Genomic DNA, 72089 nt, shown 5'->3' on the forward strand with positions numbered 1-72089 from the left:
CGCACTATCTTTCGAATTAAGCAGAAAAAGTATTCGGATAAGCAGCCGAATAGGTAAGAACTGCAACTAACGAATCAGTGTTCGTGTGTTCAATTCTCAATGTGGTAGAGTTTACTTCGGTCTTAGCTATGGTGAGTATTCAGCCGGTAAAATTATCACACATTTATTGAGACATATGCCGACTATGTTGAGCCCACCGTCTTCCTATCCCCCGTCTTTCCTCACTTCTTTTTGACCGTCACCGTGCTATACTAATGTAAGACATCCCGTGAATGATTAATTAAATTCACAGGAAAAAAATCATTCTTGGTATTCTTTCGTTAGTATTGCGTGCGCACAAAACAAGGGGTGTCCTAACAAAAGCGGCGCAATATGCCGCACATTTATTACCTAAGGATGAACTACTTTGCATCACAAAATGTAAAGAAGATAAGATGAATTGAGCATTAAGAAAAGCAATCATTTGTGAGCAGGCTAAGCTGTGAAAAAATTAGTTATTAAGGACATTCCTTTATCAAGACGAATCCATATTTGAATATTTGTTTGCCCAACTTCGATGATTTGAGTGTCATATAATTCAATCGACAAAGACACCATGGGGAATAATCTAATCTAAAGATTACTTTTTATTATAATTATTTATAACGTGAGAAAATCTGCTTTACAATCATATGTTCCCAGAAGACACGAAGAACGAAGACATTATACTGCGCTTTCCTTCGTCCAATCATTGAATACTCGAGGGAATAATGCAACGGTTTATATATCGCATTATACAGATCGTATATCGTATAATCTTTAAAAGAATTTTTCACGGAAATTAGCACCACTTTATAGGAAATTCTATTTCTTTGGATATGTTTAATCGAACTCGTTGGTAATTGTGAGCAAATCGAAAGTTTGTCGAAAGCGAAGATTCCATTCTATAAGGCTCAAGTTCAGATCTGAGAGCTCAATAACATTTAGAAAAAGGAAAAAATGTAGTTATTTCGATTTGAAAGTCGGTAATACAAATCTTACCAAGCCGTACTGCAGTGCGTGTGAAACCACGAAAACAATTAAGAAGAGGAAAACATATATTAAGACATTTGTTAATTGAATCGGAAACACTTGCGTTTTGTAAACGAGCCAAAATTTTCAAAAAAGTTCTCTAAAATTTACAAGACCTTCTCACTCAAAATGACAACACCGCGAAAGATTACACAAAAAAAAAAAATAATCGAGATAATTATGATGAAGACGTTTTATAAAGAACAATGCAAGAAAACAATTGGCTCACTTCCGCTCTGGAAATTTTAATGCAGAAGAGCGCGCTGTATGCTGATGCTTTATGACCGGCGAGATTAATGTGTGATTATGTATTATAGAAAACTCCAAACTGGTCTTCGGTAACATGGTGACAGTCAGAAAGACGTGAAGAAAAAAAGGTATAGAAAAGATGGTGGTACAATTGGTGTACGTCCAATCCCTAAGTGTTATGCTTTTACTCTACATCACTTCAGATTCTAACCCGCTAACATTGACTAGATAGTCCTGACTCCAATCTGCTCGCCTACTCATGCAGACGATGGATTTCAGATAAAGTTTTCAGAGATGATCAATAAAATTGGATCAAAGACATTGTCTTATATTAATATACGCTAAGCCGGGTCTACCTACGAAATGGAGACAAAGCAAGAGAGAACTTGGCTATGAAGTCATTAAGCGCGAACCTTCGCACGTTGGAAATACAAAACAAATGCAAGTGACATTTGGAAAAACGCCATGAATTTCTTGCTTTACAAAATATATAAACTATATGATGTGAACGACAAAATGAAAATACCTCGAGCCATTAATTCTGAAGGCATAAAATAAATCAACACTTGACTAGTCGCTGTCAACGAAAGCAAATATTTAAACGTTAAAGCTAAGCACAATACTTCCTCAGGCAACTAAAAATTAAATAAATAAATAAATTTAAATTTGATATAAATAAAAATGTGATTAATTATGATTTCTTTAGCGATTGATTTTTGATTGAACATATGCGCATTAGGATCCATGAAGCAGGTAAATATTGCATAGTGCGTAAAGCATATTACAAACCTGCATATATGAATTAAAAGAGGAGAATTAAAAAATATATGACATTTCCTCAAAGTGATCATAATTTGGCAAAAATTTTGATTAATTCGCGTTCCCATCGGGAACTACGTTATCATTTTTTGTAAATGCTTGGGCAACCATCTGTTCTTGATGCCAAAATGTCTATTGTGATCATTTGGAACAGAAAAAATTAAATAAGTCTCGATTAATGAAGACATTTTGACATGAAAAGATCGCATCAAAATTAACTTTTGATTAAATATGTCCCAAGCCCCAATGTTTGATTATAATATGTATTGATAGAGAAAATCGATGAATCGATTCGTTTGCGTACTACCATTGAAATGAAACGAAACTGACACAGTTTTAAATGGATTAAGAAAAGAATATCAGAAGAGTGGATTCATGCGAAACTAGGCAAACATTGACAAATACTAGATTTATGCTACATAAGGTGATGCTTCGTGAGTTGTGGAAACGAGAGATAATCAGGTATCATGAAATCCTTTAATCTGACCATCTTTGCTTAAATTTTGTTATGAAGCGCTCGTTACAAACAAAATAAAGAAATTAATGTACTTCAGTTTCGGATAATGTCTATGGCGATGATTACGCTTTCGGTAGCTTGTGTCAAATAAATCAAATATTTTGTATTCATTTTCTTTTTATTTATTTTTTGGTTTTGCTATATGTTTTTGATATTTTTTCACTTTTCACCAAACTTAATTTTATGTGCTTTTGTGTTTCGTTAAATATTTTTTGGTGACGCAAACGTTTTAGCGAAAATTTCAATTTGCCTAAATATTTATGAATGAATTTGACATTAATTTAATATTTTCACTGACGTTGGAATTGAAAAAAATGACCTTTTGTGGGTGTGTTTGCTATATTGAATATAATACGTATATTCCAAGGTATTTTTATAGGTATGTATATGCAAGTGATCCATTAGGAACAACTTGAAGAAAAACACCCCATTAAGAATTTTTCAAGAAATCAATTTTTATACTCATCATCAGAAGAGGGGGTATATCCATTTCGTCAAAACGTTTGTAACGCACAAAACGAAGTTTTAGAGACGCTATAAAGTATACGTGGTGCGTTCAAAAAAAAACGATTTTTTGTTGTTTATATATTCATCAAACAAATTTTGTGGCCTTCAAAGGAGGCCCATTCAGATATAATACACTTGTGCCAGTGCTTTTTACTATCGTCGAAGCACTTCTGATATGCACATTTTGACAAGATTTTGACCCCCTCCTTAAACGCACTTCCAAAACTCCTTTCTTTCATATGTCTTTTCAATTTTGGGAGTAGCAAAACGTCACAGATGGCAAGTCGAGTGAATACACGTATATACTCTTCGTCAATATCAAATTCTACACCGATATAAGCGCGTCTCTCTGTCCGTCTACCTGTTATCACCAAAAATGCCACAATAGGCTTCACATTTGATTTAAAAACTAGAAATTCTTGCAACAAAGTTGCTATGGAAATTGATTCGAATTGGTGGAAAAATACGTTCACGGTGCATTATGACGTTAAATCACCTCTGTTGTCAAAAATAAAATAAAATATGGATATTTGCTCGGTTATGCAGCATATGCAAAGATAAACGTTTGCTCTTATACTCTGTTGGTGGTTCTGCAACACCCGTCCAAAAGTGGAACTAAATCAGCTACGCCTACTCAATATTATAGAACATCGAAATATCAAAAAGTTTGCAATATCCAGAAAGAGCCTTCAGAGGCCCTTTAAAGCATGCATATTATTGATGAGTATCAAATCTGAAACGTTGTAGATACGTGCGTCAGTCCATCTGTCCTTCTATCTATCAATTGCCTGTACGTTTTCATGGTCACCAAAATAGATATATCTGCTTTCCACTTTCATTTTATAAAAATAGAAAAAATCACCTACGCCGATCCAACATTATAAAGTGCAGAAACTTCTTTTTGTTCAGTCGTGTTTAAAATACCGGTCATGGGTATAGAAGATCCAAGCAGGGCTGAATATAATTCTCCTACTTCTTTTTATTGACTTAATAAATGCTTTTATCCTTTAGAATATGAAGGGCTCATTACGTCAAAAACATTTTTTCTTTGAAATTTTAAAAGATTTTTTCTTCAAATTTTCCAAGATTTTCAAACCCAAGGTGGCCTTTATTAAATGTTGAGAAGTTACAGCTAAATGCCTTACCTACTGTTTTTTAACTTAACGGGACGCTTATGTTCGTTTAAAAATATTATCAAAGAAAAATACGTTAGTGTCGCTTTATCAAAATGAATGAAGATCAGGCTAAGAGCGATTCGAAAGGAGTCAGTGTTTCTATCAGGAAATTAAAAATTCGCGAGGAAGATTTTAACATTAATTATGAATTCGTTTAAAGAATTCTACATTTTCTTGCGGTTTTTCTACCCATCACTGAAGGATGGGGGTCTACTCGTTTTGGTTTTTTTTCATAATGTATGCAACATCCAAAAGAAAGCTTCAGAGACCTTAATAAAGCATATATATTCTTGACCAACGTGAAATTCTGAACTGATTAAGCCATGTCTGTAAATCTGTGTGTCTGTGCGGTGTTTATTATTGGCACTTTCCTGGTCGCAAAAATGAATTTTGTCGGCTTAAAATTAGCTAAAAAACTTTTACTTTTCGACACACTGTGCTCTTTACATGCGAAAATTGGAAAAATTTGGCAATGCGCACACAAAGTTTTAAGTGATTTTATTTTAATTTTTTTTTTTTACTTTTTTAAGGTTTTATGCTTATTTATTTATCATCAGGCAAACGAGACAGAATGCTTAAAACTGTTTTGAACATTCCTCAAGTAAAGATATATTATCTGCCTAAAAATGGGTTAATTCTAAAATAAATATGATAGACACAGCGGCCGGTGGATTAATTTTTCCTTAATAATACCAGCGATGTGAGTATCAAATAAGAGAATTTGGAGAGTAGTATGCGAAAAGGATAGTGATTGGTATGTAAGATTCGGCCCGCGACGCCTTCTTCCTTGTTTTGCATTCTACAACATGTGAAACGTAAAACGTGATATGCTTGAGCACCCGCACTAAACGCGGTAAGCGGTAGCACAAAATATTCGAGAAAACAAAATGAGAAAGAATATTTTAATATGGAAGGTCAGTTTTATTGTCATGGGATTTTAAGGCAAGGGTTGAAAATAATCGAAAAATTTATTCTAATGAAGAATATGTTTATAGATATTTACGAAACTTCTCTCGAAACACGACTTTTCGAAATGGTTCTCAAAAGAACTCCTGCGGTTTTCATTCTTTTCATTCGAATTTTTTGTAAAATTCTAAAATTACATTCTCTGAAGCAATTTGCAAAATTTTCAAAAGCCTCCTACATGTTTTGCTTGGTGTAGATCAGAAAATTTTGTTTTTTGCCCAATTTTGCGCTGAATACTTTACAGGTCGTATTAAATTTGCACGGGGTATGGATACGGATTCTGGTGTTGCCACTTTGCATATGTTTCATTAATGATTTTTTTAAATACTTACATACTTAATATCCTACGCGAATTTTATTATTCTATAGCGTTTGTTTTCCTTCCGAAAGTCTTATCAAAAAAAAATCTTACCTGGTACATTAGCCTTCCGTTTTAATCCTCCTAAAGGTCTTATTACTTAAAATTCAGGTTGTGTATCTGCCTCTACGAAATCTTTCCCTCTCGATTCCCAAGCCTTTTAATTAAGTCCTCTAAATCGAATAGAAGCCCTTTCATATTAATACCGCATTTGTCATCAGCCGAACGATCTTTTACTGTCAGATTTCCTAGGTATTAAAGCGCCGTACCTCGGGATCTGAAATGCTTCGATGATTCTTTGAATATGTTGAGAAGCAAGTTGATCGCATTGCTAAAGTCATAATACATAGTTTGGTGGTGGTAGCTATTGATGATTAAACAGCTTATGGATTAAGATGATTACATTGGCAGCCATTGCTTGCCTTGTATAGTCCCTTACAGTTCTTCTTGCACATGGAAGGTATCTATGCAGTAGGACTGTGGCTTTGTACTTACTTAATAAACGAATAAGTGAAACGAAATTCCATACAATGTTGTAGAACTGAGCATGAAATGAAACGAAATACCATACACTGTTGCAGAACCGAGTGAAGCACAGTTGTCCGTAAAGACATACACCTTCACTGCTATAGATTATACCGTTCATCAGTAGAACTAAAAAAAGTAGTTTGTTAAAGCTAATCCACATACTTCCTTACATTGTTTGATCATACCGTATGATTTTCTTGAAAACATTTTTTAATTTGTTAATTTAATTAATTGTTTTATAATAACGCAATGGTCGTGGCGTCAAATCTCAAGTGTGGCAGAATTTTTCGTAAAGCTGATAGTATTTAGAATTGATTTCTATGGCTAAATTAATAATATTAATAATAATAAGATAAAGGTTAAAGTTCCCGCGAAAGTGTCAGCAAGGTGTGTGTTTTAGCAAAGGAAGTGGAATTTTTCGTTGCGTAAACTTGTACCATTACTTCGAATATGAAATTCCGATAACTTTTGCGAAATATCCACATCCGCAGCACTTAAAATGCGTTACAGTGATCACGTGCGGAGACCTCGCTAAAAAATGTAAACGGTAGTATGAGTCAAACTTACTTGGAATTCCTGATTGATGTGAACAGTTTCAGCTCACAAACCAAAGCATGAAAATGGATTCAGGTATTTTTCTCGATCCCTTGGCGTAGGAAATACTCACTGAAATTTTCATTTCATGTCTGACGGCATCACAGATCTGTTATAGCTCAGCAATGTGAAAAGCATACAATTTTATTACAAGAGAGCATTATTAAAATAGATACCAAAACATTCTGCGTTGACACTGGCTGAGTGACACAATTACTCCAAGCTATAACAGTCTCAAACGCTGATATAAGTCACCGGCTTGAAATAAATATGCATTTGGATTAGCTGAAACTGAAGCACAACCCATTGGTGAAGACCGACAATGTCAAATTTTTCACCTCGTGCTACGATACAATTTGCACTGATTTCTAAAAAAATTTATCTTTTAAAACTAACAGCAACTACTTTTTTATTTCAATTCCAAAATCCCAAAAGTTTAAGATAGTCTGAAATAGTGTAGTAGTAAGTAGAGAAGAAAACTTAAGCAAAGAAAGGGAATGATCTAAGTACGAATTGGTGAACGTATACCAACCAAATATCTTAGATATCTTAAACGGATTTTTTTCGATGCCACCCAAATCTAGGTGATAATATATTCTCATTAAAAATGAAAAAAAGGCATAATAACTTGAATCTCATCAAAGCAAAAAAAAACCAGATCTAATACTCTATTTATAGATAACCAGAATATGACGCGAGTATAACTAACGAATTCTGCAACGAAATGCGTCCATCTGCGAAATTTTCTTATAACCAACAATCGTTTATATACAGAACAAAAAAAAAGGAAATAATTGTGAAATCTTTTTTTATTTTAAAGCATCAGAGAAGTAATGTTAAGGAATCTTTTAATTGACGAAAATGCAAGACCTAGTCCTAAGATTCATTCTCGTACACACTCAGTCAAGTCTGCAATGAAAATTTCAACATATCGCTAAGCAGGCGTACGCTCGTATCTAGGCACATAATGAAGAACAAGTGCTAAAATTGTTTATTTTATATACATTACGCTTTGGCAAACCAGTAATAAAGTGTAATGCCTTTGTTTTGCCGGGCCTAGTAGCCGCAACAATACAGACGGTACGCGATATACGTATCTATACATATGTACGAATAAGTGTGTATGTATACAAGATATATGTCAACAAAGATAACGCAACCTATAAATCAGACAATGTTTGGTTGTTGCGTTTACTTCTTCGTTTCTTTTCCTTTCTTTTGCTTTTTCAAGAGAAACTTTTGCCTTTTGTTGTATGTGCGAGTGCATTGAATATTTTGTTAGTGTGTACTTGCGAGGAATCCATGTGTATTTGCGCGCAGTATTCATGTTTCCCATTGCTCAATTATTTAAAGCGTACCATTAATCCATCAAGTTTTTGTGTAATAAGAATTACTCCGTAGGGATTGCATTCTGCTTTACTTCATTCTCTTCTTGTTGCCTAAATAAAATAAACCTTGTTTAAAGGCTTACAACAATCAAAACTTGATTGAAGCTTTTTTATCAGTTCAAGAGAATGAAGGAATTTCTTTAAGTAGGATTGCTTAAATGAGACGATAAGATAGCGACTATAAGAACAATCTTATAACCTAAGGTTGTTGCATCAAATTTTCGTAATTCCTAATGCAAAAATGCCGACTTGTAGGCGATATCTTCATATTTGGCAACGGGAGAATGTTGAGCACAGATATTGCACAGTTATGCAGACCGACAGACGAGGACATGCTTAACCGCGCTCCAAATTTAAAACTGCCCAAGAATTTATATATCTCGTGGAGTTTTTGAAGCTTTTTCTTGCGCGTTATAAAGGTATTGACGCGCTCAATTTCAGCCTTTTTAGTACTATACTGCAGCATCGCCCATAGAATATACTTTCAAATTTTTGTAGATTTATCTGCTGTAGCTTATGAGCAATGAGTAAAAGCCTAATTTTTTATTTCTTTTGAAAAACAGAGGTGTTTTCACTTTACGTTGCGTTACCGTAGACGTCTCTTTCCACCGGAGTTGGCCTATCTTCAAAACTGCATGTAAGAACTTCCAATGCCTCCGTAAAATTTGAAGTCGAAAGCTTTGTTTTTGCGGCCAGAAAAACGTTTGCAAAAGACATTACACAGACAGACAAAATGACGGACGGACATGTGTAGCTCGACTTAGAATTTGATGCTAGTCAAGAATATTTATGCTTTGAGAGGATGCTCCCTTCTGGCCATTGGAAATGTTTTGACAAAATAAATTTACCGCTCATCCTTTGGTGATGTGGTATAGAAATGTCTTGTTCAAAGAAATTACACAGAAAAAGGGTCGCGAATAAAGTAAGAAAACATTGGAGAATTTTTGGCAATTATGTTGAAACACGGGTGCGGGGTATTTCCTTTTACTCGAAGGTTCTCTATCAGTCTTTTACTTTTTAAATTTTTGAATATTATCACTCACTCAAGAAATGCCCCCTACATGTGTAACACGGTCATGCTCTAGGAGCAGCGAAAAAGAGAAGTTATGAACGCAATGGTGGATGTTATTGCGATGGCTTTTTGCAAGTAAAAATTTTCAAGTATGGCGCGATGCACAGCCGCTTATGCAATTCATTTTCATGTATCTGCTTATGTAAGCACGCCAACCTATTGTATCAGAGGTATCGAAAATCCAGGACAACCAATGGAACTAGCTTTATAACCACAACGAGAGGATGAAAGAGTTTGTGGAGGTTTTTGACCTACCGGCTTGCTTCGTCAACACTTTCCCAAAAATGCTGCTTATGCGACCATTATTATATTGATTGATTTTTTATATCCTAAGCCACTTGGCGCACAAGGGTATATAAACTTTCAGCGATTGTACACTACGCCTAGATGAATTTCCTTTCTCTTTATTAATCGATTCAAAAAGCGATTGTAAGCTTGCCTGTTCGTCTTACTTTCTTGCGTTGTGTGAACCTACAGTTCGCAATTTTTAAGTTATTTCAATAAAATTAGGTAAACTGAGACGATTTGGCTCAATGACAAACAACATCGAAAATGTTTCCAGTCGATCTACTTCTTCGAGCACGTCCCAACTTATTTTGAACAATCGTCATTACTGTATTAGGCAGAGTCGCGTAGGGTAATCAATGGTGGACCATTATTAGCATAACGTTACAATCTTTTTATTTAATGAATGGTACGGATGAAATTACCAAAGGTGTGTTTATACTGACTTGACCTGAAATTGATGTTATGGATATAAACTGCGTGTATTTTCGACAAGACTGAGTCACCTTCCACACGATTCCTGCAACAGTTACAGCTTTATTGCGTAAAAAATTTAAAACGCAATATGTCGTTGGAGCGCTTTGAATCATCGTAAGAACACTGGTTTTAAAGTGTCTTATAAGAAAATTTGCTTTTCTTTATGGTTATGGATATTTTTTTGCTTTCATTGAATAAAGTTCTAAACTAAACATTTATTTGTAAAAACTATAATTAATTACTATACTATCTGATAACTTGTTTAAAACCCTTTTAATATATTACCTTAAGCATCCACCACCCACATTATTGTGTTTTTGTTTTTAAGCAATAAATTTTAATTTTATTTTTGGTTTTCACAAACGTTTTTACATAAATGAAGTTACGAAAAAAAAAGTTTAACGATTCTCAATATTTTCATTATTTCATTAATTATATATGCTTGAAATTCTAACTAATTTCTATGAAGGCAAAGAGTGGCTCAGTTATGTACCTTAAGCAAATATTTGCTGCTACACGCAATATAAATCCTATAAGATAAACAAAATTTCAATTATACCATTAGCTTATAGAAAAACAAAAAAACGAAAAAAAAGAATATATGTTTAACATTCTTGCGTTCTCGCAATTTAACAGTTTACGTCGCAATCTTTACATTTTTTAAATCATGCTATCAAGCGTATAAGCGTTTACAGTTAATTTATAAACCTACTTCCTTTTGCACTTTTTTGCTCTCACACGCACCAACTCCTCCCTATATCTTTTTATACTCATATACCACATTACATCTTACAAATCGAAATTTACTCTTCGCACTTTTGTTCTGTCCTCCGGACGAACGACTAATATGCGTTTTTAAATAAAAACTATAAAAAAATAACATGGCGGACGCATAACACACAAAACTAAAAACTTTATTCAAACAATCACTAAAATCAATAAATAATAACATCAAATACCAAATCTAACCCCAACTCTACTAAGCCTCAAAAGTAGAACTCTGTGTTCCCATCAGGTCTTTTTCACACATCCCAGCGAATTTCCGGTAGTTAGTTTGCTGAATAACAGAAGAAGAGGAAAAGAGTATATGCTTGATTCGATTTCAGTATTTTTTTTTTGCTCAGGTGTATTAATATCAATTATTACAATAAAAAATCGTGTAAATCAATAAAAAGGAAAAAAATGTAATTTAAGGTTATTTTAAATAAAAAAAAGACAAACATAAATGTTTTTTATAATAACCAACTATTGCTTGTTCATTGCATTTTTTCTGATTAATTCTTTCGTGCGTTTTTTCGTTTCGGCAAGCAAAATAAAAATCTTTTTTTTAAGTTTTAATAATAAAATTAATGCTTTTTCCTTTCTATACTTAACGTCTGCCTTTGTTGGGATCTAAAACATAGACCTACGTAATCGAAATTCGGTAAGGTTGACTTTTTTATCAACTTAATAAGCTAATTTTCAACAAAAAAGATTGAAAATTGTATCTTTTTAGGACATAAAGATTTAATTTTCGCAGGAATGGTTATATGAGAGAAACTTCAAAATATTCCCCCCCTACGATTAACCGCAATCACCCTCACCAGTATTGTGCAGTGTGTCACACCTAAATATATCAATTTCCAGCCAAAAAATCTTCCCGTCAAATATCCCCGGCCTAAGACAGGTTTCTGTATATGCTACCACCAGATAATCGGAATTGTCAGCGTTTACAAACACATTGCATAGTTTCGTACTAAGACCACGGAGACTCTGTGATATAAAAATAGATTTTCTTGGAGGTACCACCTCCAATTGATGGGGATGCAAATCAGCGGCGGTCCACCCCCGAAGTATTTGGTGACACCTCTACAGTAGGCACACAGTCTTTCGTCTGCTCCTTCATCTGCTCCTTGGCCCCTTACACTGATACAGAGGCAGTATCAGCATTGTGGGGACCATCCGGCTCAGCTAAAGGTGTCACGCTGGCTGATGCATCCAGCGATGCTGCCACGGTCGAGGGCCCCAATTCGCCAGAACTTGCAGCAGTAGTTATTATTGAGCTCTTTACTACCTCAGCAAACTTTCCATTAACTCCTCTTCCTTACGCAGGGATAATCATCTAATAAATCCTGACCCTTGTCACATACGATCGGATCGGAGTACGCTAAATCAACTAAGTCGATCGGTAGCAGGTCAATACGCGTACCGCCGGCTGACCCTTCCAAGGCGGAGAGACCGGACTCCAAGTGGGGGTTGCCGAACTGTACCGTAGGGCTCTGTAAAAGACCGTCCGCACAGTGCGAGTTGAACATTTCTTGGATGTTCGAGGTGAAGCCGAAGGCGCTTTTTAAATTCGGCCATCACCTCTTCTCATAACTTCTTAACCACCAGAAAATCCAGTTTCGTCTATGTAAACAACCTGTAAAAATCAATCCCTTTTTTTCTACAGTTCGAGCAAGACCACTATAGGCATCGCCAACAGTATCCGCTGCCCTACCAGTGCAATCTGGGCAATTGAAATAACCATAGCGCTCACACAACCAAACACGATGTATAACTGTCGCAACTGGCACCAGTTTTTGCTTGGCACGGGTTAAAGAGACAAATATATTGCCCAAGAACGAAATCAATTACAATCAAGAAACTCTTCCTCTCAAACACTTTCGGAATTACCAGTTGAAATATTTCGCCGGAAGTTAGCAAAGGGATTTGAGGTTTCAATATCAACAGAAGCCTCAAAGCCAGTGAAGGATACATGCGACGGATATGGGAAGCTATTTCTTTTGGAGTTAACAAAGAAAATATTTAGGATTAACAAGCTGTGAGGATTTTATTAACAGATGGTATCTATTTATTTATTTATTTATTTATTTATTTTAATTCTGCTTATACATGCAACTCAACTAAACAAATAACAGTCGAGTGCAATTGGCACTTAAAGCAAAACTTATATTAAATTAATAATAAAACTTAGTATAAGTACAATAAAACAAATAAGAAGGAAAAAAAAAGAAAAAAAACATGTACACAACCAGCATAGAGCCACACTTACAACCGATACAGGACCAAATTGCTAATTAATCCCTAAGCCATCGCAAACATGCATAAGCCTGGCAGCCGATAATACTTAACAACAATTCATTTTCCAATCGTAACGACTTTTTAAGGATAAAAGCTAGTTTAAGTACGACATAGGTAAATTACGTGCATTAAGCAATGTTGCTTTAATGGACTTTAAGGAGTCCGATAACGAGAATAAGTGATAAACGTCATTTAGGTTCTTGCAAACTACTCTGAGCGGATTAGACAGCTCATAATTATATTTACATTGACTAAGCTTAACCAAGATAAAGTGCCTACAGAAGCGGTTAGGGACATTAAAGCTTATTCACCAAGTAATAAAGGCGGGTCAATAGCACCATATATTACTTTGATTACAAAGGAAACGCCAAGAACAAACCTACGTTCTTCAAGAGACGGTAAGGACAGCAGAAGCAACTTATTTTCATAGGGAGGAAGAGAGGCAATCGGATTCCAACCCAAATTTCTAAGGGTAAACAGAGGGAATTGCCTTTGAGCAGATTCAATTGAATATAAATAGCACCTATATGAATGAGATCACACAACAGAGGCACACTCGAGTATGGGTCTAACCAAACACATGTACAGCCTTTTCGTAATGTAAAGATCATCAAGCTTTTTGGACCACCTTTTTATAAAACCAAGCGCGGACCTAGCTTTGCTAATCGAGAGCTCAATATGCAAGTTGAAACGTAACCTATGGTCAAATAGAACGACTAAATCTGTGATCGAATCGACGTCCTCCAACTTGTGCGAATCAATGAAATGCTGAGTAATGAACTACTTCCTTCTTAAGAAAGAAAGCTTCTTACATTTATTTAGATTTAGTTTCAGAAGATTCATCGAGCACCATGCAACCAAATTGTTCAAGTCACTTTGAAGGTGATGTGATTGCGATTCTAGAGAGAAGGAAGAAAACAGTTTCACATCATCAGCATACATTTAGATCTGTTTGGATTTAACCACAGATGGCAGATCCGCAAGCCGAGAGGATTTAATAAACTGAAGGTATCTGCAATAATAATGGTGGTTGAGGGAGTTAAATCTAAGCCTCGTCACCTAGTAAGCGAAATAGTCGAGCGCGGAGCCACTTTTCAAATATTTTTTGAATAGCGTCTTTTTTCTATTCTTGGAATATTTGATTGTCTTATTAAACCACGGGGGACACCTGCTTCGAGATCGACACTGCTTGATCGGAACAGATGCAGCAATAGCTAGATTTAATGTATTGTAGAACCATGACAATAAGCATTCAATACCCCGGTTGAGAAATCAAGCCTCATATGTGAAAGACGATGTTTTAGCAATACAATATTGATTTTATGAAAATCATAACATTAATTTAAAAAAGTTTGATTTGCATATTAAGGCAATTCAACGAACCAGCATTCTTATGATGAAAGGAAATGCACATTGATGGATGATAAGGATCCTCAGGTAAACTAAAAGGTAGGCAACGATTTACGTTAATCTCAGGAAAGTTGGCAAAGCAGAGATGAAGCAGTCTACTATTACAATTAGGGGTACGATTATATTGAACCAAATTATGATCAAACAATTCATTAAAGAACACAACAGCCCTATCAGACGTTGAAGTAGGAATCAAACAGCCAAAATTATCACTATTACACCAAACGACTTGATATCAGAATTTGGGGGAATATAGGATCAGGTTACAAATAGCTGTTTATTAGGCATTATCGCATGAATGGCGACAAATTCAACGTCAGGAGAAGGAAATTCTATTGAATTGGACGGGACTGACGCAGATATGACAATTAATACACCACCACCAATGCGATTTACTCGATCATTTCTAAACACGTGGAAAGAATTATGAAAAAGTAACGACGAATGTAGATCATGTTTTAGCCAAGTTTCAGTAAAGGCCAAACAGAAAAATTCCGTGCTCACTGAATTTAGAAAAGTGGAACGAATTTTCGAATTTAGGCCCCTAACATTTTGATAAATGAGAGATAGTGGGCCTGAAGAAACAATTAGTTTTTTGAAGGCGACAAGACTATTGCCTTGGTATTACGGGGACGATCTCGAGGGATAAATTCCGTAATTAAGGATCCTACTGGCCACAGTGATTTGTTAAACAACATATCACTGTTTTCAGTCGGAACTAGTATTTTAAAAGAGGAGATTGCCCTAGATTGAGAAGGAGCCATTTTGAAAATGCTAACGCATTGGGGAGAATATGGATGGCGTTATCGCCCTTGCACAAGCAGCTTGTTTGACCCAGTCTGGTGACCAGCGTTCACATTCGAACAGCCAGGGGATGGCGCTTGATTAGAGTGAGTGGCGACCCTGGGCGGAGATACCCTTGCCACTTCAGCGTAGCTTAAAACGGAAGGACTTGCCGGCTTGTTTGTAACTACTTTGTTACCAACCCAATCAACAATATCGGAAACATTAACGTTCATTGGAAGGGTCAGCGACTGCGTCAGCAGCACGGCCGAGAATACCGGCACACTTTGCATGACCAAAACTGGTATAACATTGGTGATTAAATTTATACCTTGCAGAATAAGCGAAATAGCCGTAAGCAAAACTGGTTTTCATAAATTTTTTGAAACGCTTTTTTTTCCTATTTTTTAAATAGGCCGACTCTACGATAGCGGAAATGTTAACGTTCTTTATAGGCAAGGACGGAGCACTCAAATGAGTAGACGAATCAGATTTAGGCGAAGATGCAGATGAAGCACCACACTACGAGTTGGTCTTTTACAGGCTGGGGAGAAGATGAGTGCTCTAGACAGGGACACTTATCGAACATTGTCTTGATTTTTTTGAACTTTCCACACATTCAGGAGATTTTTGGCTAATTCAGAAAACCCGTCCCTTGTCTCCGTGAAAAGCTTATAAAAGCCAATACTGTTGTCGGGACGACGAACGTAATCCCTTCGAAGGTTCCAAGACTGCATCTGCAGCAGGGACATTAATGACTGCACATTTCGCCAGACGAAAACTTTCGCAAAGCCAAGAGATATGATTCGTTCAGAAGCAGGGCCCGTTTTTGTTTGACATGAAGTAAAAAAAAAACTCGATGGCAAAAAATAACAGACAAGATAGGGATTGAAAAAAAACACAACAAAAAAGGTTGTTACATACACAAAAATGAGATCAAATTAGATGCACACTTCACACTATTAAAGACACAGTAAGCCAAGAGAAAATTGTATACACCAAAAAAAAAAAAAAAAAAAAAGCAAAAAGACTTATTGATGCGATCTTGTCCTGATCACAAAATCTAAAATGAATATCACGGCAATAGGTTAATATAATTCAATTACTTTAAGTACTAAGTAAAAACTAATTGCAAAATTGCGCGCACAGAGTTGCCAAATGTAAAAGTAGATATATTTTCTATTTTTTGTTAAAGTGTATTACCCAACCATTGGTCGCTTCTTGCTTGCACTACGATTGAAAACTAACAATTGGCAGATACACATATGTATGAATGATATAGATCACTCTGCTAATTGAAAAAGTAAACTAAAAACTCCCGAAAATGAAAAATTTTAATAAATTTTAATATTTTACACTAACTTTGCAGCTATAACGTCTTGCTCCACTTCAGTTTTGAATAATTTTCAAATTTAAAATTCAAGCGGATATGTGAAGTAACTGGAAGAACGGATTATGCTGCAAATTGAAACAAACTAGTGTTCAGCAATAAGTTAGCTTAGCGTGGCAGGCTAACAGAATAAAGATATACTGATCGGAGCCTTTTCAATGTAAAGTTGCCCGTGATAACTAGCGACTTATACAGCAACTAAATAATCTTCTCAATATTTTACCGCAAAGATAGGTGAAAGATTTCTATTCGGTAAAGGTGTGTAGACTATTCTAAAGTCGGCTTCGCCTCCCTGTAATATTTTAAGTTTTTAAATTCAAAAAAAAAAATAATTTTGTAATTGCCTAAAGATTTTTGCAATGAGAACCCGGTTCAATTTATTGTGTAGTTTGAACTGAACGAGTATTTCTCGTCTGGCATAGTCTGCGAATAAAGCGACCAAATGCATTTTTTTTGGCTTTGCTTGACAGTTTTTACACCCATCACCCAGGAAGAATGAGAGACCCCACAAAGTATATATATTCTTCTATATCGATTTATATAGACTGTGGAAACAACTTACAGGAAATAAACTCACAATAAATCAAAATTTGTAGCAACCAAGTTCTGCGATTGAAAGAAAGCTTGCACTGCTTCGTGCAGATCTTTAGCTTCGACGTCGCCACTAGGAAAATATGCAAAACTTTCATACGTACGTCCTTTACGCCGAAATTCTTTTGCTACAATATATTCGTATGCTATAGATTTTTATCAATAGAAGACAAGCAGAACATGGTAGCCGTTCCACCAATGTCAACTATTACATACCCTACACCGCTTCGCCTAGTACAACTAGACGCTCGTTTTGGTAATAATACACCAAAACGTACATATTATTTTCATGCAAAGCCATCACTGTCATATTGCAAAGCTAGATTTCTCACCATATAAGAGTTTGTCGTTTGTGATAGCGCCTACATACATTGGAGTCCAAAAAAATTGACCTATGTGATCCAAGTTGATTTTTTTGTTCACGTACAAAATCAGCTCATTGCAAACTAATCGCAATACGAATGGCCAGCAAAACTATTTTTATCACTAACCTGCGACCTATGGAAAGAAAGAATAGCAAGTCTCAAATGTTTAGGAGGCAACCTTCCTAAAATGACGAGCGGCTTTCATGATCTTTTATTAATTAAGTGCTTAAAAAGTAATCTTTAGATTTAATTTTCTACACTTCCTCTCTGCTCATTTCTTTAAAATCTACTAACACTTTTTTAGTAGCGAATTTCTCTCTTATAAATCATAATAAAAGAAATATTTGAAAAAAAGCAAGATGACACAATTATTCTTGCAAAAAAAAATAATGAAAAGAAAAAAAGTGAAATGAAAAACAGAGCTTTACTACGAAATTGCTGTGATATGAAACATTTTCGGTTTTTGCGTTTTCTTATTTAAAAATTTATTGCAAAATCTGTGGGTTAGTGCTTGTGGTTTTTGTTCGGTGTAGTTGTTTTCAATTCACTTTACATATGTCGATACCCAAATTGTGGGCCCCTTTATTATATTTTTCCTTTGTTGTTTTATTTTTTCTCTTGATTTATGACAAGCATGTATACCAAGTGAATTGGTAATGTAATGAAGAAAAATTAAACTCTTATATATACCATTTCAACAAGTGGGTTTTTTACATCTTATTTATTTATTTTTTTTTTTTCAAACCATACATAGAAGAATACTTGATAGGTGCGTGTTATTTGGGGAAAACGCCAAAAATGTTACGCAATGGTTTTATTAAGACGAGGATATTTTACGGCATTAAAAAAAAAAAAGAAGAAAAATAACTATGAGTATATTTAAAATGGGCTAGTGTAGACAAACTTGTTACCATCTGTCACGATATTGTTATGTACGGGCGACAGGTGGAGAATATTAGCAGAATTGATATTAAGTTCTGCGCGTTCACTATAAAAACGAAGAAAATAAAAAATATAAGTAAATTTAATATAAAAATAAAACCTTAACTAATTCGATGCAATTTTTGGTAAGAAACACTTAAAAGTTCATTAAATATAACTCTGTCAGATTTCGCTTCTTTTTAGTATTATTTTTATCGATAAAGAAGCTCTTGCTTGCCTTGAATCAAAACCGAATCACACAACCAACAGCTTTACTTTTGCTTTATCTGAGAAACACAAAACTTGAACGCATTTCTTAATGGCCCTGTTTTGTTTAGGCGTATTTCTTCGCGACTATTTTTACTAATAAGTTCGAGCCATATTTTTCTTTTCTAAGTGGGTAAGAATTTGGAGCTCTCTGCACACTTCAACGTGAGGATATCTTCTATAGATCCCTCATTTACTATTTTAAAAAAGTGGAAACTTATTCCTGCAAAATTTACGCGTATGACCCTCCTCTTCTCTAATTTGGCCTGCTAGTTTTATCAAACTTACTTTGTCGTGACACAAATTATCTTCACAGTCCTAAGTTATCACAAAGCTAATTTATCTTTAATTTTTTGCTTGTCCATCTTTTTATTGAAAGTTTCCTCAAAGAACAATATAGACAAGTAATGTCGGGCAAGGCCGGCATTTAATAGTACCCTACACTACACTGTCTCACACAAATCTTATTTTTATTGTAGAACACGAAAATTATATCTTGTTTCTATATAAAGATATATTTTTCATGTGCGTATTTCTGGGAAAGCAGGTCCGAATGCAACCTGATGTAGTGCAAGTTTAACCCTTACATAGCGCGTTATCCAAAAATAGGCGTAGATGGTCGAAATTTGGTAGAGTTCATTTTTGTCTAAAATTACTATAACATTAAGGGTGAATTTCCATCACCACTTGTTAAAACTTAGAATTTTCTGGTCTTCCAATTATCAATTTTCATCAAAATCGTTATTAGGGTGGGATCCAAAAAGAGGCCGAGGTGGTCCAAATTTAGTACAGTTAATTTTTTAAGTTAAATTATTATTATGACATAACTTTCATCATGAAGCATTGAAAATTATACGTTTTTGTCGTATGGACTGTTTTCGCTATGTGAGAAGAGGTTCAAAAATTACCCCAGCCGGTCCGAAGTTTTCATACCAATGTAGAATGCCAAAATACTACTACTTAGCGACTTTTGCCGAGAAATTTTGAAAATTGCAATATGTTTCCATATGAGTTTTCTTGTTCTTGCTCACGCAATTTTTATAATTCTTGTTCTTGCTCACGCAATTTTTACAATTGTTCCTCTTGCTCACACAATTTTTACAATTCTTCCTCTTGCTCACATAATTTCAAATTCCTGTTATTGCGCTGCTCATACAATTTTACGCCTTATTTGGAGAAGTTATTATATGAATAACTGCATTGTTTGTAGGGCATTTAATAACCGAGGCCCAATGTAACGTTTTTACTTGCGTTTGGGCTCTAATAGTTGTTTCCCGTTTCAATAAAACTTATATCAACCATTCAATAGTACAATACAATAAATTTTGAAATTTACAATTTTATTCCATATCACGACTTTTCAGAATAAGGCGTTTATGGAGAGTAGTCGAAAAAGTGGACCTATCCGATACACGTATTCCCAATAGCGTTGGGTCCTTAGGTCAAAACACGCCACTGTACCAAATTTCATCAAAACATCTCGAAAATTGCGACGTATAGCTTGGATACAAATTTGCATGGACAGCCATCAGACGGGCAGAAAAACTTAAATCAATTCAGCTTATGATTCCAAATCGATCGGTATAATAAAAGGTGGGTCTATCTTAAGCTCTCATACGACCGCACTAACTTAATCTACCCTGTACCACAAGTGGTGTAGGGTATAAAATCTAAAAATTCGACAAAGCTTTTTTGGCTTATTTATTTATTTTTTTTTTTGGCTTTTTTTATTATGGCCTATCATCACACAGGGTGTGCCATCCGCACGTGTTGCAAGGTGACCGTTAGAAAGAAGCGAGGGCAAGAGGGAGTGGCCGCAGCATAGCGGAAGCATGCGCAAACCGGTAAACGTCATGCCTTTACCGACTGACCATTCTCCTTAGTTCAAGTACGGCCAAGTATACCCCACCGCCCTGGGATATGAAGATTCGGATCGAAAACACAAAGTAGAAGGACATCAAAAAGCTGCCTTTTCAAGTAAAAATCAATAACCTCAAAATGTTTCCTAGTTAAAGAAAAAACACGTGAAATCTACCCCACACACTTATTGCAACTTCTAAAATTTGAAGAAGTAAGCTAAACCGAAGCGAAGATGTCTTTATTTTAAGCGATGAGTGTTCAAAATTCGATTTGAATGGCTCTTGTTATTCTTACTTATTCTTTTCTCTTTTTTCAATTGCAACAGGGAATGAACATGCACAATATTTAGTAGTAAATGAGGCCATTTGCCTAAAACCATGTTGAACACCAAAACGACATAATGCCCGTCGATGGTGATGATGACGATGATGACGGCAGTGGTTAGTCGATCTATTTGTTACATATATGTATAAAGTTTATTTGAATATCGGTTAAACCAATGAAATTGTTGTTTTAATTAAATTTCTCTACGCTCTTAAAATTTTCTTTATAACTGGACTTTTATAAGCTAATGGTGTATATGTATGCGCATTTTGATGACTAATACCAGGAATCAATTATCTCAACAACTTGATGTAAAGAAAAACTTTCATGTTTATGTAAGCTAGCTTCGAAGGACAGTTACTTTTATTTGCGACTTCCGCTTATCTATAAGTTATCAACACATCGATCAAAAAGTATTAAGAATTCAACTTAAAGAGAATCCGAAAAAAAGTATTCATTCGATATACAATAGTTTCTATTAGAGCCAGAGTTGACTTTAAAGCTCTACGGTTCCAGCGTTTCGGTCGTTCATCTACGTTTTTTTTAATACAACGATTAAATTACCCATTGGTTTAGATGTAGCTAACAATCTTAGATTGTCTTGTGAATCTATTCAACATTTCTTGATGAATTTTTTAAGCAACGTGATAACTCTGCATTCAAGAAACGTGCTCAGTCTAATTGGACAACCAAGACATTAAAATGAAATAAAAAAAAAATTGCGCCGAAAAGGAACCAATATTACAAAAGAGAAACAAACAGTTACAAAATTTTCATTCGCACACGCTGTTCTTCAAATGTCCTACAATATCTCGCCTCACAAGATTTTTATGACATACGATATAAAGATATGCATGTATATATCATGTTTCTATGAAAAAGCATACTTCCCATGAAAACCTTTACATAAACCTTTACATAATTTTTATGTCAAGGGATTCATTTTGGAACTTTTTGCTATATAAAGGCACACTTTTCATTAGGGCCCTTATGAAGGGCAGCCATTCAAAAATTTGCCCAACCGATCTCAATTCTTAACATCAATCTAGTGTGCAGAATTACTATGAATTGTTTGCCGAAAAAATTTGACAATTGCAGAATCTTCTCATGTGACGACTTTTCCATCAAAAGGGGTTAGTTAAAAAAGTCGACGCAAAAGCGATCGAACCTATTTCCAATAGCGTTTAGTTTTGGACTAAGGCACTTAAACGCACCGAGCTACGTTAAGATATCTCAAAGTTTCCTACATTTTACTGAGTACAAACGCGTGACCATCGGACAGACAGATGGATGGACAAACTTGTGTCTCTTCACAAAATAATTCTAAATCGATCGGTGTAATAAAAACTGGTTTACCCGAAGTCCGTCTGGGTGTTACAAACATCTGTACAAATCACCATATATGGTATTAGGTACAAAAAGCAAAATAATTTCGACATCGAAACTGGTCAGATAACTGCGTGATTCTCTTAAAAAATAGAGGAAAGAAATTTCCTCTATCATAAGTCATTTATGTAATAAATTTGTCTTTAATTTGAAAGCAGTCGACAGAACGACAATGTTAAATTCGGTTTAGGCACCGCTGAATTTTAAACTGGTCTAAGAAACCAAAATTTCAGCGTTCACTTCCTTGCGGGTGTTTTACCCTTAGGTGCGTACTATTGCCAATTGTCGACATTCCAGTTCTACTTAATTTTAAAATTAATTTCACAACAAAATTTATGTAAAAAAAAATTTCAAATAAAATACAAATCGTAACAATATGTATTTAACGATTAAAAAAAAGATTTCTATATGAAGAGATATAAACTTAAACATACGACTTAGATCTATATCGCTATGCATATAAGGTTTTACTATGAAAGTTTCCAATACCTTCTGAACACACTTTATAGACGAGGGAAAGCACTTATAAAGCGAATTTGTTTCATTAAACGGTTAATCAAACAGATTATTTCAGCGTACGATGATTCTATGATAAGTTCTCGATACTGTTTGACTATTGTGCGCATCTATTATATGATTAGACATTTGTTTAGTTTAACAGACATAAAATGCAATCGCGTAAAGAAGTCAACCGATACGAACATCTGAAATAATTAGAAAAATCTCGTCCATCTAGCGACACTGTTGGCAAAAATTTAGTTTTTCTTTGAATTTTTTTTTTTTTTTCTATAGACTTTAATGTAAAGTTTACCTTGGATGTTGTGTTTTATGTTTTTCATTTCTTTTTTTTTTATTTATTTCTTTATTTTCTTTATATTTTTATATTTTTCTCGTTTTTACTCCTGTTGATCTTCTTCGCATTTGAATGAGTCTGTCTGTTCCTCATTATTGAAATAACTCAACGTAAATATTTATTTTATTATTTTCTTTTATAAAATTTTTATATTATTTTTGGTTTCGCTTAAATTCTTGCAACACGTTATAGTACCTACGTCTACACGGTCATGAAAAAAGAATTTTTATTAACATTCGTACAAGGAGAGACGCAACAAGAACACAATACAAATTTGCATGTTGTTTGCAACTAAATTGTGAAAAAAATCAAGTACAATGCACAGCTGAAATAGTTGATAATCAACAATGGACAACACAATACTGCTGGTAAGATAAAGTTAGAAAAGGTAGTGGTAAAGAAAATGTTGATGAAAAAGTATCTTGAATGCAAACAAAAAATCGCAATTTGAACGTTTATTCAATGGAACACAAGTTTTGCTTCCTTTTTTTTTTTGTTTTCATTCATAGACCAATGTTGAATTTCATCTAAGGCCGTTCGTCCGACATTATTGCAACCATAAGCCAGACCAGAGAGGCATACAAAGTCTTAGATCTTACATTGGTGGGTGAAAGAGCTTCATGACCGTTACGTTTGCCAAGGCTGTAATGATGCAATAGGGAAAATTCGATCCCATCTGTATCGACTCGATCAAGTTGTCTCATAATTTAGCATTCATTTAACGTTGGTCAAGGAGTTATGTTAAACATAGCGCATTATTTTCATAATACCGGAATTAAAAATGGACTCATATGGAGACACTCCCGACATCGTAGTCTTTAGCTTATAAACTGATGTTAGTTACTTTAAAGCAAACTTAAATGTCGAATCATCTAAGATCTGAACTTGGCAGACGGCAAGTTGGCTCTCTCTTGATCTTGTCGACACTGGCTTTTTACTCACAGTTTTCGCATTTCATGTGTCTTAAATTGCATCGTATTGATGCTTCTCCAAAATGGAACCAAGTGCCACAAAGTGTGCTAGGTTACGCCCCCAGTTTCAGGAATATATTTCCTTTAAAAAAAAAGGTTTCACATTAAAAGAACATTCATTTACAGTTTGCCTGAAGTAATTCAGTTTTTAGAGCAAACACGACCAACTTAATTAAATGGAGTTACCCAAAGAGTTTATCATTAAAACAACAATTCCATATTTTTTCTTTTCTTACATTTTGAATGCAATATATAGCACAATAATGCTTTTATTATTATTTATCCATCGAATGATTATCATAATGCTACGTTGTTGTTATTACTCTTGGTCTTGTTTTTCTATTTAAAATTGACCATCCATTAATAAAAATACATATATTATGGCCGAGACAGACGGCACGCATAAACATCAAAACTGCATGAATGAGTGGCAACAGAAAAATAATAAAAAAAAACAAAAAACACTTAAGCAGAATAGTTTGCAGTCAATTGTAAATGCAATCAACGTTCATATACTTAACGACTCCTTGTCTCATTTCCTTTTATATCTGTATGATTTCTTTTCCATTACTTTTATCATAAAACAGCACATTTTTATTTTTAACTTCGTAAAAAGCGCGAGAAAACGCTTCGCACACATATTTCACTAGCGTTTTTTGGAGTTGTTGTTTAATTGCGTACGGTTTACTAATCATTGCATAAATCTTCTTCGTAATGTGTAAGTGACGCATCATTACATGTTAAGTTAGTGTAAGTCCCTAAGTGAAAAGTGTAAGTGTAAGTTTGTCATATCCTTTCATGTGTATCTTTAACGTTAAACGGAAGAGGTAACTTTATTACTGTATACTCTATCTGAGAAAGCAGGCGTGTTTACTTTTCTCTCCGTTTTCCCTTAATAAGTTGCTTAACTCAGTTATAGTTTAGTTAATAGATATTTTCATAATAGGAACCAATATTAAAGCAAAAGATGTAGTTAAACAAGTCTAAGATTTTTGTATCCGACAACACTTGCGTTACAAAGGTATATCGCACAAGTCGGTGCGGATTTATGCAACATCCAGAAGGACTTCAGATAGACGCACCTTTCATTATACCGGTCTATCATAATCACATTCTGAATCCAATTAAGCTTGCCTATCCGTCCGTCTGGTTTAAACTACAGAAGGCAATTTTTGAAATATTTTGATAAAATTCGGCAAACCGACATGTTTTCCCCCAAGGACGAAAACCACTGAAAATGGTTCGGACCGAAATACTCTTGCTTACTATATAACACGTTATTTTGAGAACTCGTTAAATGAACAACCTACACTTATAGGGGTATAACATAGGTATAAGGTATTTAATGGCGGGGCGTGTTCCACTATAGTGTATTTACATGCTTTTGCTCTTTTCTTTTTATATGATCAATCATTTAGGGGAGGTTTCTTAGGCGTGCTGTGTCCAAAAAATATGGTGGGTTTGTCCCAAAATTCTACATATATTCTTTCAAAACTTTCTCTGCTAACAAATTGGCCTGGCATAGGAAATTCATAGCGAAATTCATGTGAAATTTGACACAGACGTCCGTCACAGTGCTACCTATTTAAAAAAAAATTGATTTTAAAATAAAGGTTTACGGGGCTATAAATAAATTCACCTTATTTTTCGTCCACAGTATCGTCCTATGCCTTTACTTCATTGAACAGCCATTGTAGCTACGACGAGGTATGGTCGAAGTGCACTGAGGTTTGAACCCGTGATATTTATCTACCCGGGTATGCGGTAACTAGGACATTACAAAATGCAAGCGAAATAATTCGACACCGGTTTTACTTGATCCTTACCTAGAAAATTGGACGCATCTAATCCCAAGAGAAAACGTAGTCGCCTTAGTCAAAGTTCGAGAAAAAAAAGCGTATAAATTGCACAGTTTCACTCCAAGTATGTATGCTATTCGCATTCTTTTAATTGATTTTTAGATAGGCTAAGTTTAAAGCCAAGCCGGATCGACTCGGTAGTGTGTACTAACCTTAACGATGTGGTTTTTGCAAAAATACGCAATTCTTGCGCTTAAAAATTGCTTAAAAATGAATCAGCCATAGATTTTCCGCCTTGAAAGAACAGACTGTTCAGGAAAGAACCCATTTTTGATATAATGCACTGCTTAGACAGGTCATGAGTAATCGACTAACGCGAATGATAATTAGAAGAAGAACATTGAGTAAGGTAATACTACATTTCAATTAAATGCACCTCATATGTACTTGAGTGGTTTTGTAATAGGTTAATAGTTTTGTTATCGCAAATAAATGAGGACGCATTATCTTCATCGATCATTTATTGTCAGTTTCATTCCACCAAGATGGATTCGTTTCACCTGAGAAGCTCACAACTTAGTACCTTCTAATTCATTCAAATACAAGACATTAGCTTGGAGCAAACGTTATTTGATTGCGTCTTCGTTGGTCGATGTAATCTCTAGTTTCTCATGAGTTCCTACATTTGAATCGTTATATATATTATTTAAATTTCTTGAAATTTTTGTTGCCGACTAAGGGTAATTTTTCATCGAAGCCTGGTCAACTACAAAATATGTCGGCTTGAAAATTTCTAGAGAGCTATACTAAATGCTAAGTAAAGGAAAAAATAAGTGAGTAAAAGTAAGTCTCTCTATCAAAATCCAAACACATTTTTCTTTATATTTTAAAGTTTACTTAAGCCAAGTATGTTCAAAAATCAATTTATTGCTATTTGTGATAAACTGAAACAAGTGATTTTGATGGCCCTCTAATAAATGTTACTTTTTTTTAGATGCATAAAAATTTCCCGATCAATATTTTTCACATATCATTGCAGTCAAGAGGATTACGCTATTCGAACAGATCAATTCGGGGTGTTTTACATCAATTGCGCGCTGTAATCGCGTTAGCTGGTGAGAATTGAGTAGGGAATCAACCATTTCGCCATGCTAATGAAATATAATTACTTTTCAATCTCACCAAAGTGAGATAATTACCTTGTATGACTTTGGTATGGTTTTGTTAATTCCCTCATCATAATCTTCTGGAAGCATTACTTTCCTGCGGAACCAACAGTTTATTGTATCTTAACAAAATCTCAATTCTCAAAAACCTCTCAAATGGCATTTAAATTAAATTTTTCAGCACCAATATATGTGGACCCCAAATATTGAACCTCTTTTCGTAACAATCCTTATATTAAAGAATCAAAACATTTTATGTTATACATCACCTGAGACATCAAAAATCTATTTATGCATTATTGTGTTCAACATATTTGCAATTTCTGAGATATTTCTATGAAATTTGTGCACCTATGTGTTATAGTCTAGAAAGGTCGACAGTCATGAAAAATTAATAGAAACCATTTTTTTGCCATATAATACAAATCCGAAAACTTTGGGTCGCATATGATCCTTTCCTCAATCACCTCTCATAAAACTGGCTTTACGAATTGTAAGGCGATTTATGATGAGACCTGCTAAAGATCTTTGGAGACAAAATAAATTTTGCTAACTTTAGACCGTAGGCGTTTAAAACATAAGCATCTAGATGAAAGGAAGATATAATTTTTGATATTTTATCAAAAATTAACTGAAAAATAGATGAAATGTTGCAGAGTATTTAAAGATCGGCCATAGCAGACGGCAATATTTTTATATGTTTCTTTTTTCCTACTAATTATATCTATGGATTGACACCCTTCATAAGCATTTTAATCACTAATAAACAAATGTAATTAGTATTAGCATAGTTACGTGACTTAAACTTATCAACGTTGAATGGAATTTCAACTAAATAGAATTATATAGATAGTCAATCCCCTCTCAAACATACTATTCACTATTAGTTTGTTTAGACCCAGGTAATTCCCAGAAAGGCTTAAAACAGGCCCATCTTTTGTTATAGAAATATAACCAAGCTTGCCTGCTCTTCTGATGTCCGCCTACATATTTTTATGCCCAACAAGCGCGGTACACTCGCGTGTTTTGACCAAAGGACGAAGACTATTGAAAATGGTTTGGATTCATATTTTTTCAACAAAAATTGCTTAATAACGGTATTTCGGCAGTCTAAATTGGCGTAAAAACTTTCAGTCGGGTGGGTCAACGTTTTGAAGCCTCTGTCGTATCACCCTTCCTGCGAAAGCTGTGTCTTTATATGAAAAAAAGATCTAATTTTCAATATTTTATGTTGGAAATTGTTTGATATAAATTGATAAAGAAAGCAACCTTACCGAATTTCGACAACGCAGATCTATTCTTTGTGACCCACCGCTTTCAAGATTTGTAAATTCTTACATACCAAAAAGACCTGATTGTGATAATCTTACGACCAATATTTTTTCATGGAAATAATTTGACTTAAAAATTTAGTGGACCAAAATTTGAACAACATGGATCTATTTCCTAGGCCCCATTCCACATAAGATTTCTCATGAATAGTAAACCCTTCAGAAAGGGATTTAATTTTTAGTATTGTATGATGATAATTGGTGCTTAGCAGCAATTTAGCACAAAAATTGACTGTAGAGTGTTTAAATCACATAGGTCTACTATTTTGCCCCTAACATATATATGTCTTATCATGAAAAGCCGCCTCTTGTATGGCGGAAACTAAAATATAATGCACTTTTTAGGAACTAAATTTGTTTATTGAAACTTGAATTACGTCAAGTGGTGTTTTAAGCATCCTCTGACATGCGGGCTGTCATGAAAGCTATTCTTTTGCATGAAAATAATGTGTAATTTTTATAATCTCATCACTAAAGCAAGTGAATAATTGTGTAGTGACCCTTGGCCGACTATAATATTCTTACCCCTTTTTATCTTGAAAATTTATTGCACTTCTTTTAAATAAACTTTTGCTTGAAACGAAAATCGTATCTAATTAACTGATTCAAATTTTCGTTTGTTTTTAATGAATCCATCAAATAATATAATCATTAATTACATGCAATTTGATGAAAATTTCCACTTTATATACATTTATTTATTTATTCAATCAATAAGCGTTTGCTGTTATCAACGATTATTGCGACATCGTCGCTTACATATATATGCGCATAGGCAGGTATACATTGGTGTGCGCCTTTAATCGTCAAATAAAATTTTATACGTAAATCTGTTGTTCATTTTATGGCAACATTCTATACCATATGATTCACCAAAACGAATATATATTTTTTTTCATTTATTTGTTTTTTTTTTTTATATACTGATAAGCATTGAAGTGGAAAAACATGATCAGACAGCGTGTTTTTTTTTTTATAAATAATATAGGATTATTGATTCCTGACAAAAAGAAAATAAATATATATTGTTTATTAGGAATATACCTAAATCGAATATTCGGAATAAACTCATTCATTGTCAATTTTTGGTGACCAATCATAAAAGTGTTAATTTCTAGAGATGCGTAATCATTACGCAACGGAAACTACGATTTTTTCTGTTCATCGTGGAATATATTAACTAACAAGAAAATACGATAGCTAAGACGAGAATCATTAGAAGAGTTTTTCCTCTTCATTAGTAGACACATTTAAGACATCTTTTAAGCGATCTTTAAAATTTAACTAAAAGAAACACGTTTCCGTTTTTGCAATATTGAATAATTAGTAAAAAATCTATGCTCGTCTTAAGCTGATTTTCTTTTCTCTTTTCTGAGAGCTGTCTCTGATGAGATTAACTATCCAAGCTTCTATTAGTATTATTAAGCGAGTTGATAACTGAGAGTTATAACAAACTATCGTCGCTTTGAGAGTCTTGCTTGACGCCCGCCACTAAAAGCCTATATATATATATATTGGACTTGTGCATAACTTTCTGACTTTTTACTAAAATTCAACATACATTAATACAACATTACATTAACATCAACTACTATATATCGCTACACCTAGCGTCTTCTATCTCTTAGGTGGAATATGGTTTTCCTGTCTTTTCAATCTCATCAGATTACCTCTCTAAATTTGGGGTTGCCGTCCTACAAAGGGAAATCGTATTCCATCAGATAACAAGTCACCGATTAAAAACAGTGTTAATGTCTGCTGATAGCAGCAGAGACTATGGCATGTTCCAGGTTAGTACTGCTTACGTTTCCTGGGCGAGTATTGTTATACGATGTCGAGATTCGTCGTGCTGGAAACTCACGATATCATAACCTTTGCCATATTGCGGCCATTTTTCGTTTCCAAGAGCATTAGTTGTTGTTGGTAGCTTTTCCTAGTGACGACTTCATTTGGTTAGAATAAACCAAAATACACCACACTCAGAAATCCTAAAAACACTTCCCGTAATAACTTATTACTAATGCATAGAGTTTAAAGATAGTACATTCAGATCGAAAGTTACAGTTTTATTCACTAAATAGTTGTAAAATATTTTTTAATTATGGATACATTGCTGAGCTTTTTTGTTTCGCAATATCATTAACAAACATTTTTCCTATTTGTCAACCGTTTAATGTGTGTAGATAATATTTATAATTCTTCACTTCATTAAGAAAAGATATGTAAAACTTGTTATTTCGTTTGCTAGTTTTATCTTACAGACAAACATTTACATTAGCATTATATCTATGCTCTACAATCATTTCGTCCATCTGGTTAGTGGTTCAATAAACATACTCTGTACTCGCGGTAGGGTGAATAATGGGTACACGTTACCTGCGCATATTCGGAAATAAATCTTACTAAAGGAGACTCAATTTTATGGGTTAGTTATGCGCATAAACGCACAAGCGTGCATAGCACAGCGTGGGAGCAACACTTTCGAAATATTAAACCTTAGAAAATGAGGATACCACTTATAGATGTACAGCGAGCAACATGACAAAGACATCAAAAGACACAACGCATTTTTTTGTGAGTTGTTTGCAGGACTTAACTGATATCAGAACGGTTTTATTTGACTAGTCGTTCGGAATGCCAATATTGCTTTAATGCGAAACAACTGCGACCAGTAGATAGATTGTTCTCATTTACCACTAGGGATCGGTCACTAGGCCAAAATGTATCTCTTAGTCTTAAATAGGCGAAGGCAGTGAGTATTAGCATTAGTCTTAAATAGATGACATTTGATTTTGCAAAAGCTCGACAAGGCGAAATTTATTCTTTTAGAGGGCATAAAACAACTGACTATATCTAAATACTACTTCCAAAGTAAAAAAAAGAAAATGGTTTTTTCAGATTTCATAGGTTTTTGGAAGCTAACCTAAACCGATTTCTTCTTATCTTAAAAAGTACTTACAATTAATTACTATATATGCATATGTATATATTTTAATGCATATACACATGTAATTATATATATGTTAGTGTGTATATACATGTACATACATGTAAATATACATATGTATATATGTATATATATATATAAATATATATATGGGTATGTAAGTATGCGATTATTATTATGTATATACAGCAAAAAGAAATTGATATATATTTCCTTCCTGGTCTTTCCTTTCTATTTCTATCCTTCTCTTGAAGTATTCTTTTTTCCTTTATTTTCTCACAAATCTATTCAATCTCACTATTTAAGATTTTTTTATTTTTTGTTTCGTTCTTTCCTGCTTTTATTTATTTTTGTTTCCCAACTTTTTTTTTTTTTTTGTTTTCTATCTTTTTCGTTAAGAAATTTGTTCAGTTTCGAAATTTGGTTGTATGAGCAAAAATATTTTCTAAAAATATACTCACCTTGAAATGTTTTCAAATATTTTGATATATAGAAGCAAGAGATATGTTCCTCCACAGCTAACGTTGCTGATAATGATGATTGTTCTCGTTTAAAGATTTTTTACAGATTTCAAATTTCGTTATATGTATATATATCTATATATATATACGGGAAATTTACGTAAGATTTTATATGTATATATGTATAATTTTTTTTTTATATATACAAAGAAAGCGATATTGTCTGTTTAATCTTTATGAACTATATTTCGTATTTTGGTTTATTAATAAACGACGCTTGACTTCTCGCTTTTTCGTATGCGTTCTCTTAATATTTTTGCTTTATTTCGTTATTGTTTTTGGGCTAACTAATGAATGATAATGCACAGGTTGTAAGAACAAGACGAAGAAAAACAAATATATATTATAGATTTTACATTTACATATACACACAACCCAAAATTTGTCCAATGTTTGCAGTGCATAAAAGTCAGTCTTAAACGCCCATAAAATATATATATATATATATATATATATATATATATATATGGTATAGTATAACAGATATGTATATAGTAGATACACATATATATACATGTATGTAGATAGATATATGTGTAAATATATAACACATCCAACAATAAGTTAATAACTTTTATCATTTTCAAAGCAATATAAAAATCTGGATTTCTGGTAAAGCGTCGTTAACTCAACGGTAACTTGTATACTATGATCCGAATATCATGACACTAATGGCCAAAACATGGTAACATGAATTGTTTCGTTTTCGTCAATACATATGCATCTCCTTCTATAAATGTTTTAGTCAATGTCATATATATACATACATACATAAATTAAGATATGTGCATATGTATATATGTATATTGCATGTATGTATATACATATTGACATGTATACATATTTGATTCCGTTTACATGTTGATCGAACATATACGAGTATATATGTGACTCTACACACATTTACATGTATCTATAAGTGTATATCTATTTGTGTATGTATATATGTATATGTGTTTATCTGTTCGAACAATAGTATAAACGGAATCAAACTATCAACTTGTCTGCTTATCTCTCAGTCTATAGTTTACGGTGACAGAACACCAGCAATGTCGAAGCTTCCTGAGAGAGAGTTCTGAAATTGCATTCACAAACTCATTTTCAGTTCATATGAAAAACTGGTTCATTCCCTCAAAATTCAATTTAGTTATCCTTCGATGTCCATCTGTTTGATTGTTGAAATCACTTTTGTTCAGGAAATCCAGGTTAACTTCCAATTCTTTCCTTTTAGTGCAAAGTTAAAAGGCTTTGCCATGTTATAACATCTTAAGGTTCCCTAGACGTTGTTAACAGAAACATTTTCCAGCGTTTATTCCATATTTCTGTTAACTTGTTCACCTAAAATTTGCTACATTTTTCGGTGGAAATATACATATAATAACTTTATGCACCGGTATTTAATTAACACGAAGCGATTTAGTTAAGTGGAATCAATTTGCTTAAATCTTTCCTTCCATCTGTTAGAGTTTCCTCTCTAGGGAAATCATCTATCGCGAACCAAAATCTTTTTGTGTTTATATGAGATCAATTGGATTAAATTTTACTTATGGGTATCTAGAGCATTCCAAGAAAGCAAAATAAACGTTCATTTAAACTAACGCATATACGTGAAGTCGGGCTGTGGTAAGCAATGCCTGTGTTAAGTATATGCAGCGGTTGGTAGCGAAAAAGTTCAGAACATTCTTCAGAAAAGCCAAACTTGTCTTAAAATCCTTCTCCTATTGATGTTTAAAGATCGGTTAATCCAGACCCTCTAAGGTTCATAAGTTATCCTATAAGGAGAGAGAAACTGAGCATTAATATAAAAGATCCTTTCGTCTCTTCAATGCTAGCGAGCCAACTATTAATGAAATGGAAAAATTATATTTCCGTATGCTCATTACTTTTCTAATTTTATTATCATGAGCACGATCTTCAAGTACCTTACATCATTTTCTCTACTTATCAGAATAAGATAGCCTCTAAGTATACTACCGTAAAGGCTTCAAAATATGTCAGCTTCTAGTTATGATATATGATCAGCCAAAACATATTTATAACATTAATAAACATTTTACGCTTATAGAAGTATAACGCCACACAACCTTAACTTGTTCACGCTTGTTACGTTAGCAAAAAAAGCAGATGTTAGAGAAAACCCGGCAAAAGTGCAAAAGCAAGCCAATGTTGAGTATCACAGGATTCGATCCAAGCCGAACATAATTCTTTTCTTTTGCTGTTTTTCTTCTTAGTCTCTTTTAGTTCGATTATTTCACGCGTAGGTGGTTCTTTTTTGTAATTCAAATAAAAGTAGAATAGTGGAGCGAGCGAGAGAAAAGCAAATAAAATTATTTAAATAAGCAAGAGATAGAAAATTTTCACGATATCTTATATTTTTCGCTATTTATTTCGCTTTATTTATTTATTGATTTAGTTTTTTGTTTTTTGTTCTTTTGGTTTAGTTAAAATGTTTCGTAATATTATAACCTACAAAAATTTGTTCTTTTTCTTTCTTGTTAAACTTGATAGACATAAAGATAAATAAAAAAAATTGCTTTTTTTTTGAAGTAAAGTTGAAAGGCTTTAAAATGTTTTGAAAGGCGAAAGTTTTTGAAGAACAACCTTTTTTAAGCAATTTATGAAAACATACAAAAATAATTGGCTTTGACAGCATTTCGGTTAACCTTAAGTAATTTAAGAGCGCTCTCTGGTGGGGAGGGGGAGGGTCGCTAAAACCATTCGGCACATTGTGGACAACTTTTATTATACCGACAGAAAGCTTTTAAGAAAGTTAGTTAAATGAAATAGATGCGATGATGAAAATTTTGGATGTAATAAATTAAACAGAATTTTGACATATCTACTGCTTTTAAAGTTTTTTTTTCTTTCATTTCATTTAATTTTTTTTTATCTTGGTTAGTCAGCAGCTAACAACAGCAAGCACTGATAGGATTGATCGTCTAGTTTTTGAAATCGTATACACATATATATATTTACTTAAGTTCGTACGTCATTCCACATTATATATAAATGGTTTTCGTAGGCGTTAGCTAGAGTGTGAATATATATTTATATGAATATATGTACGCGCGTGTATATACGTGAATATATACATACATATATATCGACTGTATACATCCTTACCCTGCATTCTATAACTGTATACCGGAATCCGTATGTTATTTCACATTTTAGAAGAAATCTGTCCCACAGAAAACAAAGCATACAATACTTTATACGTGCGTTTTTAGTTTGTTGGTCCACGTAATGCATTTTAAAGAGTATAACTATATATCAAAGTTTTCTAAAAACCAGGAACTATGCACTGCGTAAGTAAATGCGAAACCTCCTTAAGGTGCTTGCTGTTGCGTATATTTCAAGATCAAGTATTTTTTTATATTTATCATAAATTTCAAATATGATTCATTCAGAATGAAATGATTCATTCAGAATGAAATATATTTCAAATATAAATGAATTTATCATTATTATATAATAAAAATTTAATTTTTTAAGATTATTTTATTAAATTAATTTTTTTTTTAAATGTAGCAAATTTTTTTGCTGTTGTTTTTTTTTTGTGTTCAACAACAAAAACAACAAAAATAAATAATATCATCCGAAAGCTGTTCTTGCACTTATTTAAAGTCTTTTTTATTTTGTTTATTTCAGATTGAAGAATGGCTGACTTAGATTATGTTTATCTCCATTTCCTCAAATAATGTTTTGTATTTTTTATTATTATTATTTCTTCTGTTAGTTTCATAAAATTGATTATTTAAGTCAAAAAAGTTTCTACTAACCGATAAATTAATTAAATTTTGTCTTATTTGTTTTTATGAATTAAGTTTATTTTATAAAAAAAAATAAATTGCTTTGCATTTAAGTTACAATTTTTTGGCGCAGAACAGAAACAAAACGAAATTAAAAAAACGTAAATTACACGATGTTAACTAAGCGACGATATTCTCTCAACTAAAGAAAATCTCATAAAAAAAAATGTAGAAAATGTTTTTAATAAAATTTTCTTCTATTTTTTACATATATATTTTTTTTCTTTTGCTCTATACGATTTTATTTATTTATTTTTTTTTCTGCTACAATTGGTGTGTTTTTTGTAGTTGTTGTTATGGATGTTCTTATTCTTTTCCGTCTAGCATTGCCTACATTTTATACACTTTTGCAATAAGTTGCTGTTTGCGTGTAGCAAACATACATAAAAAGAAGAAAAAAAATATAGCAAAAAGTTTGTGAAGATTTTAAGAAATTGTGTGTTTTGAAAATAAAAATGCTACAAAACTACAAGAAATTTGTGTAGATTTTGGCTTCGAGCCATTTTCGTTTTTTTCCCCGCACTGTGAGTTTTTAATGTTTTTTCTTTTTCTTTTCACGTTAACATTGTTTGTATATTTTTCATTATATTTTACTTCTCTAATCACTACCTCTCTATTTCTCATTTGCTAAGTAAATCGCTTGCATTGTTTGATCGATCTAATACTGGAATGAGGAAATTCGCTTCAATTCAAAATAAAAGTAATAAAAAAAAAAAATTGTAACTTTCCTTGAGCAAAAAAACGCTTTTGTGTTCTTCTTTTTTTCCTTTTTCATCATCGCCATTATCTTCCTTTGCATCGTAAATAATGAAACCATTTGCCTAACTCTTAAATATAAATAAAAATATTTGAAAATGGTTATAAGAATCATTAAAATATGATGACATATATTATAGTAGTGCATATAAAGTGCATAAATCAAATGAATCAAATGCATTTAATACTTAACCAAAATGAAAAGGTTTCTTTGTAAAATTATGACACATCTTAAGAACTTTTATAACAGTTTTACAAAAAAAAAAAAAAATACGTGTTTCGTTTTTGAGCGAATCTTTAGCACCCTTTCAAGACAATTTGAAAGATTTTTGTTAATTGCATTCTCTCTTAATTGAGTCCGTCGATTGCAGATTTAAAAAACAATGGAAAATACTTTTTTTTTTTTTTTGGATTTCAAGTTATTAGTAAGCGCGGCACGGTGTAAGGAAGCTTTCTATATTTTCTGTACTTTTTTTCGTTACCCAGTCTCTGCATTCCTTTCTTCTTCTAATACTCGAATCGATCTATCAAATATCGATCAACGTTGCTATATGGTTTTTACAATGATTTGTTAGTTATTGCCAATGGCAACAGAGGCTATAGGTCAACTGTTCTCGGAAGTTGTGTTTCAGTATACAAATTTTTATTTCTAAATTTTTCCTAATTAGCAACGGTAGACAATCGATAATTGTACGGACAAAAGGTATGCGTCTGAGAGTCATTCAGATAATCGACGTGTCTTTTTCTCTGTACGCAATGATTTGCTCGATAACTTTAAAACATATACCGACATTTATATTTCTCGGACCTCTTCCCAAATAAGGATAATTTAACATTTATATAGCAACATAACACAATTTTTACTATTTTGCAGCGAAAGTAGGTGAAGAACTGTGTTAAGTGAACTCGTGTAGAGTATTTAATTGTCGCTACCGCTCATTTTACTCTTCACCAGTTGTGGAACAGAATTTACTAAGTTTGTCGGGATGTACGTAAAGTCCAGAAGGGGTTAAGTCGGAAAACCCTTTTGCTACACCAATCGATTTAGAACCGTTCCCTAAATCGGTTTAAACATGTTTGTCCATACGCCCGTCTGACGTCTGTTCAAGTATTTTCGTATTTAATTTTTAGGACGCAATTTCTGAGATATTGTAGCAAAGTTTCGTGCTCTGGCGCATTTTCGCCCGCGAAGAAACTCATTGGATCGAATCATTTCTATGAACGCTGCTCTTATAATGCCGCATTTTTGAACAAGCCGTTATACGAAAAAAATGTTAACCTTCAAAATTTTTCAACGAAAGCTGCTAAGTAAAAATTTTCGATATCAAAATTTGAACCGGCTAGACCGATATTTCGAGTCCCTCTTGTATAATCGATGCTATGAAATGTAAACCTTTATAATTTAATATTTCACAATTTTATATTTATTTATTTATGTTTTTTTTTTTTGTTTGTTTATTTATTTACTTTATTTACTTATACATGGAACTCAACAAATCGACAGTCGAGTGCAATTGACTCTTAAAGTAAATTTTATATTAATTAATATTGAAACTTAGTATAATTATAATAAAACAAACAAAAATTAAAAAAAGAGGAAAGAAAAAAAGGATGTACACAACTAGCAAAGAGCCACACCCACAACCAGTGCAGGAGCAAATTGCAAATGAAGCATTGCAAACATGCAAAAGCTTGGCAACCGATAACAGTAAACCACTATTCATTTTCGAATCATAATGACTTATTAAGGATAAAACTTAGTTTAAGTCCGACATAGGTAAATCGCGCATATTAAACAATGTTGCTTTAATGGACTTTAAAAAGTTCGATAATGAGAACAAGTGATAGACGTCATTTAGGTTTCCGCAAACAACTTTGAGCGAGTTAAACAGCTCACAATTATATTTACATTGACTAAGCTTAATCAAGATAAAGCGCCTAGAGAAGCGGTTAAGGACATTGAAGCTTATCTCACTAAGTAATGCATGCGAGTCAATAGGACCATCTTTTTCCTTTGATTACGAAGGAAACGCCTAAAATAAATCTACGTCTCTCAAGGGACAGAGGGCAACAGAAGCAAGCTATTTTCATAGGGGGGAAGAGGTGCAATCGGATCGCAACCCAAATTCCTAAGGGAAGAATCGTTTTTGAACAGATTCAATTGAATCTACATAACACCCATATGAAGGAGACCACACAACAAAGGCATTTCCGAATATAGGTCTAACCAAACACATGTACAGCCTTTTCGTAATATAAGGATCGTCAAGCTCTTTGGACCACCTCTTTACAAAACCAAGCGCGGAAATAGCTGTGCTTATCGAGAGCTCAATATGCAAGTTAAAACGTAACCTATGGTCAAATAGAACGCCTAAATCTGTGATCGAATCGACGTCCTCCAACTTGTGCGAATCAATGAAATGCTGAGTAATGAACTACTTCCTTCTTAAGAAAAAAAGCTTCTTACATTTATTTAGATTTAGTTTCAGAAGATTCATCGAGCACCATGCAACCAAATTATTCAAGTCACTTTGAAGGTGATGTGATTGCGATTCTAGAGAGAAGGAAGAAAACAGTTTCACATCATCAGCACACATTAAGGTCCGTTGGGATTTAACCACAGATGGCAGATCCTTAATGTATAAACTAAATAAAATGGGACCTAAGTGGCTGCCTTGAGGAACGCCAAACGTCACGGGGAATTCATCCGAGGTGATGAAGTTAAACAGAGTCCGTAGTGGCCTATTGTGGAGACGTTCCATTTCACTAACTAGAAAAGTAAGCGAGACGCTTGAAGTTTAAAGATAGGTAAGTTAATGTTAACCGAATCAAACGCCCTGCTAAAATCAATGTTTATTACATCAGTGCGAGAGCCACTAGAAAAAAACTTGAAAACATGACAAGCAAACTCTAACAAATTGGCGACCGTAGATCTTTCTTTCCGAAAGCTTTGTTGGTGTGGAGAAATATACGAATTAATGGCAAAGGCCAAATGCTGAGTCACAATTCGCTTGAACTACTTAGGCAAGACACTCAACTTGGTTATGCCTCTGTTGTTCTCAACAAGTTGTGTACTTCCACTTTTGTGAATAGGTATAAGGAAATTACGCTTCCAACACAAAGGGCAAACTCCTAAATTCAAGGACTGATTAAAAATCTTTGAGATAACACCACATAACTCGATAGCGCAAGATTTGAGTACACATAATGGAATTCCATCAGGTCCAGGCGCACAACTATATTTTAGGGAGCTTAACCCTTTGAAAACTTTATTTTCAGAAATAACCAAATTAGGAATTGAAACTGAGTTAGTTATCGGATATGAGTAGTTTGCTGATAAATCGGAATTAGCAGTCGAAAAGTTTCACCCGAAGTACTTAGCAAAAAGATTTGATTTCAAAATCATCCGAGAAATTAGAGCCATTAAAAGAAACATGCGAGGGATGTGTGGAAATTTTCTTTTTGAGTTAACAAATTTAAAAAACTATTTAGGACTACCAAGCAAAGAGGACTTAATGAACTGGTGGTAAAGTAAATCTTTATATGGCAAAAAGTAGTTTTTTTTATATATATATCTATTACGAAAACTGATTGATAATAATAATTTAACATAGAAATTAGCTGTAACAAATGTGGACCGACTCAAGTGAATTTTGCTGGCCATACTCCGTATAAATGCGCTCATGAAAAGTAAGCTTTAGAAGACAACAGTTTTACTTAATTTGGATGTTGGATACGCGCACACAAACTTAATTTATCCTGTATCACAGCTTATATAATCGTTCACGCGAAAACAAAGCCTTTGAGTAATAATAAGCTTTTTTACGAGAAGATTAATTTTTCGGAAGTTGGAGCACGTCAGTCAACGTTTTGAGACATTCACATAAGGGCTCCCTCGAGAAATATTTTTTTATATGGAAACAATGTATGAAAATAAGCAAATGCTTGTATTATGCGAACTGGAGCAGGGTATTTAATGGCCTTCTTGACCGAATACAAGGCGTATACTTATTGATCTTCCGTTAAAATTGATCGATCATGGTCTACACCATTTTCTGAAGATCTTTAACGGCAATTGGTTTTGGGCCTCGAAAATAGTCAGGATTCCTCTTAAAAGGCATGCAAACCTTACATTGTTTATTTAAAGTGATTTTTGCCTACAAAGAAAAGCTTTTCAATGTATTTCCACATCTACGTGTTACATGACAATTACGATCATATTTGCGAACGTAAACAAAATATCCTTTTTTCTTGCTGTATTCATTTCACAGTTAATAAATTGTTATAGAAGTATTCGATTGTTATTTAAACATTAGCAGAAAATAAACAGAAGAAAAGCCATAAGGAGAAAATCAAATTTTGAAAACACATATATATACGGTAGGGAAGAAACTAAATTCGCCCTATAGCCAATCTTAACGACTGACTTATTAGACGCATACTAGCCATAGTTACCATTAGTTTTTTAGAAAGAAAGTAGCAAACATTGAAATATTGCTTGTGTGTTAAGAAAATGGCAGTATGAGCAAACCAAGGTGGAAAGGAAAAAATTATTTTCCCCACCCGCCATAGGTAGGTAAGTTAGATTAATTCAAGTGTTCGTAACAAATCTGCATAAGGCGTAATAAAGTGTATACTCTCGTTGTAAATAGAGCAGGTGAAAATACTGTCCATCCATCACCACTACTTCATTTAATACAGATGTTATATGAAAAATTTAATGAAATAATACAAAACCTATCGCATAGTTTGTAACCAGTAAAAAGACTATGGTCGATTTACTATTAAACGCCCTACACCACCTTTTTTATTCCTGTAAAGGCTTCCAAAAACAACACGTTTTATGGGAAGTCGTCGAAAAACTGCGACCCGTAGCGTGAACGTAAGAATACAAGACGTAAAAGCAAGCAGGCAAGCTTAGATCGATTCCGAGAATGATTCTCCCAACTTCTTCTCGATGTTATCGCACAATCTTAGCGTATCCTTGCATTGCAAGTTGTGTAGTGTAAAAATTCTAATTCATGGAATTATCGCCTCAAACTAAATATCTTGGTTCAAAATCTTAAATCGGTCTTTAATTTGTGCAAGCTAAGGATATATATAATGCCCAGAAGCTTAAGAAGATTATAACAATCGATTCAGAATTTCCGACTCGAGTTAAAAGCGTGTGTCCATCTGATGACCTTCCAAATATTTTCGTCTCCAATGTAAAAATAGCAGTTTTCGTAATATTTTCATGTGTTTGATGTCTTGGGCCGAGGACGAATCGCGTTGAAAATGGTTTGTATCGGACCATTCCAGTGCCCACCTCATATGTATTTGACCCCAATTTAAAAAAAGAAAAACTCTGGAATGATCTCTGTTGGTAAAAATAGGTAAAAACTAGCATTTTGGCTTCTTTAATGAACGTGGAAAATTCGGATGTAATTAGAACATTTTTTGCTTTTCTCCCTTATTATCATTCTTACAAAACACACCCTTCTCTTGCAGCAAAATCGAATGGTTAGGATTTTACAATAAAAATCGGTCGAAAGTAATCGCTTCTACATCTACATTTATTTAATTATAGACCACACAGGTAAATTTTAAGAATCCTACCCACTTGAAAGTTCTCATCGGAAGTCAACATATATTTGACAATCAAAAGTAATTTTTGTGGGTTAATAATGAAAATAGATGAAGAATAATACTCGGCAAATTTGCCAACTGAACATTTAGTATAGCTACGGCCAAAGCAAACTCTACCGTAAAGAAATTTAAATCCGCGAATATTGACTTGTTAGTCACAGATCTTCAATACTCGGCTACCCTTGCGGGCAAAGTTTATCAACTTTGATCTTCTGAGAATGGGTGTAAGGCGCCCACCTGTAATATTTTAATTTGTTTTATAAGGGAGTTACTTTTAAGTAGTTTTATCCGTTTCTCTTGGAAGCAAAGATCGTACACAATCTATTTGATGCATGTGAAACGAATGGATTGATACAGACTATGACATATTTTCATATTATTATCCGTTCTGTAATGCTTGATGGTAGACTTTTTTGGCAAACCAAAGCCAGTCTTCATCGCTCTTTAATCTTTTTCTAAATCCTACTTTTGATGCGAAGTTAACGAACATTTGCAATAGATTTAAATAGCCCCCTATATAGGGGGTTTTGCGAATAGGGAGGTCTTTTCATTCCTTTACCATCATAGCTATACTACCTACTATCTCAATTTAAGGTAACCCAATCTTAAAAAGTATTACAAAATTTGCCCTTAAAGAAGTGACAATGTACAGCGATCAAGGCATGCATCAAACATTAGGTAAGAAAAGAAAGAGTCATTGATTCTTTGTTATTGTATTAGAGTAGTTGTTGTCAATTTGACGTAACCAACTGACTAAAGACACAAAACATATTTTGAGACAAAAAAAAGAGAAAAGCAAACAAAACCGGCTTTAAAAGTTTACATGAGTCAAATTCCTTCAGAATTTTATTTAAACATTTGATGAGATATCCTGATCTATTAATATCTGTTTTTTTATCTTTTTTGTTTATGAATTAAATCAAAATTTTATCACGAACACAATTCACTTTAAATCACGATTACAAAAACATTTTTTTTTATTAATTTTTTTGATTTATTTTTACTTTTGCTTTTATCGCAAACTTTGAAATGAATTTTGTTACGGCTTTCATTAGATAAAACAGATATTTTTTGTTTAGTTTTAAGTACTATGAAAAAAAGCTTTTGCTTCTTGTTATTACCATTGGTTTTTTTTTTCTTTTTGAAAGTTTTTACAGGTTTTTAAGTTTTTTTTGAAGAAGATCTCGTTCTCGCCCTTTCTTTTTCTTAAATATATTCCTTCCAAATTCTTTAAATCCACTTCACCCACTGCACGCGTTCAATGCAAATAAGAGAATGAAACTAAACGATCTTTAAAAAGAAACTCTAGCTCGTGTTGTTACTCAAAGTCAGCCTAAAAAGAACTTAAATTTCATTTGATTTCGATTGCTATGCATAAAAATTTTACTCACTTTTCTTTAGATTGCTCTCCTTTACTCTCTTAAACAAAATTTTTTATTTTACTTTTCTTCTTACTCGGCTTTCCGTATATTCTGTATATTGTGCAATAAAGTGAATTCGGCTGGTTTTGTTGGTACTCTTTATACGAAAAGTCTACGGCTAGTATACCGTGTGCATGTGTCTTTTCTTTTGCTTTTTTGTTTTTTTTTTACCTGTTGATTACTTTTGCTTATCAAAGTAAAAGCAAAACCAAGCAAACAAAAACATGAAAGCAAAATTCATCCACCGTATCAATCATTAACGTAGTGCAAGTAGTGGAAGATCGTTTTGTTTAAGATTTTTTTCTTTTATTATTTACTTAATTTTTTTTAAGTATTTCATGTCAAGGGGATAAAGGGAGAAAGAAGCAAGCGTGCGAGAGAGAGCAAGAGCTTAAAAAAAAGGAGAGAAACAAATAGAGTAAGAGAGAAATGTTTAAATTGCTAGAGAACTTATAATTACAAGGAGTTTATAATTACTAATGCATGCAAATGCACGAGTGTTTAAAAAAACGTCTGTAAGCCTATCCATGAAGTTTTCCGCCGCTATATACGCAGATAATGAACTAAGCAACTATTTTTATAACAAAAAAAAAATAAAAACAAAACCAGCAATCAGCTTACAAGAACACTTTTAGCAAGAATTTTGTTGAACAACTGACCACAATTGTTGCTTATTTTGCAAAAAAAAAGCAACTAATTATCATATATTGCTGCAGATATTTTTATAAATCTTATTAATGAATCCAACATATCAGTTTTTTTGAATTTAGATAAAACTAATCTTTTGCAAGAGTTATTCTGTTACATCGGGAAAGACTGCAGTTTTTTTATTGTCTCGGCTAGGAAGAGTGGGCTTCTTGCCGTATAATTTGATCTTTGATCAAATTCCCGCATGAGCGGGAAAAGAAGGCAAAAATAAGAGGAATGCTGAGTGAAAGAAGAGCAACAACATGGGAGAGAGCTTTCTCGTCCCAGGATTGCTAACGGAAAACCAACGGTAAAAGTCAATGAAAGAACAAGTAAAAACAATATAGTGAGGCACGGGTCACCATTAAAAACCCCAGAAAACCCTACACTTATTCATAAAACGACATTTCAAAAGAAGGCACTATATGGGAGGTGATCAAAAAGGCGAACCGGTCCACACCTATCAGATCCCGTTCTTGGACCAAAATACGTCAGTGTACCAAATTTCCACAAAGTATCTCACAAATTGCAACTTGTGTCAAGAGGTGGTGGAGGGTATAAAGATGAAAAATACAAACGGAAATTACATCGACAGGCAGATAGATGGACAGGCTTAGATCGATCCAGAAAATGATTCCGAAAATGACTCTGGATCGGCGTAATGAAAAGTTGGTTTCTGTCAAGTCCTTTTGATTGTTACATACATCCGAGCAACTACAAGAGAATTTGTAGAGAGTTTAAGCGAATATATGTACATATATATATTATTTGAAATTCGGCTTCTCTCTACTGAATCTCTATAAACTTTTAAAGGGACTTTAATTGGTAGGGGGGTGCAATTTCGATAAGATCTGAAGAAGACAATAGCCTGAGGATAGATGATATGAAAATCCTTAACAAATCTTGTTTTTATTTCGATTTACGCGGTGATGGCAATAAAAAAATCAAAACTTTGTTACATAAGTATAATAATAAATTAAGTTTTTAAAGCTTCTCCCCTTCTTTTTTTACCAGCCATCGAAAAGTATGGAGTGTACAATCAAGTTCTAATTACATGTATATAAAAAGCGAAAATTACATGTAATATAGAGTAGTAACAATATCCACACAAGGGATCAACTTAAAGATGTTGTAGCCGTGGCCAAACATAAGTAATAAATACAAAAAAAAAAAGAAAATGACAAAGAAACAACTGAATATATAAAGAAGAGTACTTTGTTTGTTTCGCGGACGCAACCAGCATTGTGTAAAAATGTTCTAAATTTAGGCTGCATGTTTAAACTCGTTTCTCCAGTTTCCTGATAATCTGGGTGACGACGCTGGTCTGTTTATTCTGTTGCTTTTCTAAGAATTTTTTATAGGTTGGCAAGTAAGTCAAATCGTAAAAACTATTACACTGCGTTCTGTGATTACCCAAAATGGTTCACAAAGTTTCCACTAAAAAATAGGAATATTTCCTCAGGCTTACCTTTTTATACGAGTTTCTTTGCTCTGGCAACGAAGACATTTATTTCATTTAAGTTTTGTGCGTACTAACAGTGGGTATTATTAATTAGCCCGGGTACATATCCAAAAATGCGATATCCTTTGTATAATGTGTATTTTATATAGTAGATGTACTAATAAATTCTGTGTATCTGTTACAAAGTTTAATAATCAAAATATGCCCCATCGTTGCCTATGGTGTTTTGCCCCTTATCGGGCGGATATGAATTCGCGGCGCAGTAGGCATCGATCTATTTTCGCACATTTTCAACATTTGAGATCCGTTAATTTGTTAGATATGATGACTGCATAGATCTGTGCAAATCCTAATCAAAGTGGAGACCGGTCTGAAGAATAGGTCGCAATGGAAAAGTTTTGCCATATCGAGAGAAAGGTTACTTGCTGGGTTGCTTTTGCTGGAAGCGAATAGATCTTCATCCATCTGGCGACGAAATCTTGCAAACCATTTTCTAAATGGTTCATAGTTTATTTCGTTTTCACTCAGAGTTAAAAACAGGAAAAAATGCAGTAGCGTAACTGACGACTCTTCTACGTTTTTACACAGTGATATACACTGAGCGACAGCCTATAGACAACCGAAAATTAGATCTGCACCCATATGTAGGCAATGTACATCCAAAATTTCGGAAAAAATTATTATGTGTACGCAACCAACATCAATTTACAGAATTCATTCGTATACAAGTATAACATTAGACTGTTTTTATCCAATGAGCTTTCTTTTTTTATTGAATTCCAGCCTTCAGCGCACTTTTTTCTTGATTCATAACCTTTGAGTCGCAGTCAACTTTGAAAAATTCTTCTTAAGATGACTTATTTTTCGTCGCCTGCGATGATAAGTATTGCATTTTTTCCTGCGACAAATCAGCTTTCATCTAGCTTTGTGCTGATTCTTCACGCTTCGACTATGACCGTTTGCCCGAAGAACACATATCTAGAAGAACCACTTTTCGTTTGTCGGAAAATTAATTCTTTTAACAAGGTGATTAAGATTATGCTTCCTACTCGATACTTGCTTCTTTTGAAATCAATTTCTTTCAATTTACAAGAAATACAAAAAGGAAATATTTACTTCTTAATTCATTCAAGTCAGTTCGCGGGACATGCTTAAGTTCGCTACCATTTTCCGTAAAGTTAAAAAAACACTTTCAACTTAAGCCAAGCAAAAAAGGGAACGCATAATCCTCAATAAACAATTGATTAAATCAATTCTAACGGTGTCAACGCTACGAACATAGCAAATCCCTTTATGGGCTTCAGTAATTTCCTCTTTTTTAAGATAGTATTATTATTATTATAATTAACTAGAGACTAAAGGTTTCAGTGCACCAAGATTCTATGCAGTAGGCTTTATTGAAAACTCCACTGACCATTGAGTTATTAGCGGAAATCCTTCGCCACATCGGCCACTTAGGCAAAAGCACCAAACACACCTGAAACGTTTCCTTCTGCTGTCTATGTTAATATTACGCTTGCACTAAGCAAGCAGCAAGCAAGCGATCAAAGCCCTGCTTCTAACTTAATCCTAAAATCAAAAAAAGAAAAGAGATTCTAATGCTTAGAGACAAATAGTTGAAAACAATTAATACCCTATATATGCGTAAATGCCGAAATTACTTTATTTCTAACCCAACATATTCTGTTCTTATTTTTTGTTTTTCTTTATAAAACACGATATGCACTGCCTGAGCAGAAATATTGATACCATGCAATGCCGTCTTAATTTTTTCCGCTCATTTTCTGATTTTCATTTAAAGCATAAAACGGAGAGGGTGGATGGTATCACCAACTGAGAACATTTAAGATTTTTTTTGCGCTTTTGCAAAATAAAAGTAAATAAAGACAAGGAAGAAAAAGAGTTCTATTGAATGTAATGCTAAGAGCACTGAAACTATGATTAAAACTTAAATTGAGCGAAGCTAAAGATAAGCCTAAGTCAGTCAATTCTTTCTTACGCAAAGCTTCTTATGATAAAATTCAAAGACCATTAATACAAAAGAATGACAACTTACTTAAATGCAGGGGAGTATTAAATAAGAAATTAAAAGAAAGTCAATAGTTGGATTCCAAAACAAAAACGTTCACCATTTAAAATCTTTCAATGCCGTTAAAAACTTTAAGCGTTTAAAACGAATAAGCCTTACAAAGCTTAAAGCTTTTTAAGACACTTTCAACTTAAGATTTTAGAAATTTCTTCCCTTAAAATCTGGCATAAGTTATACTGCACCTTTGCACAACCAGTTAGTTATTTCCGAAACATGTATTTTGAATGAAAGCGTTGTCTACGCAGTTCTACACTATCATTTTCTTTTCTTTTGTACCCATCACCAAAGGATGCCGATTATATTCATTTTATCAAAACGTTTACAACGCTACCAAGTCCCTTTGTCCGTCTGTGAATCGTCCACTATAAGCATTCTTCTCGCCGCAAAAGTGAAATTAACGATTTCAAGTTTGGCAGAAACATGGGAAGCTCGTATACGCATGTTAGTATAAAAAATGGGCCACATCGGTCGAAGGAATAGCCTACAGTAGTAGACAAACTTCCGTTTGTCAAAGGGAATAAAAAATTGGTTTTTTGCTGATTGCTCATAAACTACCGTAGATAAATATACAAAAATTCGAACGTATATTCTATGGGAGATGCTGTACCACGTCTCAAAAATGAGAAAATCGTCCACGCCTACTCAATTTAAAAGTGTATCAAAATGTAATTTTTATTTCAACACCTTTATAATGCGCAAGACCAAACTTCAAAAACCACATGAAGTATATAAATTCTTGTCCAGTTTCGGACTCGTGTTGCACCTACGCATGTCAATGTATTCGTCGTCCCATCTGTCCGCAGACTCAATAGTGTAGCATATGTGACAAACATTCTCCCGTTCACGAAACAGAAGCCCACTACGATGCAAAAGAGTTTGAAAATGGCCCAAGTGCATCAAAGAACACGCCTGGAGCACCCGCAGGTCCATACAACTAAAACTGACAATTACTTTCCGTGCCTTTTGCTCGTTGCTTGTAAATTATAGCAGATGGACGATATAAATTTCGAAAAAACCCACTCAATGTTATCATTACATTTTCCTTTTTTCTCTTTTTTCTTCAATCTTTTATACGATAGCGGTTATGGGTACAAAAGATTCGGTCGCAACCGATTCTAATTTTCTTATTAGTTTTTTTAATCCGACAAATCACTCTACATGTAACACGGTGATGAGTGAGGACTCTGTTTTAATGGACCAGCTTACTCGGTTCGTTCGCCATAGCAATGTTCTTTGTATTAATCTGCTGACATCTCACGAACACTTTCTGAAAAATCTGTTTTTTTTTTAATGACAAACAGCTTTGTACTGTACCTAAATTCTAACTAGTATCCTTATCGGTAAAGCAATTAACATTTATCAATTGGGGTACAAGGCTGCGCCCGCTCTCTAAGTCTTTCTCTTCCTAATCGTCATGCATGCCGTAAGCTACCGCTTATATTAAGAAAAAAAGTAACGTGAGCTTGTAGCCTTGTTCCTTTTCGGTGCAGGTTACTTGTTCTTGTTCCTTTTTGGTGTAAGTTGCTTGTTCTTCTTCCTTTTCGGTGTAGGTTGATTGTTTTTTTTCCTTTTTGGTGTAGCTTGCTTGTTCTTCTATATGGGTTATGTCCCCTGTACGTCTTTAAAATATAAATAAATTTTTGTATTCGCCAATTTGTTCCATCCTTCAATGAAAAGTTCACTCTTTCTTTCCTCTTTTCTTGTGTCTTTACGCTTGGTGTTATAAAATGTTAAAATAAAAAAGTATTGGTTTTTAGAATCGTTGCTTTAAGTAGTTGCCGACTATAGGTTGGTGTAAGCTGTCTTTTTTCCAATACGCAGATGAGCTATCTTTTATTTTTCTATCTTTTATTTTTTTAATATGGCTGACCACTCACGGATTATGTCTCGTATGCGGGTAACACGGTGACTGTCAGAGAAAAGCAATGGAAGAGAACGCGATAGGGGAAGAGCTAGCCGGAGTCTGGTGAATGTGTGCCTTTACCAACTAAGCACGTACTGTAGCTATGATCAAAGTGAATTCTACCGCACTTGCAATTTTAATCCGCGACTACAGACTCCGGCGAATGCTATTGACATTCTTTCGGATCGGATTACTTTTTGGATCGTATATGATAAAATATTCTAATATTTAGAATTTCGCGACAAAAATCTCTCAGTAATCGTAATTAGACGTTTTAAATTGGTGTGAAAAGTTAGGGTCGGATGGGGTAATTTTTTGAATTCCGTGCTATATGTTGTAAAAAGGGATAGTTTTCAGTGCTTCTTGAAGAAAATTCATGCATAATAATAAACAATAATCTTACCGTAATTAGCACAGACAACGTAGGCCCTCTGCTGAACACATTACTTAATGTTGCATTTCAAACGATAAATCTATTCTGTTCCTATTCTTTGATAATCAGTTTAACAACGTTTTGTGAACGGATTTAAAAACCACAGTGTTTGCAAATAATAGCCATAGAAAAAAGAAAAAAAAAGAAGCAAAATAAACTATATAAAATGTCATTAAACAGTCTTAAACAGACCCCATAATCGCTACTCATGCTTGCTTCGCAATGAGAGTAAACTTAATTAGACTTTGTTCATATTTGAAATCGTACATCGCATATCTTTCTTGACGTTCTCTCGCCACACAGCCAAATTATCTAATATTTTATTAGGCTTGTAAAATGCAAGAGCGGAGTTACCATACGAACATTTTTACTATACTGTAAGCTCATTTACAATTAATAGCTAACAACTAAGTTTAAAATTATATTCGGTCGTGACCGAATCTTTTATACCCATCACAGAACAAACGTTGTAGTTTATGAGTAACAAGCAAAAAATGTGGAAAGCAAAAGAGCTCACAGTTTCTGTTATATAGGCGTGTTGGCGGTTTGTGGGCGCTTTCTTTCAAAAGTTTGCGTCATTTTTGAATTCCTTTATAAATTTGTAGACGATATCTTACTTTTTACAAAAGTGAAAATGTTTACCGCAGATCCGCCATTGCGCAGCCAGACAGATAGACAGATAAACGGACGGACATGCTTAGGTGTATTTTGAATTTGAAACTGGTCATAAATTTGTATACTTTAGGATGCTTTTGAAGCTTGGTTCTGTGCGTTATGAAGTAGAATGTACGTTCAAATTTGCGTACATTTACCTCCTGTAGCCTTTGAGTAATGAGCGCAAAACTAATTTTTTTAGTCTTTTTGAAAAATAGAGATACCCTCACTTTACATAGTACTGTAGGCCCACTTCGTTCATTTGTAATACCAACTTGAAGTCGGTAACTGCATTCTTACGGCCATGAAAATGTTTATAGCAAATATTACACAGACGGACCGCTTATTCTTCGAAAATGGCGCAACCATTCAAAAAATTAATGAATTAGTAACCATGCAAGATAAGGATCGTAAACCTTACCCGACCCTTTGCCTAAGAGTAGGGGTGAAGTTGATTTGCCTTATAAGTATACTAAAAATTTCAAAAACTCTATAGGCGCGATTCTTACCTATTCCGCTATTCATATTCGCTTTGTTATTGTGGTTATTAAGTCTTGCCATAAATATAAAATTGCGTGCGTGTGCCTCTTTATGCATGCATGCATGCATGAATGCATACCAGTACGTATGCAGACATCTTTTTACAGAATTTACTGTAAACAGGTTTGATTTCGATTGAGAAAGTGCTCACGCAGACGGGTTAAGTAGAAATTTTTCACTAAAACCGGTTTTAAGGGCCGATACGATCAATCAATCACTTTAAGTGAAATCTGTTTATTTTAATTTTTTTTTTCGTTTCACCATCTTTACTTTCTCTATCTTACTTTCTTATCATATTCATTCTGGGCCAGTAGTGAAAGAAGTTATACAAAGAAAAAAAAACACGCAAATTGCGCTGCAGTCTTATTATTATTTTGGCAACAAATAATTAATTTTGTTTAAGGAAAAGAGATTACGTTTTTTTTTTCGTCTTCGTATATACGTGAAGTGTCAGCCATGCACTGGATGAAATGAAACTTCGTAGAAAGCACATAATTATTCCTATTTTTTTCAATATTATCTCTGCTCAGCTATGTTAAATATGTTTAAAACCGACATTGCCGCTAGAAATATGCATCCATCCCTGAAGATATACTTATATACATATACTTTAATAGCATGTCGGACATGTCTTGGTTTCATCAAAAGTAGTACTACCACAGATATACATTTCATAAAAAGTGGTAGTATTACCACATGTTAGATACTAATAATAATAAACGCCCCATGTCATCATTATCTTTAGGTGCATCGTTCACCATTTCCATCATAGGCTATTGTATACAATCTAAATGCACATGCCATGGGTGGAGAAATTTTTGACATTTTCTTTTTCGAAAATTCAAATTTTCCTAACACCTTCGCGGTGGTAAGTGATCTAAGCACCAATTTTGTCCCAAGGGAATAATTTTTATCCATGCATTCAATGTATTCGAAGGCGGAAACTTTCAAGCGATCTTCCGATGTTCATAAGTAATTGTTAAGACCAATTACAGCGAAGAATTTTTTCTTTATAAATGACCCAATCAGTGTAAAAATCAGCGTAAAATTGAGATAACTGAAAATTGGGATGAAGATGACAATGACATATTTGCCTCCATAATCTTAGATAAAAACGAGAAGATCAATAACTCTCCCAATATGTCTAAAGTACATTTTAGGCCACCCAATGAACTCTGTGAGACACCCAATAGAAATTCACGACAAACCGAGACTACGACACCTGAATAAGTGGAGTTTGTTAAAAATGCTGTTGAAACAATCACACCATGTATAGGCAATTGACCCTTCAGGATCAAAAGAAGTGGCGGTTATCGGGTTTAAGACGTACTCGTACTAGTTCAAAGAAATAACAATGGCAATAAAGAGAATTGATGAAACACGCAATTATATATAAAAAATAAAATATTTATATAACCTTCATCAATAAGTTCTTGAGCAAACTCGCCATCGTGGTATAATCCTTACGAAGCGAAGCACGTAAGTTGTATTTAGTTTAAAAGCATAATTCCTTCTATTTAGTATTTCATAACATTTATTTCTTTTTTAAAGGTTTTCCTAATGACAAATAAATTAGATCGTAAGAACACTAAACCGGAACCATTTGGGCTCACTTTTTTTTAATGCCGACGTAGCAATGCCTAGAATTGGTTTTGTAGAGGAATTCCAAGGAGAGGTACAATCTTCATAAATTTATACTAATGTTAATACTAGTGTTGCTTTCGCTTTTTTTTTTTTAGGAACGCGGTATAATAATAATAATAATAATAATAATAATAATTTCAACAGTGAGATCAGATGTGGAGCTTTCGCTTTTTTTTTTTTAGGAACGCGGTATAATAATAATAATAATAATAATAATAATTTCAACAGTGAGATCAGATGTGGAGCATATATCTAACGATGTGCGCCATGCATTAGGTTTCATTCAAAACGAGAGCTGATAACTGATTAAAGATTAACGTAGCGATATCTCGAACTCGTTACCTTCTTATTATATACGGCAACCCCTACCTTCCACCAAATTAAACAAAACAGAAGCTAAATTTTCTGCTATTTACAGAAAGGACATAATACTCTACGCTAATTTGCAAAGCCGTCGACAAAAGTCCCCAATTAGTTCCAAATTCTCTGCTAATCAATAAAAAACATCTGTTGAAATTCTATACAAACAAACAACAAATAAAAAACATCTGTTGAAATTCTATACAAACAAACAAACAAACAATTTAGCAATTTAACAACAAAAACAACAGTAATAGTGAATAAGTAGTGAATAAAGCATAAAAATGAATAAAATAAATTGAAAATAAAGTGAAAATAAATAAACCGTTTATAAAAGCAGTCTATAAAAGCCGTTTATAAAATTGCGGTTTTTCTTTACTTTTTTAACTTTAAATTAATTTACATTAATTTACACTTAAAGGTAAGTTGCTTGACCCAACGTTGAATTCTCTGCTAATTTATAGAAAAAACGTAATACTCTATGCTAATTACAGAAAGAACGTAATACTTTATGTTAATTACAAAGCCGTGGGCAAAATTACCCCAATTTTATATTTTTTATTACTTGGCAACGGTGTTTGTCCAAAGTAGAAAACTAGTTATGACAACGGAGTGTTAGCAACGCAAGAATACAGACATTTGTTAAAAGCAACTCTGTGCTCTCTCCATTTTCAACGAAAGGAAATTCTTATTAGGGACCGATATAATGGGAAAAACCAGATAATGGCTTTTAGCGAAAAATTTACATAAAAATCAAAGCTATTTTACATATGCACAAAGAAATTGTCGGGAGTGAAAAATTAAAAAGGTTAAAATTTAAAAGAGGAAGTTTATGAAACATTTACATAAAACTGAAATAAGAAAAAACCCAAAAAATTATAAAAAAGGTAGTAATAGTGCGTGTTTTCTTTGCGTCTGCGTTAAATATATAAAGATATTTTTTCCCCCTACAATTTACAATTCTTCCTCTTGCTCATATAATATCAAATTCCTGTTATTGCGCTACTCATACAATGCCTTATTTGGAGAAGTTATTATATTATTAACTGGATTGTGTTGTAGGGCATTTAATCACCGAGGCCCAATATAACGTTTTTACTTGCTTTTTGGCTCTAAAAAAAAAAAATCAATAAAACTTATCTCAACCACTCAATAATACATTACAATAAATAGCGTTCATTTCATGATTATTTCATAAACGATTCTATTTTTTCGATGCAAAATTAAACATATTTTAAATCTTTTACTAATACATAACAAAGTTTTATTGGCCTTCAACAAAAAGCTAATTAGAGTGATTTTTGTTGTTATTGTTAAAATAATTTTAAACTTTAATTTGATATTTCAATGTGTTTTTCTTTTGCTTTTTTTCTCACTAACATTTCAGTGTGCACTTGGTAAAGTTACAGAAGACATTTGGTTTGTGTCTTGCCTAATTGCAATAATGGAATGAAAGAAAAGCGAAACTTATAATTCTTTTTGAAATATATGTAACAATTGAAACAGTTTAAAATTACAAACTAGTTCATCAAGTTTGAAAAGCTTAAGGAACAATAATCTAAAGTTTGAAATACATTGGTGGAGTATCTTGCTCTGACTATATTTGAAAGGTAACTATCGCTTAAGACTTATGCTTAAAATGAAAACCTTTTCAACAAAGTTTCTTGAAATTCATAGAAAGTTTCAATCAGGTGCTAGAAAAACGAAAAATAAGTAAATATATATGTATAACTTTCAAGCAAGGCTTTTGAAAAAAAAGCTTTTAAAATAAAAACAAGTACTGAATTGCATTTTCGTTGAAGGCATAATATTATAATCTATATGAAATGTTTATAACGATTACTAAATTGGAATTTACCCATTTTATTATACATTATTATGGTCGCAACCATTCGTACGAAAAGTAAGGCTTTATTTCCTAATTGTTTTTAATATATTGCTCCATAACAAGGAACAATTTTTGCGTTCTATGACAAAAATAAGAAGTATGTTAGACGTGTATCATTAGTGATGTATGGTATTTAAAAATCGGTCTAGCCCGACTGTAATGCTTGCTTATGATTGTAAATGAAAGCATGGCGTGCCAAAGAGATGAGAAGAAGAGTGGATACACAAGATTCGGCCAAATATAACTGTCTTGCTTGCTTCATTATTATGATCTGCTAGCGCATACTCTAAACCAGAAGAAAAATAATTTTGTTTACCGTTATACGACAAGTCGTTAAGGTTGAAATTTTTTGACTTATATGCAACAAGAGTAGCGTTCGTCATTTACAGCATACTTGGTAGAGCCAGCAGAAAAGAAAACGTGTATGAAAATAGAATTAATAAGGAAAAGCAAAGAGATTGTAACTACACCAATTTTATAATACAAAATATATAAAACTTAAATGCTATTAAAAATAAGAGCGTTCTCTCCAGAAGCGTTCTAAACTTCAATCATAAGATCAGAAATCGAAATTAGTTTGCAGCGTGTAGTTCTTGTATATGTTTATTTCGATTCACAGTTTTTTACGACTTGCGGAAAAATAAAAGTTTTTTCTTCACAAAATTTAGCAAATTTTGATAATGAATAGAATTTAGGTTTAATCAAAATTTACTAAAACTCGAAGTTTTATATAAGAATTTGTGTTTGTTTTATTTTAAAACTTAAATTTTAAAATTATAACATTTAGCAGATAATTCTTTTTGAAGTGTACTACAAATTTAAATTTTGCTCAAGAAACATTGACATTTTAACTTTTAATTCATTTCGCCAAGAAAACTGGTATTTCGGACCGTAGTGCATTGCTGAGTCATATCGTAAATTCTGTCGAATACAACTGACAAAGATAAAGCTTCTTGATATCAGAAAACGTATACCTTTTTTGCCTTTTTTTCAAGTTCGTTCGATTTCTATAACAAAACTTATCCACTTATCCATAAAAAAAAATTGTGTAGTGGCTTTGTTGTATGTCTCGCATGCAAAAACAAGTGAAATCGACAGATTAGAAGATAATAACGCCTCTTGTGATCTGAACATTAAAGAAGTATCGATCAAATTTTTCAACTTTTGTACAAAGCAGGAGGTTGTATGAACAATAACTTGCGTAGACATATAGAATAACGTCACATGTACAACTAAATATGGTGAACTCTACGTTTTAGGAAAATAAAATTCTATATATGTGTGAACAAAATGCGAAAAAATATTAGATTTTTTCTTTTTGCATGCATAAGGATTTATTATAAAACATACCTTTTATAAAATTTATAAAAATTCTATATTGTATATAAAATATTTGATGTTATTTTATTTATTTATTTCTTTATTTTATTATATTTAGTGCATAAGGCTTTGTGCAGAGATATATTTTTTGAGATAAGATAATAAAATGGTTCCGCCTATCAACGATGACAAGACGGCTAAAACTATTATACGACCCTTTAAAAATCCAGTGTGCATGTAGAGCAGCAAGTGACTATGCTGCAAAGTCAACTTGCTATCCGGGCTGAATTACAGCGTATGCTATAGTCGGTGATATCCATTTCTTCATCTTTCGAATCTTCTACCCCATTTTCGTGACTTGTGGAAATATCTTTAATCCCGGCTTCATTAATTGAGTTCTTCACCGGTATCATTATGATAAAATATTATATATATATATATATATATATATATATATATATACATATATACAAATATCATTAAATATTATTATTTAAATAAAAAATTATTATGCGATAAAGTGTTAATTTTCTTTACTATAAACAAGCAAAACAAATTAAAAAAAAAAAAAAACCAAAAAACATGTATAATCTGTCCAACTTCAAAGGCATATTTTAAGCAATATTTACTTTTACTGAAATTTTGCATCCGATCAAAATTCATGCAATACGTTTTACCATTTTTCAAGTTAACCGCTTTTAGCGAGAAAGCAAAACCATTTTACAAATGCAAAAAGAAGTTTTACAAAGCGAAAAATTGCGAAAAAAATTTAAGAAAAAAACTAAAAATTACCAAAAATTAAATAAAAAAACAAAAATTATAAAAAGAATTTAGTGTATTAGAAAAGTTTAGGGAAAAAAGGTTGTGTTAGGATATATATCATTTAATAATTTAAATAAGTGTAAGAAATTTGACAATAAAAGTTGAATAAATATAAATAATTTAAACAAATAAAAGTTTATCAAATAAGTGTAAAAAGGGATAACTTCAGGTAACATAAGAGCATTGACGGTGAGTGCATTTATTTATTATTTACAATTCCACATATTCGTCCGCTACGCAGATATCGGCGTATAGCTAATAATTTTCAATGCGTTTATTCTATTGTGTTTTTAAACGGTCTACCTGTAAACAATTTTTGGGTTATTGTTATGTCATCAGATTGGTAGAAAGATACTTTTTCTTTTCCAAGATTTCGCGTTCAATTTTTCTTTTCTTAGGTATTCAAAATAGTGAGCGCGCTTTCCACTTCACTGACTCATGATGCAGTGCATGCAAGTGGAACTGAAGCGAAAATTAAATACTTTGCCGAATTATTTGCCAAGCCAGAAGAAAAAGAATGGGGCAAATTACGCGCCTTATTAAATCGTACGTTAGAAACTATTATGAAAGAATTTCTGCAACCTTCAATTTTGATTTGAAACCCAAAACTGATTAATTTTAAGCTAACATTTAGGATTCTTTGGACGTACTCCGTGCTCTTTTAATGTTAATTTGGTTTAATGTTATTATTATGTTCGTATATACGTTCATATTTATTTATTTATATTCATAATTTCGTTCCTTTCTAAAATTTTAGGTGTCAATTTTTAAAGACAAATTTATTGTACATTGTACATCCCAAAAGAAATGCAGTGCATTTTATTTATTATATAAAAATTTTTTATACTTTGATCTCATTTCATCTTCTTCGCACCTTCAATCTGTTCGACCTGTTGCCCACCTTTGCTTCTTTCTTGAATTGATCGGGACGTTTACGACAAAAAAAATGTTGCTAGAGCGAGTTATGTATAAAATACGTTTATTATCCAACTTTGTGGTCTAGCTGACAACTCATTCGTCATGAGCTCTGTCAAAAAGGCAAAGCAGTAGCGGAATAAACTGCTAAATTGCAAAGCCGTCGGCATTTTTAACATTAAAAGTAAAAAGATTTTTATTTTGTCAGGCTACGCATACAATTTAATAATAACTATATATAGCTGTTCAGTTAGTATAAAATGAAGACGAAAACAACTGAAGGTGTAGTCAGTTAAGAACTCTAACAAAGCTCAACAATCAATAAGAATACTTATTTCGAACTTAATACTGGAAAAGAATACTTATTTCGAACATTAGTTAGATGGTTTCAGCGGCATTTCTTTCATAAAATTTTTTATACAAAAAAAATTGTAATGCTTACCTTGGAGAGTAACAGACTAAAAAAACTTATTCAAGCTCTCATAAGCTAGAATAGGCAATGGCTTTTTCAGAATAAAAATAGTATACAAAAATCAGTTTTAATCTATTTACCAAACTGAAAACAAATTCTCACACTACTATGCATTTATTTGTTTTATAAATGTACAAAAATAAATGTTCTAGAGAATTTTACTATTTACTATAAAAGCAAGTTAAATAATGTTTTATTCACTGGTTGCTATGACACAACGGAAAGGCTGAGCGTGGTGCGAAACGCATTCTATAGTCGCAATCACCATTGCTCTAAAGTTCCTAGATGACAAAATAAAAATCAAATATATACAAAAATCAATTTAATTGAAGTTTTTGAACATTTTGATTAATTATCTTAAGGCTTTGATCTTAATGGTTTGAAGAATTTTGTAAGTTTCTCCTGTATGCGTTGCTGTTTGTTGTCTATCTCCTCTGTGTGTTTCTTTCTCTCATTAAACATTTATTATTTTGGTCGCAATCTATACTTTTTTGGTCGCAGTCTATACTTTTTGGTTGCACGCTATACTTTTTGGTCGCAATCTGTACTTTTTTGGTCGCAATCTATACTTTTTGGTCGTAAAACCTATTGCTTTTACAACGCTGAGCATGGTTTCATGTGCTTATGCATGTTTGTATATGTTACATGCGTTTATAATTTTGAATACATCTTTCTTTCATGTGCGTTTATACATTTGGATGTTTTGTACGGTTTCTCTATTTTACAACGTTTGTACATTTGTGTTCCTTTTAGGGAATTTTTACATTGGATTCATATATTCTACAGAGTTCATAAAGAAGCAGATTGACTTGGCGTTCTGAAGCCTATTAATCCTTGAGCTGTTTTGTGACATTTTTTAAAAGTAGATCTACAACCACATTTTTGTGAAAGTATCGCATCAGCTGAAAATTTGAAGATATAACAAATATCAATTTATTTATTTATTTACTTTACTTGGGCATTTTTCAATTTTTTCTATTTTTCTTCCCAATTCTCTAACTAATCTCTTCATCGCATAGCTGTTTTCAATATGTTGCAAATCTTCTAACCTGAGAAAACAACTGTAGCATAAAAATTGAACTCTAAAAATTAGCAAAAATCAAACGCCCTCAGAATTACCAAAAATCAATCAGAGCGTGTCTGAGAAAAAATACATACGTTTTTTAATATTTCTTTTTTTTTCGGTCTGTTGAATGGAGATGGACTAAGCCAATAGATTTGTGGCTTATATGTCCAGATGATAAACTGTCGTAATTTTTGGTCACAATTATGTATAAAACGTAACAAAAAAAGAGCGGCCAGCATGTTAAGTGTAATTGTGTGTTTGCGTGTAATTGCGCTTGTTGAGTTCTTGAAAGTCAAACAGTGCTGCAAACTTTGGCTGAAAACGAAAAGAAATGCTATGGTAATAGAAGATGATTGAACGCAAAAACAAAAGAAAAAAAAAAGGAAAGAAGAGGAAAAAAAATGTTAGTTCCCCGAGATGACGTACATTTTTTGCTGCAAAGAGATCGAGGAGACAGCCGTATAACTTGAAGAAGCTAAAGGAATCTCTAATGCCATCAAGCCTGTGACATCTGAAGATTAAATGATCAGCAGACTCAACAACATTGCAAACTTCACAAACATCACGTGGTATAGCACGAATCACTTTTAAATAAACTTTGTCATGAGTCTATAAAGAACTTTGATTTCCCAGGAATTAAAAGAAGATACAGAAAAAAGTTTGAATTGCAAAACAATTTGCGTCTTTCAGAAAAACTTCACTTAAAATGCAGAAATCAACCTTGTTTGAGTTTAAGAAAATCCAAAATCTATAGGACACTTTGAATATTATGTTGTAAAAAGGTTGAACCTTGAAAGAGAATTCCGGCGGATTTACTCGTAGTACTGGGTGCTTTAACGGGGCAAGAAATGGCACAGACAGACATTTTTTCTTCAAATTCTTTAATAAGATTATCAGGGATCATCCGACGGGTACTTTCTTGAATCGAGAGCATTAACCTTCCAAGTTCTGAGGACCACAAATAGTTGTTTGCAATTATCGGACGCCGAAGACTTGTTCCAGACGACTTGGAGGGTGAATTGAGAGAAGGCTTGGTGCGTAAACTGAGAGGAGATTTGGAAGGAACCGATTTCCTTTTGACGACAGCATTATATTTATTTTTGGTTAAAATTTTGTTGGCGTTTTGATTATCATCCTTGGTCGAAATTACAGACGTGTTCCCCAGTGAAGGGAAATTGTCGTCATAGGTGATGTTGTAACGAGTTTTTTTGGGCGGGGTATAACTCAGTCACTCCAAGGTTCGTTGCAAGAAAATTTAGAATAAAACTAATCCGGACCTTCGGGGGTAATGGTGTACAAATTCCTTTATTTATTATTTCCTTTTTACTGGAGAGAAGTACAGCGAAGTGTAGAAGCTGGCTATGGCAAGGAAAGGAACCAGCGAGGTGACCCGAGTTTGTCGCGCTATTACCGTTTTGCTTTTTACTTACCGAGTTAGAACTTTCACTTCTTTTTCGTTACGCTTTTAATATCGCGGGGCGCTGAAAGAAAAGAACCGGATACGTTGCCAGTGTCATAGCTGCCGCCGGTTTGTCTCCGTTTCGCTACTCGTCGGGTAATACAAAGACAAATGTTCTTCTGATGTTCGGGGGTGATGACTAACAACTAGCCAGTACATCCCCTATCCGTGGAGTCATTTGTCCTGAAAGTCATTCGGGGACGACGACTAACAACTAGCCAGTACATCCCCTATCCGTAGAGTCATTTGTCCTAAACGTCATTCAGGGATGACGACTAACAACTAGCCAGTACATCCCCTATCCGAAGAGTCAAAAAAAAAGACTTGTCGTATTGTCCGTACCCACTTACCTTCAAGCAGCTATGACACCGAAATGAAAGAATCTGCGCGATGTGCTGCTCTTTTATAGCTGCAGTCTCGCTCGCTTGTCCTGTTGCCAACATGTTCTAGGTGTTTACATAACCTTATGTGTATACTTAGCTTAGGTTGGCTGCAGTCGCAACCTTAGTTACGACTTGCATGAACCTGCTTATACATAACTTAATATCACTTACATCTAGCTTATTACTATGTTTGTTCAAATTTCTACGCAACAAGCACCCAGGTACCATTTATGTGTGCAGTTTGTGCACTGTCGTATGTTCTTATTGTTTCTTTTCTACCTAAGTACTTATACCCTAACGATGCTGTATAACTTTGCACTTCCTTGAACATTTTATCTGACCTAACGGTGCTGCATAACTTTGTGCTTTGCTTGAACATTTTATCTGATCTAACGGTTCTTTTACAGTAATGTATAATGCTCTACGCGTTTTGTGTCTTGCTTGCATGTGTTTATATATTTTATACATGGATGTTTGTACATATGGATGTTCATGGATGTTTAGTCACATGTGTAAGTTTCCTTTTTTTGTGTATGGCCTATCGTTTACTTTTAAATGCATTGTTGTGGGTTTATACAAGGGTATGTGTTCCTATGGGTTAGCTGACCTGTGTTTATAATTCTTCTCTTTACAATACGTTTGGTGCTGGAGCGTGTGTTCCTATGATTTTGCTAACATAGGCCTGTACAATATGTCTTTATAAGCTTTCTCTTTATCATGTATAAGCATCCTTAGTGCGTGTTTTTATGATTTTCTCTTTACAAGATATAGGCATATTTAGTGCGTGTTTTTATATTTTACCTATTTCATATGATTTTATACCTTTGTTCGACTTGTGCCTGGGTTGTATGATTTTACATGTTCTATGCCTATGAGCCGTTTCATACAAGTTTTATTCCTTCTAACGATCTTATACCTATTTTGCTCGTGCCTGTGTTATATATTTTACATATTCTCTGCCTTGGCGCCGTTTCATACATGTTTTCTTCATTCTAACGATCTTATACCTATTTTGTTTGTGCCTGAGGAGGTTGTTCATATACTGATAACAAAAAGACGTGCACGGACGGATCGGCCTGACAGGTTGTTCGCTGTGGGTAAATGTTTTAGGCGGACGGACTTGCATTCCTTAAGGAAGCAAAAACGCTTCCTTACAATGTCATCGAGACATTCAAAATAATTTGCGGAAAAATTCTCTTTTATCTCTTTATACGCGAGATTTTTAATCGCCATTATCCTGTTGATATTTGATTCAAGTTCGCTGTTAGGGCAACACTTATTGAGAGTGTTGTGCTCACCTGAACCACAGGACAAGCACTTCATCTTCTTGCAGTTCACACATTTCGGAGACTTCCCACAGTTAAGGCACCTGCTCTCTTTAGCTTTGCAGCATTTTGACACGTGACCGTATCTACCGCACTTAAAGCACTGCCTAAAAGTGGGTACAAAGTACTCAACCGGCAAATAACAATAATTAAATTTTATTGACTTAGGAAGGGCTCCCCCTTTGAAGCCAATTTTGACGCTGGTTATGGGAATAAACTCATCTTTGTTGGGATTTCTTCTTTGAAATCGGACAGCGGACTTAGTCGGAATATAGGATACAGCGTTTTTAATTATATCATCGACACTGTATGTGCATGGGATGTTTCGAATGACTCCAAATCTCTCAGTGAAGGACCTCGGGGTGTACGCCTTTAAATTCTTTTGAGCAAATTCATTATTCGTAACAAAATTGTTGGCATTGGCAGCATAGCTGAAAAGCAGTTTGGGTCTGCCTCTGCTGACTACTTTTAATTCTTGTAAGCCGTACATGTTGAAATCCTTCAAGTAATCATACAAACAGAGATTGGAGTTAATATTAATGCGATTTCCTTCTGCTTTTGCGCACGTTTTGACAAAAACGACCAAATTGCACTTCGAAAGGTAATCGTACAAATTAATCTCGAGATTTGGGGCGGCTGTGGCACCCAAATCAGAGTGTTTACTACGCGCAATTAAAACGTTTGCGTTAGCTTCTCCGTTAGCAGATAAAAGAATTTTATTCTCACCCATCCTCGATTTCTTGGTGGGCGCAGTGGCGTTCATGTAAATATTTTCAAAACAGTCTCTATCAGCAGTTATAAGATCAGACCCAGTCTCCATATGGAGACGGGCTGATGTTGTTTTGGTAGTTATCACGGAGAACACCAAAAAAAAAAAAAAAAAATCACAACGAAAAAACAAAAAATTTAATATATATATTTTTAATTTTTCTCTCACGAGAGATTCCTCCTTCTGCTTGCTTTTTCTGCCTTTGAAATGGTTTTCTTTGGTTATTTTATTACTTTATTAAACGTCTTTTGTTTTTATTTTTCACTAACACCGGTAAAGCAGAGATGACGTGTTGTATCAAGTGTGAATGAAATGCGAATGACGTTTTTTAATAAAAGTAAACAAAAGCTAAGAAAAATTCTCCCCGCAACATTTTTATTTTGTTTTGTTTATATTTGACATGTTTGCATGAAATTTTTTACTCAAAACACCTGTAGAATTATTTTCCGATTAAATGTGTATGTATGAAAAATTTTATTTTACCGATAATGAGAATTAAACGTTCTATTTCTATCTATCTGTGTGTTTTAATATGTCTTTTGGATGACAATTTAGAGCGAATCTTAAACTCGAGATAATAGCCGCCTTATACTCATTATATTCATTCGGCTTATAGAACCTAAACGGCTTCGTAAGGATGACAAGCTGGTAAGGAGCATTCGGTTAGTCGACTAGAAAGTTCTAGAAGAATCGCCTTAGTACGTACTTTGCAAGGTCTGCCACTTTAGCGATCCTCTGCCCTAAAAGTGATGCTATCCCTCGTACTTATCACTCAGTAAGCCGATCAAATTTCGAGTTTAGATGATTTTTTCCGCGTACGAATAAAAAAATTAGGTATTCTTTGTCATTACGGTTGAATATTTAATCCGCTGACGTAAATGACGCCTTTGAACCACGTGGTCACTTCAGTCTTATTACGCTTTAAAGAACTTGTTATTCTTAAGCAACTTTTTTCTCTGTTTTCGTCTTTCGTAAACTAAAACGTTTTTATACTCTTTCATTGTAAATATTGTTATTTCTTAGCAATTTAATTGGTTCATACTTCCGGGTAGGATCATTTAGCTAATATTTGAATAGTAAGATTATTGTTTAAAAATATAACTATTGCGAAAGTGTAGTTATTGAAAAATAACAAATTCTTAAAACCCTTTTTATATATATGATGTACTCCACAAAGTTTTCTCAAAGTGCGCCTAGGCTTTCGACACAAAAGTGGGCGTTTTCTAATCTAATGTTATGTTTTTTACGCAAGCGATATTATAGGCAGCAAGACTTTTTCTTAGAAATTTTTGGTGTCAATTTTCCTTAGAAATTTAAATCAGAAAGTTTTTTTCTTAGAAACTTTTGGTGTAAACTTTCTTGAAATTTAAATCAGAAGACTTTTTCTTAGAAAATTTTGGTGCAAATTATATCTCCTCAATAACAAAATTTTATGTAATTTATGTTTACAAGTTTTATTACTAATTTTACGAACAAGCCCACCAACGATGCGGAGTTTCACGAAGTCCTCATCCGACTTTTTCGGGGCTACCCGAACTTGTGGCATCATAGGCCGGGGTCAATTAACTTGCTTTTAATGACGCCTACAAGGTGTTTTACGCCGCTAAGCACAAACATATGGTGGTGCCGAACATAGCGCATGCAGGCGACCTTCGTGTCACAGCTTGCCTTTTTCCAGACAGCGATATCGTGCAGTAACGGCGTGCTGCACCGAACTAATTTACTTGGTTTCGTCATATTTTCGCTGATGTCTGGAAAAAAGTTTAGAGAGAAAGCGGATACGTATGTTACGTCCTTCTAAAGAGTAGAGTCCTCCGCGTGTCAACTACTCCGCGCACCAGGGGGGGACCCTCGCAATATTCGCTGTATTCCAACGGTGAGTTTGAATTTATCTTTGCTGATTGTCATTTATAACTTAGTTATCTATTTTTATTTAATTTCAGGCTAAGACACAAGATGAGTCGCCACCAGGCCATAGCAGCTTGTTCTTCTTTTTTTTTGGTGTATTCTTGTTCTTCTTCCTTTTTGGTGTAAGTTGCTTGTTCTTTTTATGTTGAGTTTTACTGGACTAAGCCAGGTTCGTTGCAAATATCCTGATTGGGACGTTAAACGCAGTAAATTTCTGACACAATTGTATAATTTAATGCAAAGCCCATTACAAAAATTTATTGATGCACAATAACGATATATCAGCGCATGTCAGAGTTAAAGTTTTACGAATATGGCGACACAGCTTCTTAATTGAAAATGCCGGAGTTCCCTTTAACTCACTACATTTACATTTCCATGATTCGTTATATTGCATTGCAAGATGTGATATTTCTTGACATCGATGTTTACAATAACATGAAATACCGCCAAGAATTAACACAATGTAAATAGAAGAATAGGAGGAGCCCTTTTACGAATTGTAATGAAAAGCGCCTCAAAACGAGTAAATTAAATATACTTGTCACCGAATCGTTGAACCATTTAACAAGCGCGGCAGCCGACAGCAGATGGTTTCTTTCAAAAAAAAGTGGAATGAAAAGTAAGAATACTTGTAAGATGCTTCTTTTTTACAACCTGACGAAGACTTAGTAGGTGCTACTGCTGAAATGTGGCCGAATTAGTCAGTCACATATGCGAAGAGATTTTATTTGATGACGAAAATGCTTTGTTACCGAAACTGTTCCCCTACGTTTTACAGATTTGTAAATATCCATTTCAATACCGCGACCCAACGTTACAGCAATCAGCCTTTTTAGCTCTTGTACGTTTTATGTGTGTTTCATCACGCGTCTGTGACTCTTACATGCCGTTCTTCATGATTATTCTCAGTAATACCAAAGATATCCAAATCAAGTGCAGCATTGTGATCGGCCTATCTGATCTTGCAATTCGCTTTCTTTATATTATTGAACCATGGACTGGCCATTTTTATTCGGAACTGCATGATGAGAACAGTGAGTTCCGTTTTGAAGTGAGACTTTGATGTCTATAAACGTACAGCTACAGTTGACAATTTAAACTCAGCGCCAAGATCGCAGATCTAAGCCAAGCATATACTAAAAAGAACGTTATGTCCTTTGTGCCATAATATGATTTCAATTTCATGATTTCAAATTTCTTTTCACTTTTCGTTCGACATTTTTGGGGCTTTGGTTTTTTGCGTCAGATTTTTTAAAGTTTGCTGTACCTCCGCTTTCCCTCAAGAACTTATTACAAATTAACGAACACATTAAGAGCAGCTTTAGACTTTCTACTGAAATTCTTTTCTGTAAGAAATACGATTATAAATCAACGAAACATTGTTCCTGTAACTGGTATAAACCTACCCTTTTTTACTTGGTTAACTGTTTCGTTCGAAGGCTAGTAATTCGCTCTAACTAATGCGGAGATGGCAGAATCAAATTCCTTGCTGCTAATTGCTATTTTGTTGAAATGCAATACTAATAATCTGCGCACAAGAATAGGACAAACAGCCAAAATGTCGTTGTGCCGTACATGCAGTTTCGCTGCAGATTGGTCGAATATTTACAAACTTGTTTAAATTGTCAAAGTTGTTTAAATCATTGGGAGAGATGAATGCTTTCAATAGACAAACAAGGGTAAGCGATCTTTTATATAGTTAACAGACAGATCCAAGTCAGATATAAGAGGATCAGTCAGCTATTGAGGAATAAGTGAAGTAGGCTTCGTAATGACAACTAATTTAGACCGTCCGTTTGTTAAACAGCCAAGACGTTGAGCAACTCGAGTGGACTTTTGTTTGCTTAGCGTATTTATTCAAAGAGCTTAAGCATCAAACAATATGTGACATAGATGTGACAGAAAATTCGTTATTAATTCTATGTTCACACCGTCACTTATTTTAACTTATGGAATTATCTGGATGATACGATTCACCAACTATTTAAAAATTTATGCCGTCAGCTGAAGGCGGTTTCTGTTATATCCATTTTATGTGTACTTTTTACACGTATTGAATTCTTTTTCTAAATGATTTATAAACTTCGTTTTTAAAACATGTGCTTTTCATGTTATCTTTTGCACTTCAATGCTTATGCATCCATATAAATATATGTACTCATTTAATGTTTATTTTCTTCAAAAACGTGGAAAATAAATAATACCATACTCCAATTTCATAATCTGTATCTGTGCAAAAATAGAAGCATGTTTTTCCGGAGAGTAATTATATACTAATCAAAATACATGTAAAATTGAATATCGATATGGGCAAGCCGAACTTGGGGTGATCGAACTTAAAATCCAAATATGAAACTAGCTAAGTGTACTCCTTTCGATAGCCACTGATGAGATCTAAAAATAGGCTCGTGGCAACGGGCACCGAAACAAAAATATTGTAACTTAAAAATCAGGGGCAATTGCCTTGAAATTTTCAAGAGTTATGGAAAAGCTCGTTAAGAAAATTCGACTAATCAGGCAACAAGCATGTCTGCAATAAAACAAAAAACTGAAACTTACTCTGCATAGCAGACCTCCTAGTTATGTATTTCGCATTTAAGAGATGAAATGACCTTGAATTTCATATGTAGCTGTTCGATAGTACCAAGGATTGATTGTCAACGATGATCTTTTCTCATCTATTCCACACAGATCGCAAATTTACCTAAAAACGGGCATTACAATTTTTCAAATCAAACAGGGGCAAAGCACCTAGCATATATTATTTTACTTCTGTAAGTGGCATTTGCTTATTATTATTATTTACAAATTCATATATTTCATTTTTTGTCATTTTTCTTTTCAGATTAATATTACGTTTCACTTTCTCCTTTTGCTCGCACATCGAACTCAATTTCTGCCCGGCTTCTACAGTATTCTCTTTCGAATAATCATATCGCGTACTTTTCATGCCAAAAAATTCACTGTTTTCACTAATCAGGGGTATTATGATTCAAGATTTTCTTTTTTTTTAGATGAATCTTAATAACCTCGTTTTCTTTTTGCTTAATTTCTAAATTAAATTCCTCATTATACCTTCCCAATTTTCCAAATTTGATGAATAGAGCCTTCAGTTACTTATTTTGCGAATTAATTTTATCTTTTTGTTGTTTGATTTTCTGACGCAACTTTGCTACTATTTCTCTAAGAGTAGCGTTCTTAGTACGCATTTATTCTTGTTCCGTTTTAAATTTTCTGGAGTACGGGTATCAGAACATCACGGTATTGCGGGCATAATGAACACAGAGCCTACGCATAATTTTCTTTGGGCTCTTTTCGTTTTTCGTGGCTTTTTAGTTTCAGAAAGCAAATTACGACAAGTCCACTGCTCCATTCCAAGCAATCTTCACATAATTTAGTAATATAATGCTTCACACTTGTAGTCTAATAAATTGAGAGTAACTTACTGAGCAGCCTGGTTTTGTACCTTTGGATAAGACTTGTGTATAGGAAATAACTTGGCTATGTGGCTTTGCATCTATCGTATCGACCCTCCGTTGAAAATAGGCCGTCAAAGTATTCATGACGACGGGAATACAAACTATTTTTGACTGTCGGTAAGAACAAAGCCAAAGCTAAAGTAATAACAAATGTAAGTAAGTGAAAATAATTAACCATCTTTAACGTAATTCGAACCATTTCTTTTTCGGCTTTGTTTATAAAAAAAAAAACCATCTGTTGTAAATAGAGAGAGAACAGAGCTGCACAGAAATAAGTGGTGGAAAAAAACAGTTTAAGTTGGGGAAAACGGAGTTAATTCTGTTATGTGAAAATAAGTTGTGGAAAAAAACGGAATCAATTCTGTTAAACCGAACCAGGAATGAGAATTTGCTATGTCTTTAAAGCGGAATGTTGTTTCGAAAGAATTTCTTACAAAACTTATTATTTGTAATAAATCAAGACTGCTATATATTTTATTTGCACTAAACATTATTTACATATTTATATAAAAAAACGGAATAATTCATTTTTAATTCAAATTCTAATATGGGGCAGCAAATTTGGCACGTTTCCCCATCATGTGCTTGCGAATAGGATCGTTTTTTTCCCCAAAACTTGTTTTAAACCCGTTGATGGAGGATAAACGTAGCATTCAATAGATGATTTGTTGTCTTTTCGAGCAATACTTCCATTCTTATGACGATGCCCAAATATGGGTCCTTTTTGATAGCCTTAAAAGACCAGATGTTCGTTTCGCAGCTTATTCAATTAAAGAGAACAACTTTTAACATTTCTTTAAAATACTCCCTCAATTTTTCTAAAAACAATTGAGCCGACACTTATTAAAGTATTTGTAATATATGATAGAAAAAATCACAAATTGAGGGAAAATGTATCTTCACAATATGCAACAGAAGCATTTTACTCTGCAAGTTACACTGAATCATCAAGTAATTGTTATAAAAGCCGCTATTACTACTTGAAAGTTGGAAATATTATGTATTATAATAAGATTTTCAACGAAAAAGTTTTTGAGTCAACTTTTGCTCCTTATTATTGATACATTATTCCGATGATAATAAATTATATTGTCTCCAATATTCTTAATTATCAGAAGATTTCAAAGAGCGCACAAAAAATATATTACTCCGATGACGATAAAAAAATAAAAACTGAACTCTCAACATTATCAAAAACCGAACGGCGTGAGTCTGAAAATGTTTTTAAAAGTGAACAAAAACTCAGAAAAATTCTCCCTCCAAATTTTTATTTTGTTTTTACAAGAAACACATGTAGCATAATTCTCTGTTTAAATAAAACTGCTTTACTGTATACAAAAACCAAATCAAACGCAATAAAGTTTTTATTGCGATTGGAAGAATTGTCCACAATAACCCATGATAAAACTGAAGAAAGATAATCTTCGCAAGCGAATTATAGACCAAGTAAACTATACAATATATACACGTCGCATTATTTACACGGAAACAGTACTGCCAACATACAACAAGATGGTACTATATTGCCTAGTATTTATATTATTTTCTGCACCACCAATTTTTGACGTAGAACACATACTTCAACAAAATATTTATCTGAAAAAATTAGATTTCTTTCTCAACCAAGACTTCATATTTGCATGTATTCATTCATTTATTTATTTATTTTATTGACTTACACATGAAACTCAGCTAAAACAAATTAACAATAGAATTCAATTGACTCTTGGAAGTAAGTCTTATAATAATTAATATTTAAAACTAATGTAAAGGATGTAAGGAGAACTAAAGAAAAAAAAATAGATATAATTAAATAATAATAATAATAAATAAATAGAAAGGAAAAAAAGAAAAAAAGCATGTACACAACCAGCACAGAGGCACACTCACAATCAGAACCAAATTGCAAAAACTTGGCAACCTATACAGTAAACAACATCAATTATTTTCGCATCATAATGAAATGTTAAGATTAAAAAGTTAGTTTAAATACGACATAGGCGATTCGCGCGTATTAAGCAAAGTTGTTTTAACAGACTTGAATGTAGAGAGATACATAGAGTGTAATTTCTTGATCATTTCAGGATGTAATGAAAGGCACACAGGATAATAATAATACATTGATACGAATTGGGAAGTGCACCTAAACTAAAGAGTAAATCAAAGCTGATCATTACCAGCCAAACTAGTGTTTGAAATATGAAAATAGGCAAATAATTGATAACTCTAAGATGAGTTGTGGATAGTTTTTCAATATTACGATCTGATATTTTTTATCTACAATCTTGTAAGCTCTCAACTCTCTCCGCGTTTAACAGTCTTCTTACCGAAACTTAGTGAATTGGATTCGTCAATTGTAAGAAAAAGTTGTCCTTGTACTAATTTGTAGCCATTCGGTAATTTATACGAAGTCCAGTTGTCCAAGAACTCTCTTATACTCTTTAAATCGTTTGCTTTTAAATATTTAATCTGCAAATTTCTATAACTCAAAGTGAGAGGAAAGAAAATTTCGATGTGGGAAAAAGTAAAATTACAACAAAAACCATGATTTAAAAAAAACGTCTTCTTATGTTTTTTCCAGTTATAGTAGTCAACTATTACTTAATAATCATTTGCGAGATTACGTCGGCACAACTGTGCAAAAGTCTGCGAGATTTTTTGCAAAAGGATATGATCAAGTGAAGAGAACAACTAAAAACATTATAGTGCGAATTGCCACGGTTACACAAATGAAGATAGGAAGTTGAAATTTCGCATAGATATTCCGCGATTCGTTAAGAGCCCATGGTCAAAAAATAGTTGTGACCTGTTCGCATACGTATTAGTTGTTTGATTTAAAGCAATCTGATCCCCAAGCCCACCAAACGTGTTCAGTTTGGTGGCGCTGCTCCACCATATCCCAATTGTAGGTTTTGGTTTCAACGGCTTCAAAGGTCATCCCACATATCTAACTTCATT

General features: G+C 33.5%; 1 long non-coding RNA gene across 1 annotated transcript; it reads right to left on the minus strand.

The window, feature by feature from the left end:
* Positions 1–11194: 11194 nt before the first annotated feature.
* On the minus strand, positions 11195–35432 carry LOC119642193. The gene is made up of 3 exons (XR_005247971.1): positions 33533–35432; positions 31874–32220; positions 11195–12243 (listed from the first exon to the last, which is right to left on the minus strand). It is a non-coding gene; the product is annotated as an uncharacterized LOC119642193 (long non-coding RNA).
* Between the last annotated feature and the right edge of the window lie 36657 nt (positions 35433–72089).

Source organism: Glossina fuscipes, unplaced genomic scaffold, assembly GCF_014805625.2.
Source record: "Glossina fuscipes isolate IAEA_lab_2018 unplaced genomic scaffold, Yale_Gfus_2 221, whole genome shotgun sequence".
In the NCBI taxonomy this organism is placed as follows: domain Eukaryota; kingdom Metazoa; phylum Arthropoda; class Insecta; order Diptera; family Glossinidae; genus Glossina; species Glossina fuscipes.